Here is a 72089-nt window from a genome sequence, read left to right on the forward strand (position 1 = left end):
CATTTGTTCAGTCATTCATTCATTCACTTGTTCATTCGCATTTGTGCATTGATTCATTTCTTCATATGCTTGTTCATTTGTTTGTGTATGAATTCATTATTTAATCCATCTGTTCATTCATTAATTCATTTGTTTATCCATGTATTCACTTTCTCATTCATTTGTTCATTTATTAACCCCTTAAATGGCCAGGCTACACCAGCTGGCCCAAAGTTTTATAACACTTCTATAACCTAAGAATAATCTGCCCTGTGATGGACTAGTGACCTGTCCAAGATGTATCCTGCCTTCCACTCAGTGACTGCTGGGATAGGCTGGGATCAAATGCTTTGATGCCTTAAAAGGCATTTATTGCCATGGTAACATTACCTTACAGTACCCAAACATCAATTAGTGGCAATAGCTAAGCAGGCTAAGCTGATTTTTGCAATACTGCATAAGCTGTTCATTCATTCATTCATCTATTCATTCGTTTAAATTCACTCATATAGCACTTTTCCCAGCAGACATTACTCTGAAGTAGCCGTATTTCTGTTTATTTACTGAAAGAGAAAAAAGCCACAAAAGAGATGTAGAGACAGAGAAAGAGAGAGAGAGAAGAAAGAAATAAAGAGTGCAATAAAGAGCAAAAAACAGAAACAAAGGGACGAAGAGAAAGAGAAAGAAAAAAGGAAATACAAAGTTGAATGGAAAAAAGAAAGAAAAAAGGAGCAGAGAGAACAAAAGGAAAAGAAAGTTAAAGATAAAATAAAAGTAAAAATAAAGTAAAATGTAAAAAAAAAGAAAAAACTAAAAAGAGAGATGGGGACTGACACAAAGACACAAAGAGAGCAACAGAGAGAAAAAAAAATAAAACAGAGGAAAAGAGGAAGAGACAACCTGAGGGAGGCAGGTACAAAGAGAGAAACAGAGGCTGAGAAAATGAGAGAGAGAGAGAGAGAGAGAGAGAGAGACTGGTGAGGTCTGGAGGAAGGGAAGTCGGCTGAGGGAGGGGCAGCAGGCCGGCTGTGATGACCGTTGCTGGTTAAAACAGTTTCATCACTGCATGTGGACGCAGACATGAACTCACCCGAACTGACTGAAAGCGATTTTGGTAAAGGATGAAGACCATGTTGAAGACCTCGCCCACACTCAGCTTCTCTCTGTCTTGCCCGAAGCGCCTGCAGATGAAACTCATGTCCGGCTGAGAGCTAACCGGCTCTACAGAGAGAGACCAAAAATCCGTTATTGATTATTATTGATTATTATATATCCTGAAATTTGTCTTGACTGTAAATAACTTCATTTCAGGTGTTCTATTATAATCTATAATATTATCTGTTTCGTATTTATGCATTTCTTATGAACTGCTTTGGCAATAGTATTTCATTATTATGATTATTATTGGCAATATTATGTAACAATAATAATAATAATAATCTTATCTGCCTCCAGATTTTGACCACTTCTGAAATATGAGGCATTCATAATATTCAATGTATTGTTTAATTATATAAATTGATTTTGGGTTATGATTTTATGAACGCTTTAAGAGACTTATATTATATATAATATTATTATATATAAAAATAAAATTAATGTTTCTTTCATTTTAATTCTGTTTCTTAATATTTAATATTTGTCACACTGGATATTAATTTTATTCAACCTTTATTCTCAACATTAATCTCATTCCAAATATTAATTGTTTATACCTTAATCATTTTTTTGTCCTTGTTTTTGTTTTCTAAGAATGATTCAGAGCCCATGATTGGTTATTTATTTTATTATAATGTCTTAATAAAAATTCATTCTCCATGTCATAAAGTTTTCTCCTAAGTTTTTGTCTTACACATCAATCATCCTTAATATTTTTTGACATTTGACTTTGGACATGAATTCAATTAGAATTTTATTCTGGATGTAAATTTGACTATAAATGTAATCTGGAAATTAATTTTATTAGGACTTCTGAATGTTCATTTTATTTTCATTAACTTGATTCTTTTTGATTCCATTCTGAATATTATTTTTAAAAAGTGATAAGCTATTTATGTATTTATTTATGTAAGACATGAGAACATAGAACTCTATTGTATTTTAATTTTTTGTTACTTATATATATTTATTGCTCTGTATAAATTACAGTCAATGTATTGTTGGTTAAATATTTCTGTGTTGACTCCTGAAGGTCCTGAAAGCCACAGTACAAACCTGGTGGAGGGTCTGCCACAGCTGCCATGAAACTTGCAGCCAACACTGCCACCCACAGGCCAAAACGTGCCATTGCAGTAGATTCTGAGGGAGAGACATGTATACTGTAGGTATTAATGTGAGTGTGAAGGGAGGACAGAATGACAGGACATTGTGCCTGAGCTGAAATGAAAGGCATTATTAAGTCAAGCCTCTATCACACGTTGCTTTGCTATGATTTAATACAGCTGTATTATCTTGTAATTTTTGTGCAATTCAGAACAGCATGTATGCACATATGTACAGACATATGCATAAGTTTGGTCAGTGAAAATAAGTAAACACATCCTTGTACAGAGAATACACTTCTGCACACTTTTAATGCACAACTTCTGTTTATTTGCTGAATATATACACACTGCATAGACAAAAGTATTGGGACACCCCTCCTAATGATTGAGTTCAGGTGTTTCAACCACAACCATCATTAACAGATGGAGAAAATTAAGCACATAGTCTTGCAGTCTCCATAGACAAACCCTGGCAGTAGAATGGATCACACTGATGAGCTCAGTGACTTTAAACATGGCACTGTCATAGGATGCCAGCTCTGCCAAAAGTAAGTTTGAGAAATTTCTGTCCAGCTAGATCTGCCCCTGTCAACTGTAAGTGCTATTATTGTGAAATGGAAGCGTCTTAGGAGCGGAAACAGCTCAGACACAAAGCCATGCAAACTCACAGAGTGCAGCTGCTGTGTGCTGAAGCATTACCTACCTGACTGCATTGTGCCAGCTGTAAAGTTTAGTGGAGAAGGGATAATGTTATTGGGTTTGTTTTTCAGGGGGTGGCCTAGACCCATTAGTTTCAGTGCAGGGAAATCTTAATCTCTTCAGCAAACCAAGACATTTTGGACAAATTACATGCTTCCAGCTTTGTGGGAACAGTGTGGGGAAGAATCTTTTCTGTTCTATAAATATGATTTAAAAGGCCCAAATATACATACACCTGACCTCTGAAGTAGTGACGCCATGCCAATATTATCTTAGCTGTTTATTTCTATGGGAAAAAATAAACAGCGTTCAACTCACCCAAATACCCTTCGCAAACCAGCAAGCTTTATAAAATATGGTAGTCAAGTTAATAATGTTAGGAGTGTTAGTTTGATTTATCTTTTCCCCATAAAGAAAAACTAACTAACAAAATGCTATCTACAGAATAAAGCTTAGTTCTGTTCTGTTGCTAACAGGCTGAAATAATATTTAGTTAAAATAGTTTGTTAAAAATCTAAACAACATAAACACGTATGTACAAGCCTCAAATGTCAGTGTATACGTAGAGCTACTACAGGTAGCATTGAACTCAGTGTGGATAAGTGAATGCAGTGTCACTGGCTTGAGCCTAACAATGTGCTAGCATATTTAGCACTGTCACTGTGGTGATAAACAAAGGCTACTTACAAAGCAAAGGCTTCTCCTGTAAACACTGTTACATGATACAATTCAGTATAAGAACGTGTGCAAGTAGTTTTAAAAAGCTTAAAGAGTCTTAAATTAGGACTGTTGATAACTTAGCTTCTCCTTAACATTAGCACTGCAGAAACAGGCTAAGCCACAAGCTTAAGCTCATTTTACACTCTACTCATACAGATTTAACTGAATAAAACTTTGTATATAGTTTATATGGTTATATAGTTGAAATAGTTCAAGAGCTATCCAAAAACATGCTGGTTTTGAGCTGAAAGAAGGTGAAAAGAGTTACAATGTGACTGGGCTAGCTGAGGTAACATGAGCTGAGGTAACAGCCAAGTAGTGTCTGTGTTTATCTTGAAGATTTTAGATGGGCTAAATGTCAAATGTCACCCATTATGGAGTTTAGGTCCAGGTCTGGGTCTGTAATGCGGTAATACTGTAATTGGAGCAGTGTATTCTTTTATTGTTGTCGTTTTTTTGGATGCTGTGTGTTGCCAGGAAACTATTTTCTTTCAATTGCAGTTCATCAAGTTTGACTGAAAGGCCCGTCCCTAATGACTGGAACACCTCATGCTTTCTTTTGTGTCAGTACAGGCTGTGCTACTTTACAGGGGCCCACATGCTAAATACCCAAATAGGTGATAGGGAGGATGGGCACTTTGTCTGAGTGACACAACATCAAATAGTTTCTTGTTGGGATGTTCAAATACGATTTGTTTAAACATTCAGATATTTGAATGGCAAAAATGTCCATCTCTGTAGCACAAATACCATCATTGTAATGGGAAGCCTAGCTGCTCGCTGATTTGCACAATGTTAATAACATTAAGAGAGTTAGAAAAGTTTTGATGAAAAAGAATTGATGGCTGAGTACTGACCACACTGTCCTAAATATATTGAGTAACACATTCTATTACATTAGTTAATGTGACAAATATTCATATGCAAAGGTTTGTACACCTTTAGTCAAAAAACATTTTATTGATTTGAAAATAAAACACCTGGGAACAAATTTAAATATGAATTTTCTGTTATTTTTTGAAAACAACTGGGAAAAAAATCTAATATAAAATGTATTTTAGCATTTGCACAGGTCATTTTTTAAAAACAGCAATTAATGCCCAAACTTATGCATATAACTGTATATAGGACACAGACTACATCTTGACAATGTTCATGGAGGGGTCACAGTGTTCCTCACTGTTAATCTTAGGTAGATTTCTTCACGTTATCCTTCAGTTAATGTTTCTTTCTAAGAATTGCTTATAATTTTAATAAAGTTAGCAATTTATTTTTATTTCTTTTGCCTCTTATTGCTTGTACAGTTAAGTCTTAAGTCTTAAGTGTACAGCTGCGCCGACACATCCTCAAGTTCCTGGTGCCTGTCTAGGCAAACAAACTACAATATCCCATTAACAAAAAATGGAAATTTGACTAAAAAGTTGGCAGCTATGCTAAATTCAGTTAAAGGCATGTAACATCATGCTATGAAAACCATTAAAACATTAATGAACATGTCCGCTACTGAGGAGAATGTCATTTCAAAAAGAGAAAGCTCAAAGATGAGCAGTAGCGCTGAGATTGCTAGCTGGCTTAGCACATTGATTTATCAGTCTACTCAGGCTTTAGCAGGAACTGCAGTGTTCCCATAGAAGAGACAAAGTAAAACAGACAGAAAACAGATACTTAATTTATGTATTTCGAATGCTTAAATTCTGTTCATTCTGAAAGAGTGGACATGTAGTATGCTAACCACAGAGAATGCTAACTGCAGCACAATGTGTTCTGTTGTTTCATACAAACGTTTCAGGCTCTTTCAGAAATATTACATGCTTATGTTATGTATTATAGGCTGGCTATTAAGTGAGGGTGCAAGCTGAGGCTGCTTGATATGAGCAAAAATCTATTTTATTATCTTTTAGAAGGTAAAAAGATAAAAGCTAAAAGATTAGCATTCTAAAGCTAAAAGATTATTCAGGGTCCGATTAGATGTAGCATCTTAGCTGCAAATTTAGCTGCAGTAGCTAATAGAGACGATAATGGAAATAGCCCACAGAGATAGCTACACACTTGATTGTATCTATCTCTGTATCTCAAGTTGTATCTAAGAGGATAGTGGGCCACTGTTGGCCTGCTGACAGCAAAGATAGCCTCCCACTAGCTTTTTGTATTAGACAAATGCAAATTTTAATTTCTCGTTTTCCCACTCGCAGTCCAGTTCACCCATTTTCCTCCATTTCCTTCTTTTATATCCTTCGTGAATTAATTTAGTAAATAATTTTAACAGCAGCGTCATGAAGCCTGTTATACAGCTATAACCAAACGGTGTCGGCAACGTTTTATTTTAGGCCTAATTACTGCTTTCTTGTTTCTCAATTGTTTGCAATGTTTGTCATAGTTTATATTCCAAAATACATGCTACATGCATTTAAAATCTTCTTGGAGAGGTTTAAAACTAGTTAGACTTTGTACGCCAGGCAGTAACCTGGGTGGTCCGAGTGGCATATGGTCACTGGTATGCCAAAGTCATCAAGCCAGTACTGATATCCAGTCATTAAGGTGTGTATGTGAGAGAGAGAGAGAGAGAGAGAGAGAGAGAGAGAGAGAAAATCAGGAGATGTTTTATATTTCATAGTGCGTGACAGAGTCGTCAATCCGGTTAGTCGACTAAAACTCAGTACTCACTTGTTTTTTTTTTTCACTTTTTAAAAAACTCACTTGAATATGTTGGTGAGTTCACCACAAGTACAACTTTGTGAGAAATGATTAACACAGAACTGAAAAATCACCACCTTATTTACATTTGAGCTCATGCTAATTCTTAACTAGCCTCTTTCACCTGGATTTTGCTGGACTTTCTAAGCACCATGCTAGGTGTCATCTGATGATGTGGTTCAACTGCATAGAGTACATAGGACTGGAATTTAGACGTATTATTTCATTTATGTACTTCTATTTTAACATTTAAAAATGGCCTGATAGATTTTTTTTTTTTTTTGCTTTAGTGACCTAAGTCTGTATTTCATATGTGTGTGTGTGTGTGTGTGTGTGTGTATGTATATATATAGATCTGGCAAGACTTTGGAATGTTATAATTAATTCTATATTATATACAATAAAGAATTTCATTGCTGTCCAAAAACCAAACTCCAAAGTATCTCCAAAATAACAACTTCACAGAAGAAGACAAAAGCTTAATGAAAAATAAAAATTAATTTAATGGTAGCTAATGTAAAAAGATTGTATTGCAAGTCATTTTGGAGCATTTCTATTGGTTCATATATCATGACATTTTCTGGCAATGTAAAGAACATTTGATGTGTTTTGAAAAAACAGACATATATAGAATTATATATATATATATATATATATATATATATATATAATATGTTTTATGTTTATATACAGTACTGTGCAAAAGTCTTAGGCACACGACACATTTTCAAAATATATGTATGTGTGTAGTTTGTATTTATTTGCTGAGAAAAGTGTTAATATTTGAATAAACAAAATGTATAGAATATTAATTAATGATTTTATATATATACATATATATAAATGTATATATAATATAATATATATACATTTATAGAGAAATTTATAGAGAATTTTGCTTTGGGCAAAATGAGTCAGGATGACTTACCTGCTTAAGGAGTAGAGACGACTAGCACAGCAGGAATGAAGAAGGAAATGCTGCAACTAAATGCCTCCTTCTATTTATCTGCCTATTCTGGAATTTACAGGAAGCATAGCAAGAGAGGGAGGGACTGAGGAGGACCAATGAGGCATGTGTGTGATTGTGGGCTTGTTTTTGTATAGTTTCTGGAAAGAAATGTTCAGGTTTTTGTTGTTTTTTAAGAAAAACAAACATAAAGGAGGTTAAACATGACCTGACTAAACAACATGGTGTGACCTTTTTCAAAAGTTCCATGTTTCATTTTTGAAAACATTTCTTTGTAGATCCTGAGATTAAGATTGGGTTAGGCTTATTTTACCCAAATTTCAATAAAGTTCTTTCTTTCTTTCTTTCTTTCTTTCTTTCTTTCTATCTAATGACTAGGCTTAGAACAAAAAACATATACATACAGATCACTTATAATTGGTTGTATGTGCAGTTAAAACTGCCTTTACATATAAAAGCTATCAATTTTTAGCACCATTTCATTAGTTAATTAATTAGTGCGTCCACTCAGGAGACTTGCTTTCAGTTTTTCAAAGAAATGCACAGCTCATCTTTTCACACCTCCAAAATTCAGTCTAAGAAGTTCCATTTTCTCAAGATCCAAGTAATCCCAAACACATTTAGTGACGGTGAGGTCTGGACTCTGGGGTGGTCAGTCCATTGTTCTGGAATCACTAGCAGTCTCTTCATTGGATTTGCAAAATTGTTTATCTGATGGGAACATTTTTGTTGGTCTACCAGGTCTTCCAGGTGGTTGTTAGGAGTCCCATTTTCATTGTATGTTTTTATTAATTTTTTCTTTGACTTTCTCCTGCCTTACCTAAGTTGATTACCTTATATCGAATCCCCTCTTGTACTGGACTGAAAACGACGTGATCTTGGGTCCATATGGTCAGTGAGGTTTTAAACTAATCAGAGAGCAGAAACTATATGGCTGTTTTATTAATAATTTTATTAATAACTTTGCATGCTGCTTTTGGCCAGCTTCGCTACATGTTAGAATGTTGTTATACTTGTTTTAAACTATTTGCGCCAGGAAATGAAGAAGAGTCAGGGCCAAGCGAGGGCTTTAATGCCCTCCAAACACAATACTTACCCACGCAGGGGAACAGCACAAACTGTTTTGATGAGGATGGATTGGCCTCATATCCTTTAATACCTTTTTCACAAAGAACTCTTTCTCCTTCCTGGAACTTTTGCTTGTTTGAAATCATCCTTTGCTCCTAGTAGGGTTTTTTTGGTCAAAGGGGCTTCTTCAAGGTTTTCCACCAAGCATTTGACAAGAACCCATGATTTTTCATTTTGGGTTTGCTCCGTAAAAAACTCCACTCACATAACTTTGTTCCAGCCTGAGAGCTATTAATTATTGGTCAATACAGTAAAAATGCTGCAGATGTGGCATGAGGAAGTTTTCAAAATACTTTCGCTTGAAAGAACTAGTGTGGTCTTGAGAAGGATAATGAACATTTCGCAAACATATGGTTCCCCTTTTTGTCTGCAAAAAACTGAAGCAAGCCAAATGATTTTTGCAATGTTAGTGTTGCATAAACACTAATCAAATTAAGGCTTGACAGCATACTACACAGGGCCAGCAGGGCCAGTTGAGTGAATGTGTGTTTACAATCTCAAAAGGCAGTAAACAAAAAAAAAAACATGACCACTCACAGATGAAGTGGATAACGTTGATAATCTCATAACAACAGTGCATGTCAGGGTCTAGGACACACTATATGAACAATAGAATTGGGACACACATCTTATACATTGAATTCAGGTGTTTCATTCAGTTCCATTGGCACAGGTGTATAAAATCAAGCACTTAGCCATGCAGTCTGCGTTTACAAACATCTGTGAAAAAATGAGTTTTTCTAAAGAGCTCACTGGATTCGAGTGTGGTGCTGTAATAAGATGCAGCAAGTCTGTGCAGGTTTGTGAAATTCATTCCCTCCTAGATACTCCATGATCAGCTGTGAGTGGTATTACTGAAAAGTGGAAGCGTTTAGGAACCACAGCAACCCAGCCGTGAAGTGTCAGATCACATGAAGTGACAGAGCTGGTTGGCAAGTGTTGAGACGCCCAGCGCATAAAAGTCACCAATCTCCTCTGGCTTTAACATCAGCACAAAAACTGTGCATCAGGAGCTTCATGGCATGGATTTCCATGGCCATGCTTATCTAGCTGTCTGTGTGATGGACAAGTCTGGGTTTGGCAAATGCCAGGAGAACGTTACCTGTCTGACTGCATTGTACCAACTGTAAAGTTTGGTGGAGGAGGGATAATGCTATGAGATTGTTTTTTAGGAGATGGGCTTGGCCCCTTAGCTCCAGTGAAGGGGAATACTTAATGATTCAACATAACAAGACATTTTGGACAATGCTTCCAACTTTGTGGGAATAGATTGGGGAAGAACCTTTTCTGTTCCAGTTTGAGATCAAATGATTTTCTGCTTACTCCAAATGCAGTTGATCAGCCAAGACATGCTGTTGCACAGATTTTGCTTCTTTAGTCTAGAACTGGAGCTGCTAGGATAACGGTGCTAACAAACAATGGACATCAGAGTAGTCACCAAAACTGCTCATACTGCATCCAGGTCTTAATTCAGGTCACACAGACCTGTTGCTGGGGTTTTATATTTCCATTTCTTGACAAGGCAAGCATGATTTGGAAATTAATCATGTCTTGGTTCATCAACATGCATTTTTGCCAAACTATTTGCTTGATACCAGTAATATTAGCCCATTTCTATTAATGCATTCATCATAAAATGTTCATGCAATGTAAAGGCAGCTGGCACTTTCCATTTTTGTTCAATAAATTATTGAATAAAGCACTTAGAAGCTTTGATATGCCAGTGACGGCATGCTGTCCATCATATGTGATGTTATAAATAATGACAAATGAGGTTTTACTGAGAATACTGCATTTAGAAATACACAGAAAGCAATGTGCATACAACAGCTTTGGTCAGTCACTCAGTTTCAGTCCCTACTGAAGCATTCTTCTAGCAATACTTAGACTCTAAATTTCTGCATAATGAAATGGTCACTTCATTAGAAGTTGTTCACAACGGTGAACAGAAAGGAATCCAACACCCAAAGCTTGCAGTGGCTCTCACAGAAAGGTAGTACAGGACATAGAAACGGTTTTGAGAAGGTTGGTCTAAAACATTCTTTTAGTTAAAAACAGTACTTTAAAAAAAAATTTTTTCTTTCAGACTGATAGCTAAAATTCCATACAAGAACTCAGAAGACATGTGTAAGTTCACTGGTGCTAAATAAATTGACTTTATTTGTATTGTAGACATGGTGACCCCTGGTTCCTATGACCACCACTGTAAAGAAATCTGAGTCTGTAAGCTTCTTTACAATGAACCATTTCACACCAAACCACTTTGTTTGCATCTCGAATTTCCCTTTAAAGCTAGGTGGCCATTATAGAGACAAAACAGTGCATGAATGAAAAGCATGAGGCATTAGACGCAGTAGGGGATTTCATAGAGCAAGACTGGCAGGAAATTCACCATTGAAAATTAGCATTACATTTCACTACTGAACATTTCCCTAATTCACTTTTACCTCAACGTTTTCATCCTTGCTGTGCAGCTGTATGGAACAACACGTCCTCTCTGTGTGGAGTTTGCATGTTCTCCCGTGTCTGCATGGGTTAACTCCGGGTTCTCCGGTTTCCTCCAAAGACATGCAGCCAGGTCAACTGGATGCACTAAATTGCCCCTAGGTGTGAGTGTGTGAGTGACTGTCTGTGTCTGTCTGTCTGCCCTGTGATGGACTGGCGGCCTGTCCAGGGTGTACCCTGCGTTCTGCCCGATGACCGCTGGGATAGGCTCCAGCACCCCCCCCGCGACCCTGATGGAGAAGCGGCTTAGAAAATGGATGGATGGATGTTGACTGACTCCTGACACTCCTGGATTAGAGATTTAACCCCTTAAATGCCCAGGGCCTGCCAGTAAGCCCAAAGTTTTACTATAAACATATATAATCTAAGCACAGCTCAGCCAGTTTGAACTGAGGTCCCTGCAATTACTGGATAATAAGCCTTAGTATGTGATACACCTGTGATTTAAAGGGGTTAAAAGCAAATATTCTATCGTTAAGATGTAAGCAAAGTCATTCAGAGTGGTAGGTTCTCAAGAAACCTACACAACCACACAACTGCTAACAGTAGTGGAGCCGAGTTTAATGCCTCTTAAAGCTTCCTCAGAGTAAGTTATGAGTCAACAGCTTTGACATGAAGTTTTCACCTACAACATATATTTTAAATCCATTTATGGTACATGCAGGGCGTTGTGACAGCAGTCCCCAAACATATTGTTTTGAATTTAACACTACATCAACATTACATATCAAAACTCAGAAGGCATGTAGGTTCACTGGTGGCTTTGGATAGTAAATAAAATAACTATATTTGTGTTGTAGACATTGTGATCCCTGGTTCCATTCACCACCACTGTAAAGAAATCAGAGTCTGTAAGTTTCTCTACAATTGAACCATATTATTCCATTTCAGAGACTCCAGACTCGACTGTCCAGAATTACTTGTTACAAGAAATGTTCCAGTGTTTTTTAGTCTAAAAACTGAACACACTGATTTTAAGCACAAAAAGAACTGAAAACTCTGAACCTTGATTTGGAATATTTATAAGTAGGAATATCAATGCCAATACCTTGACTTTAATATCGACTCCAAAGCAAAAGCAGGTGTGGCTTAAAGCAGAAGTGGGTGGGAGCTGCTGGAGGTGGGTATATTTACTGACCGCAATGGACGGCAGACTAATCAAGAAGCGCTAACGATAATAACATGCATATAGAATGTAATTAAGACAACCAGTCAGTGGTCTAGAATTTGGAAATGCTTATTGATTCATAGACGCTGGTAAGACTGACTATTCAGATAATGAATTTTGGTACTGAAAAATATGGAAGGTGTTAGTATTTTGTAGTAATTAACTTACATGCCTGGAAGAAGTTTTGACTGAGTTCTCATTCAATACTCTATCATCAGATTCATCCACCTGGGGAAGGGGGCCAAAGTGTATCCCACATTACAAAATGTTCTACTACATATCAGGAACCCCAGTGTAAGAACACTGATCTTAGATCAGTCCATGTATGTAAAAGGCAAAGACTGACAGCAGATCAGCATAATTAATCTGGGATGTTTGATAAATATGGGCCATTGTGTGCAATTACACATTTCCACCGGAGAGGTCTCCAAATTCCCAAAACTTAAATAGTGCAGCTTAAAGTTTGAAGAACATTTTATCATTCTGTAATATAATTCTGCACTGTAGAGATGGTTTGTTACGACCTCAAGATTTGTTATCTTGCTGTAAATATTCAATAGATGTTTGTTCTGTGCAGTGTTCTTGTTTTTTTTATTTCATGTTGTTGCTAGGATTGTCGATCCTAATAGTTCTTTTTAGAGATCAGTTATGCAAATTATAACAAGAAATGTTCAAACTGCCTTTGTATACATATCAATAGAAATGATATAGTGTGCACACTGATATTAAGAAAGCCACAAATGTATACATTTAAGTACAGAAGCCTAAGAAAATTTCAATATAAAACCTCAAAGATTTTCTCGATGCTTTAGTCAGAACAGTTTTGGCTCAAACCTCAAATTTGTAGATCTATACACAGTACACATTACTAACCTGTCCATTATTAAGTTCAGCGCTTTTCCAAAACCAAAAATTTGCCTATTAGTATTTAAATTCAGATATTAAACAAATGTTTAGGATATTTGAACACAGATGCATTCATACATTGATCTGATCATGGTCATCCAACTGCACTGATATTTAACAAAGTATGGCTAAAATAAAATTCTATTACAGCGTAAACAGTTTCTCCAGTCACATATTCTGAATTGTACCAAAATAACTGAAAGGAATCAAGTTGTGGCCAAAGATGACATCCAAGGAATCCGAAATCAAAGATTTACCCCTGATATATATGGGTGACAGGGATGCAACAATATATTATGATACTAAATGGTAAATAATTGAATAATCATGATCCTATCGTAACTAGAAAGTTTGATATATTTTTATATAAGCTAATTATAACACAAATAGTAGCCCATTATTATTCAGCTGCTTTACAGGTACTTGCAGGTGTATGAAAAATGCGGGTGCCCCTGGCCCCATGACATAAAAATAAAATAACATTATCTACAGAGAACAAACTGCACAGCCGCTGAATTTAATATACTAGCCAAAAAACTGCATAGGTTGTGCCACATTTTATATTTAGTTTTTCTCCCAGTTTGTGAAAATCAGCAAATAAGCAAACAATTTGCACTGAAAGTTGAATATAATAATTCACTTTCATTTAGACAAGTGAACGAAACGTCATTTGAATGGAGGCATTTAAATACTTGCAAACACCTGTATTTTCAAAGTAATACGTAGCTGCTTTTGTGACCTCATATCTCCATTTTTGTCTTTTTTTTCTGTGTAATTTGAAAGCTCTCTACCCACTGCTCAGTGGTGTTGGAATTTCATGATGACCTGACCAACAGAAATAGTTCAAAATTCTTTGGGAAAAAATGTTGTTAGATTAACTTACATTAGCCGTGTTTACATGCAGCCTAATAATCCATTAATAATCTGACTAATAGCTCATTTGGAATGTAATACGTCTGTGTAAACACCTCAATCGGAATAGACCCTGATAGCAAGAGGATAGTGGACCATTGTTGGCCCATTGATGGCAAAGCTGGCGGTCCACTGGTGCTTTGCTCAATGTTTTCTGGGCAGCCCAGTGGTGGTAAAGTGGAGTATTTGACAATATTTCTTACTGTCTGCTCACAGTCTAATTTTCTTATTCTTCCTTCCTTCCTATCTTTAGTTATACTTTAGATTAAAATTAGACTGAATTAGTTTAGTAAATCTTTTTAATCTAGCACAGAGTCAGCAACAACATTTTCTATGAAAATCACTTTATATAAGGACATTTGTTATTTTTTTTCTCTCAGTTGTTTGTAATATTTGTCTTATTTTCCAAATTAAAAGTCTCTCTGTATTTACAATCTGTTTAAGAATATTAAACTAGGTAGAGCTTGTATGCAGGACAGTAATCTGGGTTGCGCAACGGCGGACCTGCAGTGGCAAACAATCAGCGGGGTGCTGACCTTATCAAGCCAGCGGACCGATATGTTTGCTATCTGGGGACTAGTCCAATTCAGGCCATTCTGAATATGATATCTATCCGATTGAACGAGGTGGGTAATCCTGTAAATAATCTGTTAAATGGAAGAATAAGATCCATGTAGATATGTGTATCTGATTACATTCCCAATAGACCGCTGTAGTTGTGCGTCATTCTGTAGTCCTCCTTATGCCCATATTAGGAACTCCGGGTCTAAGCCCCATTTCTCTATGGCCAGAATGTATAGGGTTTTTGAAAAATCACCTCTATCGCACAATGTGTTAAATAAAAATGTTCCGAACCTGATACGATTTATCCTGTGTACATTTTTCTCCCGAATACCACGGGATCCTCTGAATTACGAGGTCGTAAAGAGCTATGATATTAATATTGCTAAATACGAGCTAAAGCTACTGCGCATCAATTTGATGTCACTAAGCTACACGAAACTAAGGCAGGCTGTGCGAACTTATTGAAATGTTCTACTGTAGCTCATAATTACAGGTATACCTGTAAAATAAAACTTCTGGGTGGAATATTTTAATTGGCTAAAACTCCTTAAAACTCCAGTTCAGAACATGAGTGCTGTGCCATTTAAGGTGGAACGGGAAAAGTCGAACAAAAAGCTGGCAAGTGTCCTGAGAAAATGTCCTCAGAAAAATTTTACCAGCATTAAAATAGTAGTCAGGATATTCTGAGAGCTTAAATCAGTTTATCAGCGGTGAGCAGTGATTATTAAGTCTGTACTGGATCAGCCTGAGTACAGGTACGTTTGCAGATGTTTCCAAATCAAGCTAAAAGGAGAGATCCATCATGTTTCAGTGAGCATCAGATGAAGAACAGAGAACTGCAGGAAACCTGCTGATTTAGTTCTGACTCCTTCTCATCTGCCCTCAGTCTGTACATGGAAACATTTACTGCCAAAACCTGCTTTAAGCAGGCTGCCAGTCTAATGAGGTAAATTCAGTGCACATTAGCTTTAGCTTACATGTAGCAATATTCATATTTCAACTCTTTAACCACCTCGTAATTCAGAGGATCCAGTGGTATTCGAGAGAAGAATGTTCACAGGACAAAACGTATCGGCTTCTGAACATTTTTATTGAATACACGGGGTGATGGAGATGATTTTTCAAAAACCCTATTCATCCTGGCCAGAGAAATGAAGCTTCGACCCGGAGTTCCTAATATGGGCATCAGATTATGGCGCCAACTACAAAATGACGACACAACTACAATGGTCTATGGAAAGTAAGTACGTTCTGCACATGCGCAGACGTTCATAACATTCAACATGGCGCGGCTAAGTCTTGATCTATAATCGGAATGTATTTAATTGAATTGGCAAAAATATTTGCATGTAAACACAGACAATGTAAGTTAAGAATGCTTTTTTTTTTAGTTTAGTTTTTTTTTTAGATATGAGCATAAATATACTGAATTCATTTGTCCTTCCCTTTAAATTTAAACCCAACATTTAGACCTAAACCTCACCAAACTGGTCCAAATCAGTGAGAGTCACCAAAGGATTTTGCTTACAATCTGAACATCTGTAAGTAATCTACAGGGGCTACAGTGTACTTATCCAAATAAAGTGCTACGAACATCAGTTATAAGCATACAGATTTAGAAGTCGCCATTCCAAGGATGCAAGAAATTATATGCTCACAATCAGGATATAGTCGTATGCAAAAGTTTGCACACCCCGGTCAAGGGATGTGTCGTTGGTTTTCTAAGTGAAAACAAGTTAACACATCCTCTAGAGAACCACTGTTTATTTGCTGAATTTAACATGAAATAATAATGTGAAATGTGGCCTGCGCAAACATTATGGCACATTTTATATTGTTTCCTTTTTTCAATGTTAAAATGAACAAAACAAGTGCATATTTGGCACTAAAATTTAAGTTTGTTTCCTGTAAAGGTGTCCACTTATTTTCACTTCAGAACAGAATCAGCGAAATGACATTTGACTGAGGAGATTGCAGTGTTGGTCTTTTTTTTTTTACACATCGTCACATCCCTTAATGAAGACAGATCACAGTGAAGAGCTTCAAAAACTAAATCAAAAATGTTTAAACAAAGTAAGCTGCGAAAACAAGATAAAATTTGGTTTGAGGGAATCTCAAAGCAATGCGCAATTTATATTCTTCTTCTTTTTATTCTTATTTTTCTGCCGTGTGCTTGTATACAGCTTTTTGATCGGATGCACGGATTCCGTGTAGGAGCCGAAAATCTGGAAATTTTTATCCCATTGAAAACGAATGGGGAGCCTGTTGGCACCTTGCCAGACATGATGTCACAATGGGTCCCTCTCTCCCACAACACACACAAACTCACGCACGGAGCTCAATGTCTCACCTGCTCCCAGGCTAACTCTCAGCATTACCAGCACACATAATGATGTTTTTAAGGCGGAACTGCTTTTAAGGTGGAACTTCTTTCAAGGTAGCACTGAGTTTACATTGACAATGAATGGGGTGAAAAATTGCATTACAATGTACTGTATTTCTACTTGCCCGAACGACACCGTTTCACATACACTACCTCAGGGCAGCCCCCAAGCACGAATTCACTCTTTTATTCCATCCCTTGTTTCTCGCATAGACTTCCATAGTATCCGCTGTGCAACTATCCTGCGTTTCCTTCAGGAAAGGCACATTTCTAGTTATCCTTGTTATTTTGGATTTTTTACAGATTTCTCCTCAGTTTAGTCCTGTCCAACATAGGAAAATGCTGCCAGCTAATTCTATTATGTTAGCTAACTGATGTCTCTTGTGGCTAGCAATGTGCTAAAGGATAGGTGGAGACAGAGGGCCATTTCCTCCCAAATTACAATCTCTTGGACTTCATGCCATAAATGGATGGACATTTTTGAAATATATCTAATTGTCGTTTGCTGCCGTTTTCTCAGGGGTGAGAAAATGTAGGTCTGTTCATGAGAAATAAAGGAGAGAGTCAAATATGAATTAAATTTTTTGGTTATGCATATGAAAAAGTAGAAGCGTTAGCAGTCATTACTTGGCAAGCAGTGCTCAGTGGAATAATACAGTTGTTGTGCTGTTATCACAACAACAGTATGGCTAGAACGCTTCTTAACCATCGTTTGCGAGTTTGGACCGTGCCTTCAACATGGTGGTGGTAGTATGAGGGAAGAATTATTGAGGAAGGCAGAGAACTCTGAGAACCTGGGATGTGGTTCTCTGTGGCTACTGCCTGAAGCTAGAAGGCCAGACCCCCATTGTAAGTGCTAAAACTGTCATAGGACTGAGGCATAGGGAAGAGATGGGGTGGTGGTGGTGGGGACTTCAAGAACTTTGTCATGGGCATAGGGCATTGAACTGTATCTAGAAGAAGGTTTTGGTTTCAGGCATGTTCTTCCCCCCAAACTACAGTGTTTTCATAACACTGTTTAATGTAACAAGATTTCATTCCCAGTTATTTTGGACCACAGTGAAAATATAGTACTTCAGCTCAACACCAGGAAGACTTAAGAAAAAGAAGTTATGACAACAGGAAAGACTGCTAACTTTACCACTGATGGAGAACATGTACAAATGGTGGACACCTTTTGCCTACTGTAATCAACAAATGTTCCAGTAAGACACAGACTGGACCTCAGCAGATGGAGAAGGAAAGAGCTTGATAAGTTCTTCAAGTGCAACAAATCAGAATTGTCCAGGGCTGTGGTCTTCAGTTAGGTTCTTTATGGATGGGAAAACTGGGAAATAAACAAGCAAGACAGTACAAATATTGATGTCTGAACTTTGGTGTTGGCAAAGACTTTTGAGGATACCTTGGATGGCAAATAAAACAAATCAAATCTCATGTCTCACTCGAAGCCCAGGTGGCCAAATTGAAGCTCTATGATTTTGTATATATTTTTAAAGAAGAACTGGCCATTAGGCTTGAAGGTAACAGATGAAGAGGACAACCAGCTACAATATAAATGGATACAATCAGAGGAAACATGAAACAGCTATTCAGAAGCCTAAAGACCCAAACAGAAGAGAAACGCTGTCCCTGTGGTCGCCAGAGTCGAAATGCACTTGTTGGCACTAAATGATAAGAAAAGATACATATTTTTACCATTTCTGCTACTCTGTTCATTGAGAAACTTCAAAAATCTTGGAGAACTTGCCAAAAGACTGTGTATCAAACAGACTGCACCTTTCTTTTGTTTAAAGAGTAACTACACCCTAAGACCTTATTTTTATTAACAGATGAAATGCGCTGCTCTATAATAAAAAATACCAGCTTTGCTTGAAATGTATCATGGTCAGTTCTGCCTCTGCAGCACCCCTCCGTTTCAATTCTGCTACAGGTGCGGATGACGTGTCTTTGTACCAAAGTACTATGACACATCACGGTATGCAAATCAGTCAACGTTACTGGCTCTTGATGACACCCTACTCATGCATAAATATGAAAGCACAGGAGCCGAGACCGAGGAGACAACCACACTCACAGGCTGGGCTAAATACCCTCAGCACCACTTCACAAAGCTGCAATATGGCAGATGTTTGTAACAACTGTAAATAACCCAGTTAATCTGAGCTTAGTTTGTATTAAAGATGTTATCATTAGCACATTTACTGATACGTATAAGTAGGTATCTTGAAGCACCAATAAAGTGAGCATTTCATAAACCTGCAGGTGCTGCATCCAATTCAGGTCTCCCTTCCCAACTCAACTCTCAGGTGTGCGCACTCACTAAACAGACACTAACAGTAATCAACACTGGATCTATGGAAAGCGAAACGGTTCAGGAAAGGTTAACGTTAAGTGGCCATTTTTACCAACTGTGTCAACCTTTCGTCCGTACAGCCTTTCTCAACCTTTTTTCTTTGTTTGATCAAATATGGACCTGCTGAATAGATAATTAGAAGCAAGCTGTCACGGTTTAAGAGAATGTTCTACTGTTAGGCACCTCTGCCACTCGCTGTTGCTTATTTTATGGTACTATGTTAACTCTTTAGCAGCTTGAGTCCATGGCTCATACTGTTAAGGCTCAAGATGCACTGCCTGATCAGAAACACCTTCCCCTGTTTAAGATTTGGATGGTAGTAGAGAAAAATCATCAACCTTGTAAGACCTCTCAGTTGCAAAAGTGCCATTTGATTCTGTCATTCTCCATATTTTTTGGTAGCTAACATTAGCTTTAAAAACACAGCAGTCCAGCCAACCCAGTTTCCCTCCCAGCCCCGCCTCCAAACCCGAACATCACTGCAGTCTCCCATCCCATCCCTTCCCTTTTTTGAGCATTTTTCAAACATAAGCTAGGGATGGATTTGGCTAAAAATAGTGGAGTGTAGTTACTCTTTAAAAAACCACCAGCTGTCATTCACATTGTGTGAACATTTCACAACAAACAGACCAATAAAACTGAATAAAATCTTGTTACATTAACATACATTGTAACGTTACTTCTACTATATAGTTACCATTCAGGAGATACACGTTTTTGTACGACAGCAACGATATGCTTAAACCTTTACACAACCTGGTTCCAAGTATCGTAGATACAATCAATGTAATGTCAGGGAGACGTTTTGTTACGAACAAATGTCAACAGGACTCTCGTGACTATGACACAGAAACAAAACTAGGTATCTCTTGCCTAGTGAAGACCCAAATGTATTCAAGGCAATTAAACAGTCCTATAAAAAGCACAAAATCAGAAATACTTTCAATCTATTTACAAATTATTAACGTACCCATTTTATGTGCTTCACAGGCTAACTCTGTAAAAATATGTCATAAATAATGAGAAATCATTCATTTATATACTTACTTTTTTATATATGCCTAAAGCTGAATCATAACATTCATGCACCGATTGACATACATTGTTTTTGTTAAGCATCGTCAATCGATTTCTCATTATTTAGCCTTCTAATTATCGCCGTGTACATAGTTAGCATGCTGGAGTATCTACGCATTGCTCAATATAATGCATAAGCGAACCTTATTATAAAATCTGTGAGGCATAAATAAAAAAACACAAGCATAAAAGATCTTAAATAAAAATAAATTTAAATAAAAAGACTTTAAAGGTGCTTGTCATTAAAGATTATCCTGAAGAATTCATCATAGTGGTCATTTCAGTTACTGAGATTGGTAGCACGTGACTGGATGGTCACTCTTCTGGGTGGGGTGTGCTCCGTGCTGCGATTGGCTATCAGCTCCTGCAGCTGAAGAGCCCCTCCACCAATGAAGCAGAAGGCAGGGCAGATGGGGGCAGAGCAATCAACAGTCCCCTCCCACAACACCCGGAGGGAGTGAGCATCGTAGAAAGTGACCCGTCCTTTCTCGAAGTCCAGGCACACCCCAAGGCGGGGTGGCAGGGGGGCGGTAAGAGGGGCAGATGATGCATTAGATGAGGCAGACTTGGGCAGCAGAATCTTGCCCATGCCCATAGTCAGGAAACAGAACGGAGGAGGACAGTCCTGAGCATCCTCAGCGCCGCTGTCGTGGCCACTGTCAGGGTCATACCTACAGAGAACGGAGAGACGTGAACCAAAGCAACATTTGTGTGGTTTTTATGTTTACATGACAATTTTCCAACATATTTTCCTTATCAGTTAAGGACACATATCATGAATAATGTAATGATGAGGATGATGCTTCACAAAGTGTAAAGAGAATTGAGGGGAATCAGTATTAAATAATGCTTATATTAATTAATAATATTAAATATTCTTTTTTATATTATGTTACATTATTCAGCAATTACAGCTGAATTTCAGCATGAATTCGCTATAATGACAGAAATCACGTTGCTCTGTAATATTCAAAAGTTGTGAATGAGGCTTCAAGTTTCTCCAGTAACTGCACTATTAGCATGCAGATCGCTTATGTACTTTTGCCTGTGTAGTGTATGTTAGCTAGCTAGCTAGCATCTAGCATCCATCTAAAAGAAGTCCAGGCAGAAATGTGGAACAAACTGTTAGATCTTCAGTGAGACTGGACAAAGGAAACATCCTTTTAAGCTCCAACTCGAGTTCATTTGCAAAAACAGATATTGTAATGAAGATCCCTATTTCACATTTATATTGTGCATTCTAGGTACTATCAAACACACTTGGGTTGTTTTGGTTATGTAAAAACTATAACAAAATTAAACATTACTGAAAAAATGTTCTATTATTTAAATTTTGTTTTTGGCAAATGAGGTGGGAACAAGTCCCAAGTCAAGAGAGTCGAGTCTTGATTCAAATCCTGAGTCAGTGAAGGCGAGTCTCAAATCGCGTCCCAAGTCAGTAGTCTTAATTTTCGAGTCCTTAAAAATCACTGTGCATTCTTCAGCTAATTTAAGGCCACATATATATTTTGCAGCAAAAGCACCGTTGCCATAATTCAATCTCTAATAGGAACAATTAATGAAGCATACTGTTGTTTCACAGTGGAGATAAAGCGTGTACTACACTGGTCAGTGCTCAGTTCCTACTGGTAATCACTTCGCTCCTATTTGCATGAACTCCACTCAACTTGGTTGCATCACTGACTCCGCCCAATTTGTGTCGGCAATGTTCAGGCCGCCTCCTGTCACCAGACCAAGTCCAAGTCGCAGTCCGAGTCATTGGTGTTTAAGTCAAAGCCAAGTTACAAGATTTTGTCAATTTTCTCGAGCCTCAAGTCATCAAATTTGACTCCACACTTCTGGCAAAAGCAGAATAACTCCAATGCTCATTTCACATTTCAGAGTCAGATAAAGCCATATAACTGATACAAATTTCTTTTAAGTGCAACATTTAACATTCTTTAACGTTAAACTAATAATTGTAAGAAAAATATACCATTATTGCCAATATTAAACAAATATGAGATCATACCTTGGAACATCCCAAGGCTGAATGTGAGTTATGAAATTTTGGCTTCTACTCCCAAATATTGCTCTTTATGTCCAGTATGAATTCTGTACACATGGCTGAATCTGTGCTGGTTCTTCGTTAGACACTCTGTGCTGTTTAGATGCAGTTGTTGCTATTTTAGTCCTATATCTTTTGCACTTTGAGGAGAGAAAAGAGGCATTTGAGATTTTGCCCAAAACAGTTTGTCACCTGACCAGAATACTGCGCACTGATTGGCTGAACAGATTTATTGCGCTCTGCTTAAGAAAAACGCTGTTTGACTGTTTCTGCTGTAAAACGTGAACTTGCAATGCCCTTGTTAAGTCTATAATATAGACATGGATTGTTTTATTTATATTCACTATATATTCACTATATTCATATATATTGGTTATGCTATATGTGTAGCTGTAAAAGTACCGTGAAAAGGGGGGACTTTTATTATGAAGGAAGAAAAAGAAAAGGGGGTTTTTGAGCGCGGGAGCGGGAGAGTATGTGTGGTTGTTAGTGGTGAACAGTAGAAATAAAGGAGTTGCACTTCAGCTTGTAAAGTTCGTCATTTTTGAGTAACATTGGTAGCAGAGAATGGTTAGTAACTACAGAGTCCCGCCAACATTTGATGAAGGGAGGCCGTACGAAAGTTGGAAGAATTAAGTCGCTATTTGGACCAGAGTTACGGAACTGGAGAAAAGGAAGCGGCACTCGCGGTGGCTTTGGCGCTGTAGGGAAGAGCGAGGGAGACGGCGATGGAAATAGCGGTAGATGACGTGAATAAAGACACTGGCATGAGCACTTTACTTGCGAAACTCGACGGCTTGTTTCTCAGAGAAGAAAAAGACCGAACATACGAGGCATACTTAAGTTTTGATCGGATTATGAGAGACAGTAGTGCGTCTATGGCGGACTATATCACCGATTTTGAACAGCGGTACTCGCGGATGCGTAAATACAACATGGAACTTCCCGACGCAGTATTAGCATTCAAGCTGCTAGACACAGCATGCTTAGACGTGAAAGGCCGACAGTTGGCTTTTACTGCACGTACAGAGTTAACTTTTGCGTCAATGAAGTCAGCACTGAAGAGGATTTTTGGAGGAAAGTCGTCTGCAGTAACAGTGGGAATTAACCAGGAAACTGCATATGTAACAGAGCAAAGACGACAGAGAGGCAAGCCTTGGTCCCAAAATGATCAACAAAAGACACCACTGCTTGGTGGTGGTCGCAGATCAAAATGTGCAATTTGTCAAAGCACATTCCACTGGGCCAAGGACTGTCCACACAGAGGTGAGCAAGTCAAAGTAACTGAAGATTGTAAAAATAATGATGTAGAGTGCAACATTGCTCTGTATACAAAAGAGTCACCAACTGAAGCAGAAATCTTTATGACCGAGTGTTTTGGTTCAGCTATAATCGATACTGCATTCACACGCACTGGATGTGGACAGGAATGGCTAGACAGCTATGTGAGTGAATTAAGTCAAAATGAGACAAAGCATCTGAAGAAGACCGAAATACGCAGTCAGAGACCCTTCAGATTTGGAGATGGAAGAGTAGTGTACTCCAACAAAAGGTTAAAAATTCCTGCTAAAATTGGACAAACTAGGTGTCAGATTGAAACTGAAGTTGTCCCAGCAAAGATTCCACTATTTTTGAGTAAAGCATCAATGAAAAGAGCAGGGACAGTGCTGGATATGGAGAATGACAGTGTAGTGATGTTCAATCAACCTGTAAAACTTGACTTTACAAGCTCTGGACGTTATTGGGTAAACATTGTGGACAATGATAAGAATGGTCTGGAATCTCACCGTGATGACGAAATCCTGGCAGTCTCAGAAAAAACTAGCTGAGCAGAAAAACAAAAATCTTGATGAAGCTTCATAGACAGTTCGGACATGCTTCTGCTGACAGACTGCAGAGGCTTCTGGCTAGCTCAGGCAATAAAGATACAGAATGTGCCATAATCTTCAAAGAATTGTTTAAAGAATGTGAAACATGTCAGAGATACAGTAGGACCAACCCAAGGCCAGCAGTGGGACTACCTTTGGCATCTCAGTACGATGAAACTGTGGCAATGGATCTGCATGAACTGGAACAAGGCGTGTGGTATCTTCACATTATTGACCAGTTCACACGGTTTACTGCAGGCAGAAATTCTGACCACAAAGAAGTCCTCTGAAATAGTGAAACACTTCGTGCATGATTGGATTAGTGTGCATGGTCCACCTCAGAAACTGTTCAGTGACAATGGAGGAGAATTCAACAATGATGAAGTGAGAGATATGGCAGAAAACTTCAACATATAAGTAAAGACAACAGCTGCATACAGTCCATGGAGCAATGGACTTTTGGAACGGCACAACCAAACACTTACTGAGATCATAATGAAAGTAACGGTTGTGACTGGGATACTGCACTGGACTGGGCCCTTATGGCAAAGAACACCATCTAAAATGTCCATGGCTACAGTCCACATCAGTTGGTGTTTGGACAGAATCCTAACCTGCCCTCTGTGCTAACTGACAAGCCTCCTGCTTTAGAGGGCACCACAAAAAGTGAATGGGTGGCAAAACACATTTCTGCTTTACATGCGTGTAGAAAGGCTTTTACTGAAGCAGAATGATCAGAAAGAATACGGAGAGCACTGCGGAAACAGCTTCATCACACAGATGGAAAATATGAAATGGGTGATAAAGTATACTATAAGAGAGTGGACTGTCCAGAGTGGGAAGGACCAGGAGTTGTCATTGGGCAGGATGGTGCAGTGGTGTTTGTCAGACATGGAGGAACCTGTATCAGGGTACATCACCTCAGACTGAGAAAAGCTAATACAGAAAGTGAAGATCCATGTCACATGAAGGATAATTCAGAAAATGACAAAAACATTGTTCAAAGACAAGAGAACACAAGAGCTGCTGACAACAACATAGAGGGGACAGAGACTGTACCAGAAGTGCAGCAAAGTGTAATTCAAACTGAGCACACAGACACAACCACTGGGGTACAGAATGAAGAAACACAGCGCTCAGATGACAATGTAGAGAGACAGAGTGGTACAGAGCAGGGACTGTGGTCCGGCTAAAGACAGGACAAGTTCTCAAATACAGAGAGTCAGTGGCATTTTACATACAGCGAAAGTTCTAGGATGTGCAGGCAAAGCTACAGGAAAATACAAAAACTGGTATGATCTGCAGTTCATTGAAACCACTAATGTTGCAGGCAGTACAGATTCAGTTGACATATCAAATTTAGAGAACTTTCAAATGGAGCCCACTGTAACTGATGTTAATATCACTGACATCAGCGAGGATGTATGGGTAACAAAAGATCTATCATTTGACCTTGCCAAACAAGAAGAGATAAAGAACTGGAAAGATAATGTGTTTGAGGAAGTCAGAGAAGAGGGACAAAAGTGCATCTCTACCAGATGGGTATGCACTACCAAAGAAACACACAATGGATTAGTTCCTAAAGCACGGTTAGTGGCTAGAGGATTTGAGGATTGAGGATTCACCCACATGTGCATCAGAGTCATTTCGGCTGCTTTTAGCAGTTATTTGTCAAAGACAGTGGACACTTCAATCCATGGACATAAAATATGCGTTTCTACAAGGAACAGAACTGGCACGTGACCTTTACATCAGGCCTCCCCCTGAGGCTGACTGTAAAGGAACATTATGAAAGCTCAAAAGGTGTGTGTATGGTCTAGCAGATGCTTCATTGTACTGGTACAACAGTGTGAAGGAAATAGTGCTGAGAGCAGGAGGAAAAATGTCCAAAGTTGACCCAGCTGTTTTCTATTGGATGGATCAGGACTGCACAGTAATTGGGGTACTTGTCATGTAGATGACTTCATATGGGGGGGGGCACACAAAGTTTCGCTTCCACTGTAATACCTCATCTCAGGCATGTTTTCCAAGTTGGACGTGAGGAGCGTGATAACTTCTGTTATGTGGGAATAGACGTTGTGACTAATAACAAAAAAACACAAATACACCAGGACAACTACATCCAACACATGCAGCCCATACATATGGACCCTTCACGAGCCTTGGAACACGACTCCTCCCTCTCTGAGCAAGAGAAGGACCAACTCAGGTCAAAGATAGGCCGAATTCTCTGGGTAGCAAGACAGAGTAGGCCAGATGTCATGTTTGATGCTAGTCACTTGGCATCAAGCTTCAAAAGTGCAACTGTGCAGACAGTCCATGAAGCAAACTGAATAGTGTGCAAACTTAAGTCCAAGAAGGCAGTTCTAAACTTCAACACTTAGGCAGAGACAGTGCTCTTAAATTGGTAGTGTTCAGCGATGCCTCATTTGGAAATCTTTCAGATGGCGGCACTCAAGGAGGACATTTGATTGTTCTTATGGGAGAAGATGGAAAGTTCTCACCCCTTTCTTGGCAGTCAAAGAGAGTCAAGAGGATTGTGCGTAGCACACTTGCTGGTGAAACACTGGCAATGTCTGATGGAATTGATAATGCCATTTTCTTGGCCACACTATTCTCTGAACTAGCTACTGGGGATGCTGAACATGCTCCACCCATAATGTGTGTCACAAATAATCATTCACTTGCTGATGCACTGAAGTCCACAAAGTCAGTCACAGAGAAACGACTTCGCCTGGAAATAAGCAGCATAAAAGAACTCATACAAACACAGAAGGTTGAACGTGTGTTGTGGAACAGTACAAAAGAACAGCTTGTGGACTGTCTTACCAAAAAGGGGGCATCAGCTTATAAGCTACTTCAAGCCCTAAATGTAGGACAATGGAAACTTGATTAAAAAAAAAAACAAAAACACAAACCTTTTGTAAGGACATAATACTGCTGTTCAGTGCCAATTGAAACAAAGTTATATTTGTGTTGTTTCTGTTGTTTCTACTCTGTTGTTTAAATGGGTAAAAGCAGTCTGTTCTATCTTAATATAGTTATTTTAGGGAGTAGGGAGTGAGGCAGTTTTAATTTAAGTGAGGGAGTTTGTTAAGTCTATAATATAGACATGCATTGCTTTATTTATATTCACTTATATTGGTTATGCTATATATGTAGCTGTAAAAGTTAGTACCGTGAAAAAGGAGGACTTTTATTATGAAGGAAGAAAAAGAAGAGAGTATGTGTGGTTGTTAGTGGTGAACAGTAGAAATAAAGGAGTTGCACTACAGCTTGTAAAGTTCGTCATTTTTGAGTAACAGCCCTGACTATGGACAATAACAGCTTTTGTGGGAAAACGTATTTAGGGTTCGGAATGTGCTTAAGAATAACTCAACATAGTCAGCTCGCCTTTAAAAGATGATGTGATCATTTTTAGCAAATGAGCTCTTCAGCTACTGCAGATTGTCTCACTTCAATAGAACTGCTATAGGCTAAATATGTGGTCATATGGTTTTTATGGTGACATCACAACCACGATGAATTCAGTACACCTTGGTGTCCATATATGTATCATATTTGATCTTTCGCAATGTTTACTACAATGTTCTGTTAACAAATCCAGGTTTCTACTATATAGACTATTTAAAAGCTTTCAGAAATGTAAGTACTTCATGGTTGACATCCAGCCTCTTATTCGTTCTCAGGATCCTTACCGTGGACTGGCCATGTCCTGTGGTAAGTGAAACCACTCCTGCAGCTTTGCCTCCAGACCAACGCCAACCTGCTCACACATAGAGGCACAGTTCACTGTCAGTCAGCATTACATCACTACTCCTCACCGTTTTTGAATGGTAACGTTTGCGGCGTCCTGCTTACCTTAACCAAGTAGGAGCCGGGCTCCACTGAGCACACCCAGTAGTGACGGCCCTGAGTGACGGACACGTCAGCCACCAGGAGGTCAGAAGTCAAGTGGCAGGAAGTGAGGGCGCGGTCAGCAGCCTGCAAAAGGGTCAGTCCGGGCACGCTGCGGGCGTACGTCTGACCTTTACCCAGAGCAATCCGCTCTGCATGTAAACCCCAACGGGAGTCCAGACAAAATGACAAGACTGACAGAGAGAGAGGGGGAGGGGGAGGGGGGCGTACAGAGAAAAGGGGGGGTGGGTACAGAGAAAAGAGGTAGAGAGAGAGAAAGGGAAAAACAGAAAAGAGGGGAAACAGAGAAGGGAGAGGGAGACAAAAAAGAGAAGACAGAGAGAGACAGAAAAGAGAGAGCGAGACAAAAAAGAGAAAACCAGAGTAAAAGAGGACAGTGTGTGAAAGAGATGGGAAAGAGCAAGAGGGGGAAGAGAGAAGGGTGCAGGAAAGAAAGGAAGAGAGGCAAACGCAAAGACAGAAAAAGTAGAAATGCAAACAGAAAGCAGAAAAAAGAGGAAGATAGAAGCAGGAGTATAGAGGGATAAGAGAGGGTTTGGGAGGGACATTTAAGGGGAGGACGAGGAGCAGAAGAGGAGGAGAGAGGAAAGCAGGAAAATTAGGCAGGTTTCCATCTGAGCCATTTTATGCGGAAGCTGATTTTAAAGCTAAAGTTCACACAAACGGAGTCAGTATTAGTAGCTACTATCTTCCATTTGTTAGCCATGTAAGCATCTTCCCTTTTCACAGGATCTCGCAGCATCGCTGCATCATTTCAGTGCCTTCACCAGACATAAGAATTATAATAACCTGCTCATCTATAAACAAAAGGAAATATAAACTGTTTGCAATACTCATATAACGTGCTAAACACTTTTTAAATTCAAATCTGACTTAAGTAGAATTCAGACAACACCATAATATAGATAAAGCATGCCGTGTCTTATGCCTAAAAATAATCAAGATGTGTCGTTTAGATGTGTTGCGTCTGATTGACAAGCTTGAGACAGTGGAAATCGCTGGAAAAACTGATAAATAACTAGTTTGGCTTATTAGCTAACCTTGCTTGCCAGTAAGCTTATCTTATTAGCTGATTCGAAACGATATAATGCTCTTTTCTGCTTACACGCTCACACAAATGACTACATTAACACAGAATCATGTGTAGAATCAAACCAAGCTTCAAGTGTTCCCTGTTTATTGTGAAAATAGGAGCAAAAAAACGTTCTGTGGCTGCTAGCATAAAAGCTAATAGTGTTAGCTTCTTAACTATTCATATCAGCTTATGTCGAACTCTCTACAAAGTAATAATTCCACAATCTACACGTCAACATACCATCCTAGTTTATATTTTGTTTATATAGTGCTCTTATTGGTCATATAGTGTTTGGTAACTTCATCTAGAAGAGTAAAGGATTTGCTAAGTTGCTAGCTTCAGCTACAAGCGTTAGCAAACACAGAGGATCCAACAGTGGGATTTATAGAGCCCACTTATAGCAGTTCTACCTGCTTTTGTAAGCTGAAAAATGAGAAAACATGAGCAAAAACTACCATGTATTTTGGTGCATTTGACATTATAGCTTCAAATACAGGACGATTTTAGCGTTATTGGAGACGTTCTGGCTGTTATGTTTAAATGTATTGTAAATTGTCCTGTAAATTGAGCTGCTTCAATGCTGACACACAAAGATAGCATTATCTTGGTATCTTTGGCGAACTGTTGGTCACATACCGTATACTACTTTTCAGCACAGTTAGTACGCAAGCAGTATGAAGGCTATTTTGAACACAACCAAGGTATCTATGATACAGGTTGGTCAGCTGTGAGTGATGTATGGTGATGCTTCATAAAGGCTCAGCATGAAAGTTATCAATTCATCAACCTAAGGCCAGAAACATACTCAATGCAAGCACACGAACACAAACGGCTAACGCATTGCAAATATTCTGTCCTTCTGCACAAACTCACTGCTCATTCTTATGTTGTTGTGGCGGATAAAACACTCTGAAGGAGGCAATAGAGGACAAATCAGAGAGGATCTACTGTTATTTCAACAGCCTCAACAGGTAAATGTGGACAAGTTGAGGACAGTGAGCTGCTTCACCTCTTCTGGAATGGAAAGGCAATAATGCATCATATTTTTTATGTTTATGTAAGCCGTCTTTGCTCGAGACTCAACTGCTTGTCAGCTATGGCAGTTGAGAAAGCATGCTGGCAGTACAAGACTGCTTGAAGCATCTGTGTTCGCGTCCTTGCATTCAGTATGTTTCGGGCCTAAACGTACTTTAAAAGCACGAAACACGCTGCACGGCCTAGCTCAGCGCTTTTAAGTTGCTTCATAGACATGAATGAACAGAAGTGTGCTTGAGAGAGTTTGAAAAAGTGTTGTCTGAACGCTGCCAATATGCTTTCTTTTTTTGCAGGAAATGCCATCACCCCGATCCTCAGTCAACTCTGTTCATTAAGTTTGGGATGGGGAGGGTCTGGCCTTCTTGCTCAAAGTAGGAGCTGTTTTCAAGTGCCTACTTGATGCTAATGCAAATTAACAAAATTTGCAAACATTTTGAACGTATTTCCATTTATTGCGCATAAAGTGGATGGAAACCCAGCTACTGAACATACTCCAGGATTCAGAGAAGGTCAAGCTGATATATTCCAGTTCAAACAGGAATACAGATCAGAGCCGAGATTGAGGAAATGAAGGGAAATGAAAGAAGGAGTGGAAAAGAAAAGGATGAGGAAAGAACAAAAAATAGGAGACATGGGATGAGTGTGCTGACACATGAGAGCGAGAGAGAGGGCGGGAGGGAGGTGGGAACACGAGTGGGATGCGTAATTTCTGTTTTGGGACATGAGAAATGGGAGGCACATCCGGTGAGAGAAGGCAGTAAAAAAGCTGGACAAGTGGAGGAAGGGAATAAGTGAGGAGGCAGGAAGGTGAGTAGAATGAGGATGGATAACAAAAAAGGTTAAGGTGGATGGAAAAGAGAAAAACAGAAGTGCAGAAATTGATGAAGAAAACTGTGAATTCAAAATGAAAAATATGGCAGTGAGTGTAAATGGACCATTCTACCGGATTCTTTAAGTACCGACCATTCTATAAGTACACACACCTTAGGCGACGTTCACATTGCAAGCCTCACTGCTCAAATCTGATCTCTCTGACACGATGGTTCACACTAGTGTAGATAAGTGATTTAAATCTGTCATTAATGTGAACGAACCGGCGTCCTGAAATGACCAGCATGAGCACATCCTACTCAGTAACGTCACGTGAATGAATCGCAAGCAGAACGAGCTTTGCTGAAGATCATTAACTGATCAGCTCTCAGCTTCATTATTAGAGGGAGACGAAGGAGGAAAAGGTGAGATGTGTTGTTTTTCCACTGTTTACAGGCTTTTATGTCTGTTCGACGCTGCTGCCAGAGTAACGCTGAATGATGGCGCACACACAATGGAAAAAAGCACACGAATTCTGAGCGTCACATTAAGGTTGCATGGCCACGAATCAGATACATATCCGATCTATGACCACATATGAAAGTGGCTCAGGTCGAATCTGAAAACATCAAATTTGTGTGTCCACACAGCTCTGAAAACATCAGATCTGAGTCATATTAGGGCAAAAACTTGGATTTGTGCCACTCCAACTTAGTAATGACAATGTAGCCATAGATAGTTAGGAGGATTATGTAATGATCTATTTAAAAAGGCACTGAAATAGTAAAAGCTAAATATAAACAAAATCAAAGAATTTTAGTCTGAGGGTTTGGCTTTATATTAGCCACACCCCTGTATTTTAGGAAGTGAGACCGACTCCCAGTACCTCATGGCTACATGGTGAGCAGTTAGATCCCATTGTTTTGTAGAAAATGTGCTCCAAAATCTGAAAATCAGTGGAATATAAAGAATTGCCATGCTTTCTGCAATAAAGTAAACGTTTTTATGTTTAATGAAAAATATCAAGATTTTCTGTGTGTACAGCTGTTCAAAGCTGTGTTTGCTTGTCAAGTACGGGCTACTGAAACAGTGACTGTTTTGTTAGTGACAAAATGGAATGTTTGCTCATTTATTTGCATACAGTAACCATAATTAAGGTATACAGTCACTCAAAGTCCAAGTTAAAATGAAATGGCTTTTGAACTCAGTTCGGTAGAATGATCCATATTAAATATATACAATTCAACAGTCAAACTCAGATTATAGGTTAACAGAATACTTTTCACCCTAATCTCTGCCTCCTACTGTAGCCTACTTACCACAGACATTTGACTTCTATTATAAGCACTGATTTGACAGGTTTTCTCTTTTCTAAGAATTACCATCTGTGGTATTGAGTCATATGTTACCAAACAGAGATTAGGCTGAAAAACACTGTAACTCTATGTATGTATGTACAGTACCAGTCAGACGTTTGAACACACCAATTCATATGATGCTTTCCTCATGTCTACCTATTTTACCTTATGTTTAAGAATAAATGCAGACATTGGAACTAGTCTAAAAGAACACATATGGAACTATGCAGTGACCACGAAAAATTTAAATCAAAACTTCTATATGTACTAAGGGTTGACTAATATATTTTTTCCAGGGACGATACCACTACCAAATATTCTTAAACAAGAAGATGAATAACCAATATATTCGGCTGATATGCACTTGCCATTAGTTGTTTCAAAAGGTAAAAATGAACAGGAACACAATTTCTACACAAAACGAATGTTAAGCATGCATATATTTTTATCAAATACAAATACAAAACATTGAACATTATAAAAAAAGTATATTGAGGTTTGTTTACTTTGGAAAGGATGATGAACAAAAAATAAAAAAGAGCCTACCAAATACATTTCAATAGTGTGCCCAAACTTTTGACCGCTACTATTTATGAGGGTGTGAGTAAGTGTGTCTTACCTGGCGCGGGCGGTGTGTGCAGATACACCTCCTCACTGTACTCCCCATACCCCGCCTTGTTGCAGCCTCTCACCCTCAGGACATACACACTGTCCATCTCCAGCCTGTCAATCACAGCACTGGTCCCACCCACCTCCTCCAATCGCTGCCATGGACTGCTGCCACCTCCCGTGCCTTCAGATTTGACCCCGCCCCACAGCGGTCCGGCTCCTCCCACTTTCCTTTGATATTCAACTGAGTAATGCCAGGCAGGGGCGGAGTCCTGAGGGAGTCTCCAGCACAGATAGAGCTGGTCATAGGCCAGAGTCTTCTGAGTGTCGATTACAGGAGCCAGTGGAGCTGCAGGAGAGAAAATGAAGAGACTGGTTTAAGGCTAGCACACTCAAGTGATTAACTCATCACACGTAATCACCTTTATAAGGGGAGAATTTGAATGTACATCTTTTTTCTATTTAGTAACAAATGTGCTTTTCCAGTGACTCTGGTGAGGACGTGTTTTAGTTTGGCGGCTCATGCAGAAACCTTGTATGAAATCCATGCTGCAGAGCAGCTTGAGCTCTCTGGAGACGTCCATATGGTAGTGTCGGAATGAGGGATCAGCAGTGAGGGAAAAGTGCTGCAAGTTGTCTATCGCATTCACCAGCCTAAGCAAGGGAGAAGCACAGAAAACAAAATTCAGAACTACATGTGTAGCCCTCTGAACATCTGTCACTCACTGACATTAAGTCATTGTGTTCAAAAAGGTCTGATCACTGTTGGAAAAGTCCGGAAATCAGGAGCACTAGAGAACTAAAATGGACCCCTAATCGCTACATTTTAGTGTTTTCGCTGCTCCTAACACACCCGATCCAACAAATCTACTCATTAACAAGCCATTTTAGACTTAAAGTAGGTGTGTCAGGAACAGAGAAACAAATAAAACAGGCAGAGCAGGGGTACTGCAGGATTAGAACCCTAACATTTTCATGGGAACAGAAATGGACTTCTAATCACTTCCCTCCATTGAAGCACTATATGGAACACTATAACAAGGAACAGAAGTGGTCCTTAAATCACTATTCTCTATACTGGAGTACTATACAGAACATTATTATAGAGTACATCATTTGTACAGTACGTAACTACGGTGCATTCTGGGATTATAAAAGTACTGGGTTGTATTTACTATGTGTATCAGCCACCACTACCAAAAAACTTCATTAGAGTGAATAGGGCACAGTTTCATCTGCAGACAGTAATGTGTATAGCAGAATAAACTATTAATGCCACTCATTTTTTGTAGCACTGTTAACATATTTTTACTAGTTTGTCTCTACAAACTATTCATAGTACTGCAGGCTGAAACCCAGCTGCTCACACGCTGCATGTTGCTATGACAGAATCTGCACTTATAGCCTCTTTTGTTTAAATACAGCGTTAGGCTGTGATGTCATTGCAATGAATTATTTTAATTTGCCCATCAGAAGAACATTAATGCATTTAATGCATTGGTTATGTTATAAGCCCAGGCTTACTACTCTGTAATTAGTCATAATACTTACTGTATTATTTAATATCTACAATGAAACTAATCTCTAAGTTCTGTAGTTACGAGCGTGAGGAATTCAAGTTGTTTTATAAAGTATGTTTGCAAAAAATCAGCTTCAAAATGTATTTATACACACACACACATACACACACACACTCTGACCTGTTGTGGGTGATTCTGGCAGCTTGGACGAAGCAGGGTTGGTCAGTTTCTTTAAGTAGCTCCTGTGTGTAGGTGAGGAGTCCAGCATTTTCAAGCAGGCTCTGTTTCTCTGAGAGCTGACTGTTTAAAGCTTCAGCTCTCTGAGCCCTGGCTCCTTCTATAGTTTTAGCCAGAGCTCCTTGCCTCTCAGCTAGCACCCCCCGCAGCTCACTCACGCACTGATTCAGCTGCTCTTTAGCCACCGCACTGTTCACCTACACAAACACACACGCAGAATATACATTATGTTAGATAAAATCCAAATTTGGACAAATAATGTAGTTGCTCAGGCATTTTTGATGTCTGGGGTTCACTTTTTTAGTTTTGCACTAGAGCTGGAAGGCTGAGGTAACTAACAAGTCATTCAATACATTTATACCACACTAATTACCATCATGCCTAAAACTACAATATATGGTCAAAGGAATGCAGACTCCTGACCATCACAAATATATGAGCTTGCTGGACATGTTATTCCAAACCCATGGACATTAATGAGGTTGACCCCCCCACACACACACCTTTTGCTGCTATAACAGCGCTCACTTTTCTGGGAAGGCTTCTTACAGGAGTTAGGAGTGTTAAGAGAATTTGTGAGATTAGGCACTGATGTCGGATGAGAAGGCCTGCCACCACTGCTGAAAAAAATCCTAGAGGAAACATTCTCTAAACTGTTCCCACAAAATTGGAAGGATAAAACTGTCTGAGATGTCTTTATATGCTGTAGCATTAACAGCCGCAGACCATTATCTGTCCTCCACCAAACTTTACTGGTGGCACTGTGCATTCCAGTAGACAGTGTTCTCCTGGCATCCGGCAAACCCAGATTAATCAGTCAGACTGCCAGATAGTGAGCGTGATTCATCACTCCAGAGAACACATTTCCACTGCTCCAGGATCCAGTGACGGCATGCTTTACACCACTCCAGCAGACGCTTGGCATTATGCATGGTGATCTTAGGCATGTGTGCTGCTGCTCTGCCATTTCATGAAGCTCCCAATGCACAGTTCTTGCACTAATGTTGCTTTCAGAGGAAGTTTGGAAACCAGAGGATAGAGATTAATGCAACAAATTTTTATCTTCGACACTCTGTAGCCCCGTTTTGTGTGTCTGCATGATCTAATACCTATTAGCTGAGCTGTTGTTTCTCCTAGACACTTCCATTTAACAATAATATCCCTTACAACTGACCGGGGTAGTTCTGGCAGGGCTGAAAGTTCACAAACTGACTTTGTGGCAAAGGTGGCATCCTATGACAGTATTTGTTTAAAGTTTAAAGTCACTAAGCTCTTCAGTATGACCCATTCAATGACAGTACTTGTGCATGGAGGTTGCATGGTTACATGCTTAATTTTACACACCTGTTAGCAATAGGTGTGGCAGAAATACCTGAACTCAAGTGGTGTCCACATACTTTTGGCCATATTCATGGTATTAGCCAAAAGGACACTGCACTTCTACAAACAGTAGTAGCAGCCAACGTGAGGCCTTAGCAACTCAATGCATTTTGCTGCAAGTGTGTGGTACTTTAGGATTGCAGTTTACACCATGCTAATTGTACATTTCCATTACTCGTAGCTCCAGTGCAAAACTAAAAGAGCAAACATCAGGCCTCCAAAGGTCTTTACATCTGATGGATTACATTAGAGGTAAGAAGCAAATTGTGTAAATGTTTTACCAAACTATTGCTTTAAAAGGAAAAAAAGACAGAACATGTGAATGCACTGATCTTTCACAGAATTGGTTTATATTTATACGTTGGTTAGAAGTTCAACGAACAAGTCTTTACCTCTGTCTGAGCGATGGCACTCTCTACTTGGGTGATCTGTGCCTGTACCATCTCCTGATTGGCCAAGACGTAATTCATCTCTTTGGTGATTTTATCCTGTGAAATCATAACAAAGTCACTTAGGATGCATAAAGTACAAAACCACTTATAGCATAACTACGATGACTATGATTTACTGATTTACTGGAATACATTTTTGCCAAAACAACTCATTTCAAAGGTTTAATGCATTATGATTTTCTTTGGAATTCATGTTCAATGATCTGGGCAAATGTAGAGCCAAGTCATATCCATTAAACAAACTATTGTTTAATGATCACGTATTAGTATTGGGTCAATATCAGCAGTGAAGGCTGGACTGGATAACAAGAAAAGAAATGTATTTGATCCAATCCAATCCTGAACAAATCTATCCTGAAACAGCAGCTATTCACAATGTGTGATGTGATGTGATGTTGTTAGCTTTCTTCCTGCAGTGTAGTAGTGTGACTGAGTAATTCCAGCATACTAGCCAAATAGTTTTAAAAATCATACATATATCTGATCGGTATCTGAATCAGCATTATGCCATTTTTAGAATATCTACTACATTGTTAAGAACAATAAAAGCAAACTTGTATTTATTTATTCATTTCATTAAGGCATACTGCAGTATTTAAAAATAATTACAACATGCCACAAGAGTTCTTTACTTTACAGTACTGACATATTGGCTCACTAATAGCTTAGCTTTACTGGCCCAGCTTAGATGATACATTGAAACATTCGTCAAAAGCTGCCTGTCATAGTTGTTTGCCAACACTTCAGACGTGTTAGACTAATCTCTAATTTCATGCATACTTGCATGCAGGTTCTCCACTGTCATGAAAATGTTCAACAAACATCATGTGCACTTCATATACTTGCTTAAAATTAGATTTGACTGCAATGTACTTAATAGCCTTAGGAATTTGTGTCTGGATAAACTAGTTAGCAGCCAAAACGAAACCAACGCTGTCATGAAACATTTCATTCACTGAATAGATCTTGGTCCCAGTGCAAACACCTCTCATCGCAATGACAGGAACAGGCTGATACGATTTTTCAAATGGTCCCTATCATGGAGAACAATTTTCCTTGTTTCCATACATTTTCAGGATATACCATTCACTGCCCAGTCCATATGGTCCCTATATGTAAACTACAAACACAGCCTGAATTCTTTTGAGATGTCATGAACACCAGTGCATTTACAAACATTAGTATGTTCAGTCTACAGCAGTTCAGCTCCGCCCGTTAAGCAGTGTTTCAGTCCAGATAACTTTTTGATTCATTTGAATACAGGGCAACCAATCAAAAAGAAGGTTTACATACACAGTTGTATGTGAACGTTTCAGCACCCCAGATCATATCACATGTTCTGTTGAGTGTAGAATTGAAAATAAGTGAACACTTCCTCTACAAGAAACCTCAGTGGCATTTTTCTGCTGCTATTTTTAGTGCATAATTTGTTTATTTGCAGAAAGTTTTAAACTTCAAATATAAATTGTGCCATAACAGGCCACAACGTATGTTTACTCCCCCCCCCCCCCCCCCAATGTTAAATTCAACAATTAAACAATAATTGTGCATGAAAGTGTGCTGTGTGTGTGTGAACTTATTTTCAGTTAGAAAATCAACAAAACATGAACTAGTGTCTGCAAATGGCTATCAAAAACAGCCTGTTTAAATTGAAAGGGATAAAGACAGGTTAGAAAACAGTCATGTAAAGATGAATGAAGACTATTTTTAGTACATAAATCTACACAAAGATCAGTTGATCAGAAAAATACAAGAAAAATATAGGATGTATAAAACAGCTGGTTAAGTAGTTTGTTAGTGGGATTTAGTTTTAAATTGAATGTTAAAAGATTACCTTTAAAGCCTGGTGGGCCTGAGCGATGGGCATAACCTTGTGCCCACTGTGGACCCGCCGGAGCTTACAGAGAGCACACAGCAGACGCTGGCACGACCGGCAATAGAACTGTAGCCGCTCCTGCTCATGCTCAACACATACCAGAACCTGAAAGAGAGAGACAAACAGAGGGAACTTCATTTATACCATTTTCCCCCCTTTAAACTAAATGTAGTCGATCAGCCATGATATGCCTGGTGTCTGAAGCTTGCCTCAGTAATATTTAAATTACAATGCTGTACAATTCTCACCTTCACAAACTGACCCTCCTGCTGCTGATCTAATTAGCCACTGCTCTGCCTGTTTTTCCCCCATTTGGTATTCTAATATTTTATGCTAATGCTGTTTGCTATCTGGTGTCGACCAGAAGTGTATGGGTTCCCCTTTTGAGTTCATCTCAAGGTTTCTACCTCTTGCTTTTAGGGAGATTTCCTTGCCACTGTCGCCATTGGCAACGCTGGTGGGGGCTTGGACCAGGGTTTTTCTGTAAAGCTGCTTTGTGACAACACCTGTTGTAAAACTTTCACTTTACTTGACTTAATTTAAAGCCTGTGCGCTGGGCACTTCTTGAAATGGGTTTCCATGAAGACAAGCTTAAGATCAGCATGAACAATGCCTGAGTGGCGTAAAGCACGCCACCACTGGGTTCTAGATCAGAAATGTGTTCCCAGTGATGAATGACACTTCACTATCTGGCAGTCTAATGGATGAATTTGGGTTTGGTGGATGCCAGGAGAACCCTATCTGCATGCATAGTGCATAATGTTTGGTGGGGTAGGGATAATGAGCTGGGGCTGTTTTTCAGGGTTAGGGCTAGGTCTTACAGTTCCAGTGAAGGACAATGTTAATGCTACATGCTTCCAACTTTGTGGCAAGAGTATGACTGTGCACAAAGCAAGGTCCATAAAGAAATCATTTGAAGAGTCTGATACAGAGAAACTCCAGTGGCCTGCACAGAGCACTGACCTCTACCCCACTAAACACCTTTAGGATGAAATGAAATGTTGACTGTGACCCAGGTCTTCTCACCCAACCTCAGTTGGAACAGGCACAAATTCCCACAGACACAGCTCATACAGGCGTGAAGGTAAGTTGTCCGCATACTTTTGGGTTTACACTGTATGCCATAACAATTAACCATAAACACATCATGGCAGTTTTGATATGCAGTCATGAGCGGTCACAAGAGATTATGTTCAGTGATATAATACTGTTGTGTTACTCTTACTGTTCATTGTCATGTTTGATGTCATAACGACTTATTAAAGTACACATCAAAAAAGTGGGACGTTAGCTGTCATGACATTATACATTACGGCATCTGTCATGGTAATAACACAAAACTGTTAACTAAATCTTCCCTCATGACTTATGGCAGTCGTGGGCTGGAGGTTAGGGAACAAGCATTGCAACTGGAAGGTCGCTGGTCAGGGTTCAAGCGTTATCTTTGCTTCCGTTACCACGAGCTAACGTAGCTAAGTAAGACACTTAAAGCAAAAAGTTTGCAATGTGTAAACTGCATTCCTAAATCATCAGACACTTGCCTCAAACCATGTTGAGTTGCGAAGTCCTGATGCTGTATAAGATGCTATTATTTTTAAAAATAGACATCACACTGCTAAAAAACAACAGTAGCAGCAAGCTTGAATCGTGTCTGTACATTTGTCCATTCCAACAATAACAGCATGTTCCCAAATGCCAGGTCAGCAGAACCTTTGAATCCAAAAGGAAGCATTCTGGACTGAAACCAAAGGCAGCGTGTTCTTACCTTGGGCCTGAAGCAGTGCGTGGGCAGGATGTGTTCATGCTGGGCGCGTGGTGTGCCCCACGGGTGGTACAGCTTGAAGCACTCATTACAGAAGTTAGCTCTGCAGTCGGCGCAGCCTTTAGTCGCCTCCAAGGTCTGAGGAGGCTTACAGAACTGACACATTACTGCCATGCTGCCCAAGCTGACTGTGTGCCTGTACCTACACACAAACACAGACAGATTAGTAATCATTCTTTATCCAGAAAGGATTTAGATTCTGTTCAAAAGCTTGAATTTATATATATATATATATATATATATATATAGAGATATATACATATATATATATATATATATATATATATATATATATATTTTTTTTTTTTTTTTTTTTTTTTTTAAACAGTAATAACTTATGCAATGTACATAAAAAAGCATAATAATAAATAAAAACTAAATAAATAAAGTACATTAAAAAGCATAATAATCAAAATATGATTTAGGTGTTTTATTCAGTATTTGTAGAAAATAGCAAGAAGCAATTACCTATTTATAATTATATCATCATATCACTTCATCAACACTTCATATGACTATATATAAAATGTCATATACATACATACATGTAATTTCTTAGATATTGGAATCTTACATATTCAAACATATTCGAATAAAACATACACTTCTATGTGAACATACACTTTTTTTTATTTTTGATTAAATCTGGATATTGATTTGTTTGACTGGCAAGTCATTAACACAGCTTTAAACTGCTGTACACACATTAAACCATGGTATTTTTATTAAAACATGAAAATGTTTTCTCAACTACAAAAATATGTGATTCAATAGTGACAGTTAATGTTACACTTAATGTTACACTCTGAGTTTCAGACTTTGGGACACATTTACTTCAAAACATGGGCCCCAATTGTTCACCATGTGGCCATGAGGGACAGGGATGCAGTCTCAATTCCTGTTCTAAAATGCAGGGGCATGGCTAAAGTAAAGCTCCGCTTATGCACAAAAAAATGTGGAGCAGCATTTTTTCATTTCAATTTTAAACTTCTAAATGTTTGATGCTATCTTTAAAAAAATAAAAATGATCTTTTTAAAAACAACAAATGCAAACAAATCTAATCAGAATCCTTTATTGATCCCAGAGAGAAATTGCAGTTGTTACAGTTGCAACCATTTATGTAAAAGAATAAACCCTTTAATAATTTAAAACAAAGTAGAGTCAGATTTTGTATATATTTTGCTTGTTACTGTCTTGGCTAGTGTTCTGATTGATTTGGTAGTGACTATGGCTATTTTCACATTACCAGGTTGAAATGGCACAAATCCGGTTTGGGCAATTTTTTTTTTTGCCCTAATGTGACTCAGATCTGATGTTTTCAAGGCTGTGTGGACACACAAATCTGATATTTTCAAATCTGTCCTGAACCACTTTCATATGTGTTGCTAGATTGGATTCCTATCTGTTTTGTGGCCATGGCTCAGATCGGAATTCATGGGTTTTTCCACTGCTCCTGAACAGTCACTCAGCGTTACCATGGCAGCAGTGCCAGCCTTTAAACGGTGGAAAAGCAACACATCTCACCTTTTTCTCCTTCGTCTCGTTCTTATAATAAACAGCTGAGAGATGTTCAGAGTGAATTATCTTCACATTGAAAGCTCATTCTGCTCGTTAGTTTGATGATGCACGTGATGCAGTCACCTGACGTTACTGCGTAGGATGTGCTTATGAGGGTCATTTGAGGACACTGGCTCCTTCACATTAATTTGATTCAATCATTAATTTTAATAAAATGAACATTATTAAGGTTTGTGGACACTCAAGGCAAAAGGAGCTGAAGTCCAAGTCTGAAATGTGTTTCAACAATGACTTTCAACCAATGTGGTAGAATGATCCATATACATTTTATGTAGTGGTAATAATTAAAAATAATAATGTCGTTTTCTGACATTTTCTGGATAATAAGAGTTCATGATCCTGTGTAAAATGTTCATATATTTAAAATGTACATGATTTATTATTTTTTTATAAAGCTTTTATAATGTACTTTTATATCAGTACATGGAATAGATTCTTGTAGACCCAATAATTCACATCATATCCTTTAAATAGATATTTGTGATGATCATTTTGAAAGCCTTATTTGTCTCTGACCCCACTATTTAAGGCTTTAGCCATGATTATGTGTGTTTGTCTGCTTGTGTCTAGATGCCCTCAAAAGATCTGTGGCTTTCCATTATTTGAGGACATTTTGCTGGTCGTCATTCAGGAATGCTATTCTTTATACTTTGAAAACTAAAAAAGCTCAAGTAAAGGCTGAGTGTGTGCAAACATCTGAGAGTGTTTGGCAAAGCAACTGCCCCATATATCTTCACGCACTGCAACAGCTCAGCGTATCAAAGGCTGCACAAAACACCACGTCAGCAGATTGCTAAGGGCCAACCCCCCCACCCATGCATACCCCATCCCTCTCGGTTTCTCTCTCACCCTCCGTTTCTTTTCTCTCTTCTAACCCACTCACTTTGCTGATCTTTAATTAAGTGCGGGTCAGTGTCTGTGCTAGTTCTTCTGCAGTTGGTGTTTCCGGGCCAGGATGAGACAAGCACATTTCTCAGTTTAAAGAATTGGGAGGGCTAAGTGGACACTTTCTTTTTGTCTGTTGCCAAGAAAAGCCAAGCAAAGCTTTCTCGTCTGTCTGAAAGTGTTTTTTTCTTTTGTTTCGCAGCGGTACTTTTTACGCTTAGCCTCTCCGCTTCGCCACTGAAGCCAGTTTGTAGCTTTGTATTGTTCTTCAGGCATGAAAAACTACGCCCTGCTAACAAAACGCTGTCAGAAGAAACGGTACACTGCCTAGCCAGCCAGTGCAACCACATTTCCCCATCTATTCACAGGAATTCTTCAGAACATAATGAATGTGTTGTGCTGTGCTGTGAACAGCTGATGAAGCATCTAATGAATTCAGGAAGTCAGTGTATTTGTGCAAAATGACAACATCAAATGTCAAACAATTTTCCGCACACTCCTGTGAAAACCTGGACATTATAGGGATATTTTGATGGTCCACGCTTGTATTCAACCAAAATAAATGGCTCTAAAGTTAGGGCTCAGTTTGGGTGTAAGCTCAGCACTATAAATTGCAAGTCAGGATTAAGGACAGGATTAAAAGAGTGCTTTCTGGATGTTAGAGAAGCAAAAATAAAATAACATTAACTCATACACAGCTGACCAGTCAAGACATGTTGGGTGTCTAAAGTCTGCTTCTTAAGTTTTGCACCAGAGATAGCTAAAGACGCATGATTCATATTGATATTCACAGATAATGGCTTACAAAAAATCGTTGCTGCCAGACGTTTAGTTTTGACTGATATTTCAAACAAAAGGTGTTCACAAGCTGCTTCATGTGAGTCTCTTGGATTCAAGTTCGAGTCAAGTCTCAAGTCTCTGGGGTGAAGGTCCGAGTTGACTGTCAAGTCTTTGGGGTGAAAGTCCAAGGTGACTCAAATCTTTGGAGTACAAGTCTAAGTCAAGCCTATGGTCTCTGTGGTGAAAGTCATAGTTGGCTCTCGGGTCTTTAGGGTACTGATCTGAGTCAAGCCTCAAGTCTCTGTAGTGTAAGTCCAAGTTGACTCTCAGACCTGGAGATGTGGTCCAGGTCAGGTTTTGGGTGAAGTAGATGTGGTCCAGGTCCAGTTTTGGGTAAAGTAGATGTAATTTCAGTGTCTACATTTTATAAATCTCTATGTATCTGCATCAGCAGACATTTTCAAGAAAATGGATTTTGTAATTTGTTAATTTTACAGATTTATTTTGTTTCGTAGCTTCAACGTGTGTTCAAACGTGTCTTTGTTGACTACATTTGTGGTAATTGCGTAAATTTGATTTGTCTAGCATTTTCAAGTGTTTCTCTGGGTGTGTGTTGTACCTCTCCACAATGCGCTCCAACGTAAGATTTCTGAGACAGTCCATGAGTCCTCGCTCTCCTAACTCCACATCACAACGACAGGTTGGACAGGGAAACATCATGATCAGAACAGGGGTGTCCTTCCGTCTACGACCCGGATATGTTCCACAAACTGAGAGAGAATGAGAGCGATAGAGAAAGACAGACAGGCAGAGAACAACGTGGGAAAAGGTATAAACAAATACATTTGGTTCAAAACAGACGTCCCAGCATTTAATGAACTGCTTAAAACAGAGTGTGAATGACCCTTGCTTTTAAGTAGCAGGGAGAACACGGGAGCTGGGGTTTTAATGAAGATTCCTCTTGGCTTTCCAGCCGTCATCGAAATAAGACACGACTACAAGACATGAAAAACATTCAGCCTGCTTTGTTGAAGGCTCCAAGGCAGGCTCTGGTGTTGTACAGACAGTTTCTCTCTCGATTCCCACCATGTAGCTGCAACCGAGAGGCAAAGAAGTAGCAGGGAGCACACAGGTGATACGCAAGGCCTAATCTGCTGGCTTGCTGAGACTAGCTCTGAGGTGATCCTAGGCCATGTCCACCTGCCTGCCAGACACAGAAACTGAAGATGTTGATTAACAATAATGAGGTTTTTATTTTTTAATGTGGCAACATTTCAGGTTTAATGCCACTTTCAAATTGAATACCAATAGTAACAGTAATAATTATACTGTTATAATGATGTAATGCTGCTTTGACTGGCAGAGAATTCAAAGAGTGCTATAGCTCGAGGGCAAGTAGGTTGGCACACTCACAGCATAGCACCAGAAATACTACTAGTTAGGCCTGTCACAATTATTACACTATCACCTGACTGCAATTATTTCCGCTGACCACACTTATTTTCCATAGCTGAGAGCTTTACATACATCAACCAGCCACTTCATTAAGTTCACCTCCTGGTTTCTACACTCATTGTCCATTTTATCAACTCCACTGACCATATAGGATCACTTTTATAGTTCTACTATCACAGACTTAGTCCATCTGTTTCTCTGCATACTTTATTACCCTGTTCTTCAATGGTCAGGACCCCCACAGGATCACCATAGAGCAGATATTATTTGGGTGGTGGATGATTCTCAGCACGGCAGTGACACAGACATGGTGGCGTTGGTTTAGTGTGTGGTGTGCTGGCATGATTTTTTTAACCACCTCGGTGTCACTAATGGTCCAAGAATAGCCCACCAACCAGAAATATCCAGCCAACAGCAACCTATGGGCAGTTTCTTATGACCACTGATGAAGGACTAGAGGATTACAAACTGTGCAGCAACAGATGAGCTACTGTCTCTAACTTCACATCTACAAGCTCTACCAACAAGGTAGGAGCATCTAATAGAGTGGACAGTAAGTCGTAAGTAGTTGCAGCACTGCTGTGTCTGATCCAGTCATACCAGCATAATATAAACTAAGGAGTGTGGTGCTTTGGGTGATGTTCACCAGGGAATCCCTGGGTCCAGGCATTCATGTGGATGTTATTTTGACTATTTTTGACACCTAAACATCGATGCAGACCAGGAACACCATTTCATGGCAATGATAATTCCAGACAGCAGTAGCCTCTTTCAGCAGGGTAATGCACCCTGCCATACTACACACATTGCTGAGAAGTGGTTTGAGGAACACGACAAGGAGTTTGAAGTGTTGCCCTGGATTCAAACGCCCCAGATCTGAGTCCAGTGGAGCATCTGAGCATCTGGGATGTGCTGGAACAAGTATCGGCAACTTTCAGGACTTAAAGGATCTGCTGCTAATGTCTTGGTGCCAGACTCCACAGAACACCTTCAAAGGTCTTGTAGAGTCAACGGGTCAGATCTTTTTTGGTGGCACAATGAGGACCAAACAACATATTGGCAAATGGTCATAATGTTTTGGCACATCAGCCTACGTTAGCAGGGTGTGGTTACATATGTGTGCATGTATTGACAATCATGAAGCAAACTTAACCATTAAATGCTTGTGTGAGTTGAAGTAAGGACGAAAGAGAAAGTGTTAGGGGGAAGGAGATGAGAACACAGAGAAACTGGGTGTGCTGACACATTCAGAATTAGCCCAGCTGCTGCCACACACACACACACACCTGCAGACTAAAGAAAAGTACATCTGTTTAGTGAAACAGCACACACACACACAAAAACATGCAGAACTGCAACCCTTGATTAGTGACAAAGCTATACTTAATGATGTGATTTTACATTAAGGTCAGGCGCTCTGACTCATTACACTGGTGTCACTGTATAAAACCACGAGACTGATTCAGCTGCTGTCTAAGACATATCATCCAATCAAAATGCAGCATGTTACACTTGCTCTTTTGTAGGACTGGATCTCTTCCCCGCTTTCTACACTATATTGCCAAAAGTATTCAGTTGTCTGCCTACACACGCATATTAAGTGTGAGTGACGTCCCGTTCTTAATCCATTGGGTTTAATATGATGTCAGCCTACCCTCTGCAGCTATAACAGCTTCAACTCTTCTGGGAAGGCTTTCCACAAGGGTTAGGAGTGTGTATATGGGAATTTTTGACCATTCTTCCAGAAGTGCATTTGTGAGGTCAGACATTGATGCTGGACAAGAAGGCCATGAATGTTGTTGCTGCTGGTGTTTCTCAGAACAATAGACCGACCAACACAGGGTCCAGACCTCAACATCAATGAATGCGTTTGGGATTACCTGGATCATGAGAAACAGAAAATGCAACCAACTTCTTAGACTGAACTTTGGAGGTGTGGAAAAATGTCCCTGCAGGTTTCTTTGAAAAACTGAAAGTGAGTCTCCTGAAAACAACAGAAGCTGAAAAAAGGCAGAGTGACAAACTAAATATGTTATATTTTATTTAGTTGTTGAGGCTACTGTGTAATTCTCTATTAAATATATGTTTTCAGAACAATTACTAACTCAGTATACTTGATGGCCATCTTGACTGGAAATGAAATAAAGGATGGGTGGTCTCTGACTTCTGTACAGCACTGTATGTATTTATAAATCAGGCTCGTGTAAGAGTAAATAGACCTTCATGATCTACACAGTGCTTTTTTAAACCATTTCAGTTGCAAGCTGGCATGGCTCTGTATTGCCAGCACGCTTTCCGTCTCACTTATGCCCCAAGGTTGTCCTCAATCTTCTCATGATTAAAAATAACAACTTGTTAAGTGAGAGAGGCAGGGACATATTGAAAGCTGAATGCCAGAACCTGAATGCAGACAAGCAGGTCCGAGCACAAAGTGCGCTTTACTACTTCAGGATCATAACAACTACACCTTGTTTACACTTGGCATCAAGATGCCTCCTGTCTCTGCATCTAAACGACTGCATCTGTGTTTGTAATAGGAATGTTTTCAGTTGTAGCTGATCCAGAGGTATTTCCAAGGTAGCCGATTCCCGTATCTTGCACACAGCATCACTTAGCAGGTCAACATGTTTGAAGGGAAATATAAACTGCCAGTCTGTTATGTGTGCCATCCCACGGATGCACTGGGAGACTGTGAGCGCAATCCTTGGTGATGCCACAGCCATACGTGTCCGGGGCCCAAATGCAGAAGCAGTTCTATAAAGCTGCAAAGCTAAATGATCTGCCATAGTTGTGCGGTACATAAGGAGGCATGACTAGGCTGCGCAGAGTCGATATAGGCACAACTCCACCAGCTGAAACAGTCCAAATAAGCTCTAGTAGATGTAGGAACCAAGCTTTAGTTCTCAAATATAAAAGTTCAATATCTTCAGAATGGAATATCTTCAGCTGGAAAGTTGATCAAGGCTATCTGACAGTGTATGCTTTAATGACAAAAGCTCATATACAATCATACAAATACATACATACCTGTCCTGAGCACACGGTCGAGGCGATCGGTTTTTGGTGGGGGTCTGCGGGCCTGACGGGGCGAGCGGGTATTGGGACTGGACGTAGGCGTGTTGGGCTCCGGGGGTAACTCAGGGGGAGGATAGCCCCTCTGGACCAACACCTCGGCCGCACACAAAACACATACGCTGTGCAGGCATGGCAGGACTATGGGCTGCTTCACCATCTCCTCACACACCGGACAGCGCAGCTCACGCTCCATGCTCTTCATATTGGACTGGAGAAAAAGAGAATGTTTAATAAATTACAGGCTAACGGATAGAAAGTTGATAGAAAGCCTCTCTGCACATGCAGAACAAATCTGACAATCATATCCTTTGAGTTTCAGAAGCTGTTAAATATATATTACACACATTGGGCAGTGAATCATTCGGCCTGGTTAGGGAGCAAGAGCTTACACATCTTCCTTTAAAGAACAGTCAGCGAAAAAATCTACACAACTTTTAACTTAACCCTTGACACAGTTGATCCAAGACACGTCTAGTGTCCAGATTTTCACTCTTTAGGTTAGAATTGGAGCTATGAAGCTAATAGTGCTAACAAATAGTAGAAGTAGAACTTCCCTTAATCCACTCAAACCGGATCCAGGTCTTTATTAAAGTTGTGCAGACTTGTATCAATGTGTTTTAGGACACAGCATGACTTAATATGAACAATAAAAAGGAACAAAACTGTGAAGATGAGTGCTAGAATTTGGCACACCGTTGGATATATTGGCTTTTTGTGTTTGTTAGCAACATTAGCTAACAACCCTTGTAGCTCCAGTTTTAAACCAATGAAGCTAAATTTGGACACTAAACATATTTTGGGTAACGGACTACATAACTTCAAATATACTTTTAGATCATTTCTACAAAACAGTGGTTTGGGACAGTGAACACTGCGATATCTGTATTCATTTTGTAGGGGTCCCAATCTCTTCACCTTCACTTTTCTCAAAGTACTAAAGATCAGAAGCCTCAGGTGAGAGGAAAAGTGGCTTAAATCTCAGGACGTTACAGAGAAAAGTAATTTACAACGCTGATGGACCAATTTTTGAAAAGAAAAACCAACAAAAAAAAACAAGAAATGTATTTTAAGTTTCGTAAAATGATTCAGCATTCAGACCAACAACGTCCCATGAAGAACCGACTCATTTGAATAAATTGAACCGATTCACAAGCCAAACTGACACGAAATGTTTTAACATCTAGGCAGTGTTCGTGGTATAAGTTTAAAGATTGAATAAAAACTCGAATCTTACCTAGTTATTTTGTATAATGTTATAGAGTTTAACCCCATAAAAGCGTAAACAAAACACATTATTAAGAACAACCCTTTTCCTGAATTCGCTGAAACGGACAGCTCGAAAGAATCGGCTCGAGTAAATTGAATCGACCTTTCTCACACGCTCCGTCACTATGGCAACTAGTTTCCCTACCAGCACATCAGCACGTTCAGGGCCTGTTGTTTTTTATCGGTATTTTCCTGAATATTCTTATTTTTATTGTTCATCTTCTATCTTTACGTACTAATTACAATCTCGGTATGTCATACTGTAGTTTTTCACAACATACTGTCCGTAAACATTACATTAAACTAGTAATTAACCGTCTTTAGATATGATAGTATGCTAACTACACAAGCTAAAGCGAAGGCATTTTTCTGTTAAACTAAAGCCAAGACCACCTGACAGGCCTCCATGAGGCTACTGCTTTTATAGAAATAAATATTAGAAAAAGCTTGTAATGTCTACTGAGCAACTCAGACAGGCTTAATACTTACAAACATGTGCTATTAATTACAAATTAGGAACAATTTACATATAAAAATCTCTCTCATAACGAGGCTAAAGTTGTTTCACATTTCGCTAACCTCTTGTTCGAATTTAGCCGTTCCGCCTTAAAAGGTGCAGCAGTTGCATTCACAATCACAAGCATCACAATGCAACCGCCGCACCATTTAAGGTGGAACGGGGAAATTCGAATAGGCTTCATACTTTCAGGCTGTAATGGCCAGTAAAGTGGCCTGTTCGACAGGTAGGTTGCCATTTTTGTCCCGGAAAAACCTAACTAGGTTAAGAATGAAGCCTATATGGCCCAGATAAACGAGTCAAATTCCTTCATTAACAGGCAAATAATGCAAGTAAAACTCACGCTGATGCGTACGAGAGCATCCATGATGGATGTAAAGGTTTGTAACTCCGCGTCTGTCATGGCTGGTGATGAGCCAAGGGTGTTAATATTGACTGAAAAATGCTATTTTCCTTCCAGGCTCATCTAAACGTCGAGCACAGACCGTTTGAAGTCTGGAGGCAACGGAGCATCAGAGGCGAATACAAGCGCACGGTCTGGAGAGCTGGCATCAACGGAGACTAAACTGCTGGCGAACGGCGTGAAGAACCGATTCAGCGAATGAGTGGTCCAGTTTTAGTCCGTCCATTTCAGCGTTTAAGGATGCTGGTCAGACGCTCTAACAGCAGATGACTCGTGTCTTCCACTATGTAGGGTCCTGATGAGACGAGGAGAGCATGCGTGCTGGATATCTGTGGATATAACGGCGGCAGCAGAACTTTTATCAGCTCGATATATGCATTAATTGATATAATATTTGTTTTTAAAATAAATATGAATATTTGGTATGTCATATGCTGACATTACACATCAATAGAAAATATCCTCTTATATAAAATATTGTGCTGCGCACTCGCGTCCAGCAGGGGGCGGAAGAGGGTTTTACTACATGCAGCTTTGGCTGAATCTCAAATAGCTCCTTGCTCCCTATGTAGTGCACTATATAGGCCATATAATAACCAATTTTCGAACATAAACCTTGCATTAAATGACTCGTAGAAACCTCCTTATATATAAAACAAAAGCTTCACTACTCCCTATCTAACATTTAGCGCACTATTTGAGCATAGAAGCCTTCGCCTCATGACCAATGCGGTGCACTATGTAGGGAGCAGGCAGCTATTTGAGTTTAAGCCTAAAAGAGAGAAATATAGTACAGAACAGCATAAGATCATACCTCAAAATTAGTTCAGCCTGTTTGTTCTGAAATGAAGGGCATTAATAAGGAGTTTGTCTCCCCTTTGCTTTAGTAGCAGCCTCTACTCTTCTGAGAAGGCTTTATACTGGATGTTGGAACATCTAGTCCACATGTTGGAGGATTTGATTGTATTCAGTCACGAGAGCATTAATGAGGTCAGGTACTGATGTTGGATGATCAGTTTTGGATCACAAATGCCACTTCAGCACATCCCAAAGGTACTGGAAGGAGCTCTGTCACTCCACAGAATGCAGTTGCACTGCTCCACAGCCCAATAGGCCATATTTGTAGTATGCATGACATACAAGGAGGGCAGACACTGATAACCATTAGCTACACTACAATTCCCACCCTCCTCAGACACAATTACACCATCCTTTAAAGTAGAATTTTTTGTAATAATGAGATCCCAAATCCATTTACATTACATTAAAGAACCGGGATCAGTGTGACCTGTAGGTGGCAGCAATACGAGCCACAGCGTTCAGACTGAATGCAGGTCTAAAAGAAGACGGAGGGAGTAGAGAAAGTAGCTGGAGTGCCGAGATCTAGATAGGCTGCCTGGATCAAGACATCTTTCGGTCTGTTTTTCGGAATAAAGGATGGGTACGGTATTGTTTTTTACTCTGTATTGTAAGAGTGACTGTGAGGAATCGCAGGGTTCACCGTTAACGTTACATCTAGCTATAGGTTAATGAGTCCGGGTCAGTGGCAGGCAGTGCAGACATAATGTTGATTATTCATCCTACACATGTATTGTTTTATTATATTTCCCCCCAAAAATGCAGGTCATTATGCTAAACGTTTATAATAACGTTCGTCTGATTTTAGGGTTTAGTCAGCTATGTATACATGAACTCCCTAGGTTAGCTTAGCCACAGCTACGTTATATAGAAACGTATAAGCCTAATGTGGTAATTTGGTTAGCTATACAATTACAGTTTGGTCGCCCAGGTCTTTTGGTTATTATTGTGAAAACGCAAGTTATTAATATACATGTATATTTTATAAGCTTTTTAGGTCAATAAGTATCCCAGTGGAGAGCCGGTTTTGTTTCCAGCCGGAACATAATGAGGAGTGTACACATGACGTGTCCCACACAGAGCTTTTAGCTCAGAGCTGAAACTGTCAGAAAATAAATCTGTTTTCTTGTTACTTTTGATTTAAATTCGTCTTGTTTGGCTTGTGTTTTAGGTCACTTGCTTGTCCGCGATAAAATTCAGCTTTAATTATGTACTGTAACGTAACTCAATGTGACTTAAAGAGGAACTCCACCGATATTTGAATGTAAACTCTCAGAGCGGTTAGGTGTGAAAGGCTACAGACACTTGCCAGCTTTATTTGCAGCTATAACAGCTTCAACTCTTCTGGGAAGGCTTTCCACAAGGTTTAGGAGTGTGTTTATGGGAATTTTTGACCGTTCTTCAAGAAGCGCATTTGTGAGGTCAGACACTGATGTTGGACGAGAAGGCCTGGCTCACATTCATCGCAAAGGTGTTCTGTTGGGTTGAGGTCAGGACTCTGTGCAGGCCAGCCAAGTTCTTCCACACCAAACTCGTTCATCCATGCCTTTATGGACCTTTCTTTGTGCACTGGTGCGCAGTCATGTTGGAACAGGAAGGGGCCGTCCCCAAACTGTCCCCACAAAGTTGGAAGCATGAAATTGTCCAAAATCTCTTGGTCTGTTGAAGCATTGAGTTCCTTTCACTGGAACTAAGGGGCCGAGCCCAACTCCTGAAAAACAATCCCGCACCATAATCCCCCCTCCTCCAAACTTTACACTTGGCACAATGCAAACACACAAGTTCCGTTCTCCTGGCAAACACCAAACCCAGACTCGTCCATTAGATTGCCAGACAGAGAAGCATGATTCGTCACTTCGGAGTCCATTGCTCTAGATTCCAGTGGCAGCTTTTTACACCACTGTATTCGATGCTTTGCATTGAGCTCGGTGATGTAAGCCTTCCTTAAAAGAACAGCTCAGATGTTTTCTTCTAAAAAAAAAATGCAGATTTCCAGTTTTTTTAAAATAAATTTGGTGGGTCTTTCCTTAATTTGTTCATTTCTAACATTGAATGTGCAAAATAATGCTACCTCTGACTGGCCTCCATGGAGCATAGAGCAACACATTTTTAATGCGCATGTAGCGATAATTTTCCAGTATTTTCTAATAATTGTACTGTCATCTTACGGTTTGACCTGTTAAAGAACATCACACACACCTACCAGGGACTATTTTACTACTGAGCTCTCCTTTGTTGTAGGTAGTGATGAGCATCACTTTCCTTCATCTCAGGCAGTGAAACACTTCTAACTGAAGTTAACAGCCAGAGTACAGTCTATCGAGCTATTTGATGAATAGGGATTTTGTGTGTTTAGTTGACTACATTAAAATATTCCTTCATAATAACTTGAGAACTTGATGTTTTTATATTGTTGATTGCACAAGAAACTATTGGAACTAAAACCGAATAGAGTATTGTGCCTTGTAGAAATCTACAGGAGAGAATTTTGTGCTGTACCTTACTATAGAAGCATGCACTCCCCAATAGCACATTGTGTATTAAAAAATACTGGAATAATATTGTATTATTGCTATAAATGATAAATGAAGGCCTCATAATATTAGTCAGTTGTGTTCTGTGACATGAAAGACTGCATAATGCTTATTGTAATACCCTTTCTCTGTCTGTCTCTCTCAGCAGTGAACACGGGGACGTCTCTGGTATTGTCCAGCCTGTTATCCGTGCTGGTCTTTGCAGGGATGCAGATGTTCAGCAGGCAGCTGGGCTCCTCTGAGTGGCTGACCATCCTGGGAGGCTTCCTGGGCTCCGTGCTTTTCGTCTGCTCACTCACTGTATCCTGCTATAGCTTCTGATCTCTCAGCCCTGTGACACCAGCACTGCTTTTTCAGAGGAATTCAACTGATCATTTAAATTTTCAGTATAAATCAGTGGTTGAGATATAAACAAAGTAATTCAGAGTGGTTTGGTTGACTGTATAGAGACATGCAGACTCAGATTTCTTTACAGTGGTGGTGAATGGAACCAGGGGTCATAAATTATAGTTATTTTATATACTATCCAAAGTGAGCAGTGAACCTACATGTCTTCTGAGTTTTGATATGTAATGTTAATGATGGTTAAATAGTGGTAAGCAAGGCATTAAGGCATTAAGCACCCTGGATGTCTGGTTCTTATCACCACCACCACCATGACGGTATAATGGTATTTAAAGACATTACAAAAAATCAAATCAAATCACATTTATTGTCATATCACATTTACACAGGTGGAAAGTGAAAATCTTAGGTGCGGAGCCCCTCTATAGAATTTAAATACAAAAATTGTTTAAATATCTAAGAAGATATGCAGCCAGGAGATGGTGGTACACAGTATATAGTTTTTCTGATATTTAATAAGTTGGACCAGGCAATACAGTCTTTATTGCAATATATAAAAAGGCTAAAATAATAATAAACCTTCTAAATAATAAACCTTCAACACAGTGATTTTTATTCAGTGTTTTACAAACTGCACTGCACTAAGTCTAATTAAACAGGCCTACTGTACTCTCACTGTAATGAAACTTATAGTCACTGACAATATCCATATTATGCCCAGAAAAGCGATATGCATATGACGGTAAATGCATGGTCTGTTTAAACTACAAATCGTCTCTTAGCATAACAGCAAACTGTGCTTGGCTAGACTGTGCAAGTCAAAATTTCTGTATAATATATGATTAAGATGTAAACAAATTCAAACAGAGTGGTTTGGTGTGAAATGCTCTGCTCTAGAGAAACGGTCATAATTGCTCACAGTGATGGTGATAGGAACCAGACGTCTGAAGAGTTTATTTCTTCTAAGAGCTCCTTCGCAGAAAATGATTATACGAAACGATAATATGCTGCCTGTTGCCTGACACATTGTTTTATGACAATAAGGTAACATTTTGCTCGGAAATGTATTATTAAAATCCATTCATAATGGAGGGGTACATGCAGGGTGTTATAGGCCCCCAAGGAAAACTTAATTTTTCAGATTTCGTAAAATCATCACTTGTTTCATTTACCAATGCTGTAAATATTTAAACAACAATCTTTTTGAAAAAAGGTTCTATACAAGAAACCATTTCACATCAAAACACACTAAGTGATTGAATTCCCCTTTAAAACAAACATCGCCATCTCCTGGTTGTTTTTGGTATTGCTGTAGATATGATCCACTTCCTATGAGGACACAATCTATAGGAATGTATGAAAGGGAACATTTTTTCTGTTTAGTTCATGTTGCAGTGCATGTTACAGATTTTTGAGATTCTGCTTTTTTAATTAACACTCATTTTATTATATACTACTGTTAAGAAGCGTTTTCTGTAACTGCTGGTTTTTGCTGTTTAAACCAACTCTGGCTTCAATCTCACCATCATATCTGTCCTGTGAGGGAGGAGGAAGTGCATCATAAGATGCGCCCAAATAATAAGTGCAGATATCCACTGGTGGCTTTGCTCAGCATGTAAACTCAGTCGTAATGCAAAAGTTTGGGCACCTCTGGTTAAATGGCAGGTTTTGATGATTTTCTAAGTGAAGATATGTTTAACAGACAGATTCTGTTTTTTTGCTGAACTAATATATTGGAGGAAAAATAAAACATGAAGTGTGACCTGTGCAAAAGTCATGGTATAGCTTGTGTTTTATATTTTTACAATAAGCTAAACTCAGCAAATAAACAGAAATTGTGTTCTAGAATTTGCGGAAAAATACTGTATTTCTGTGTGTTCTCTGTAGCAGATATGTTCACTTATTTTCATTTGGAAAATTAACAAAAAATGAAATTCAACCTGTTGTCGAAACTTTTGTGTGTGGCTGAATGGGAGCAAAGCCCTGCTTTTCACATTATTGCCAGAATTTTTCTTTAACCTTCGACTCTAGGCCTTCAATAATCTGGAGAATCTTGTCTTCGGTAAAGGCTTCCAGGCAAAAATCTTCCCAGAAAGTGAGTGAGCCAGTCTGAAATAGTGATTTCTCATATAATCACATTATCACTACATTTGTGAAGTTGTAAAGAAATTATACACCAATGAGCCAAACCATTATGTGTGTGTGTGTGTGTGTGTGTGTGTGTGTGTGTGTATGTGTATATATATATATATATATATATATATATATATATATATATATATATATATATATATATATATAATATACAATGTGTATATATAATGTATGTATATGTGCACACACATACACACATCTCCAAATTGCCCAGATCTCAGTCCAATTGAGCCTCTGTGGGAGGTGCTGGAACAAGTAGTCCAGTCCTCAGCAGCACCACCTTGCAACTTCCTTGACTTAAATGACCTGCTGCTAATGTCTTCCACCAGGCACCTTCAAAAGTCTTGCAGAGTCCCTGTTTCAGCGGGGCTATTTTGGCTTATTGGTGTAAGCGTGCATTAGGTTTAATAAGGACAAAGTTGTTATTAACAGGTCTTTGAAATGTTTAGTGAACACAAAGGCCTAAACTGTCTCTCTTTTCCTCTCTCAGTTCTTTTGTGCCTGTTTCTGTCCCTCTTTGCCTCCGGTTTGGTGCATCGCGTGTGTGTCACCACGTGGTAAGCTAAAGAAATGAAATGAGCACAAATGATGTTGGTTGACAGATACTGATGATCCACAGTTTTACAGATATCGGGGGGGGGGGACTTGAGTTTTTTGAGAATCAAACCCTCGATCTCCTAATTGTTTCACAGGGCCTGATTCTCCGGCTTAAATTGTAATCATATTTTGATGATTTGTTTCTGTCTTTCCCTCTAGTTTGATATTCTCGCTCTTCGCCCTCTACTACATCAATAAAGTATCTGCAGCTCTTTACCAGGCTGCAGTTCCTGTGGCAACTCCCGCCAAAACCACCAGCAAGGCAAAGAGGAAGAACTAAAGCACTGAAACTATCCATTATTGTCCAAACAGCCCTACACACAGTGACCGTGTACCATTGGGAAGTGTATCATTTGGTACACTGCAGTAACGTTTTGTTTAGAAGTTAAAAGATTGTATGATTTCTACATTCCTTTCCTTCCCAGTCATTTTTAAGTCCCAATCAGGGGTTTCTGGAATGGCATGACAGCTGTCCTAAGGCCTAAGGAAGCATATTATTAATGAACATATTTGGATGTTTACGCAGTTGCAGTCTTACAGTGTACTTGTTCACATGGAAAAGCCTGAGTTTCTGCATTGGAATAATCTGGCCTCCCACTTACAGTGAAGACTTAATGTCAAGATTAGTCACTATCTTGTCTTGCTGGTCATAGCTGTGTGAATTGGATCCACTTGCAAAGTATTTTTGTTAAATGATTTGTTATTAAAACACTGAAAAAGACTCTCAAATGGCTGTAGTTTTTCTTTCTGACTGATGATTTTAATGGGTTTGTGTTCTTTACAAGCAAACAGCTGTAGGGTTTGATGAGCATCATGAGACTCTCAGCATCTGAACATTTGAACAAGTTACTCCTCAGTCATGTCCTGACTGCATGTGACCTCATGCAGTATACAACAGCAACATGGTTTTAAACTGCAAAGACAATTAAAGGAATACGGCAGTTTTTTTCATTTGTTTCCCTGCATCTACGCTGTTGACCTGAAATGTGAAACTAAGGGCCGTTAGGTCATGGCTGAACTCTGGGGATACCCCAAGACAAATCACTGTCTGTCAATATTCTAAGTGAAAATAAGTGAACGCCTCTACAGGGAACAAACTTTTAACTCATTTGAATAAAGCTCAAGATATTAAATGTGCCAATAACATCTGTACAGGCCACATTTCAGACAAGATGTTTTATGTTTATCAATTGAATAGTTTTTTTATTTATATATGTGCTTATACTGAAATTGAGATCTGAAACATGTTTCAAAAGGGAACATCTTGGAAACTGTTGTGCTCGTGCTTGGGTATAAAAGGAGCACAGTAGTGAGCAAAAATGGGTCCAGCCCCACCACTTTACCAAAAATGTGAAAATATATGCAAATAATCTAACATTTTAAGAACCTAAGATTCCTCAGTGAGAAATTATTTAATCTTCTGTGGTGCATAATATCATAAGATTCAGGGAATCTTTAGAAATATACATAAGAATATACATAAAGGTGTAAGTGGTGCAAAGCTGAAAAGCACAAGTGATGGTGCTACAGTAAAACCTGAAAGCCTTCTTTTATAGATATCAACACATGGACTCAAAAATAGTTTGACAAACCTTTGTCAGTAAACAGTTTGAACGCACTGCAGAAACCATGTCAACAACATCCAGAAACGCCGCTGACTTCTCTGGGTCTGCCAAGTCAAACTTTGACAGTTTATTGAAATAATTTCAATTATTGAAAGTTTTCAAGGCCTAAATTGTTACCAGTGTAAAGTTCAAAGTCAGGGTCTGTCATGGTATGGGTAACATTCATATCTGTGAAGGCACAATTAATACTTAAAAGATAAACACACATTTTGGAGCTTTTATTTTTTTGCTTTTTGTCACAACAGCATGGCTGCGTAATCAGAGGGGGCACGTGCTAGACTGGCCTGCCTGTTTCCAATTAAAAACGTGTGGCGTACTATGAAAAATAAATCAGTTTCATATCTGCAACAGTTGAAGTTTTCAAACAATTAAATGTGTCATAATATGTTCATACTGTAAGACTTTTAGAACACCCTGTCCAATCTGAGGGGTTTGTTGCTGTCAGCGTTCATGATAAATTATACTGTTGAGTACAGCAGATGTGTTGCAACTGTTCACAAGTCATATACTGCCACAATTACGGTGTGCAAACCAATTTTTAAATGCAAGTGGATCCTATTGGGCACAGTCTGTTACAACTTTTGTATAAAGCAGTACTTTAACAGTTATATTCAAGTACATGGCAGACAAAATAAAAACATTACTTCATAAATCCAGAATTCAAATCAGGATGAGGCAGTGGTTGTTACTGCTATCAGCATGATTTTAATGTGTCAAGGAAAGCAGACAATAATCAGTGAGCCTGTAAAAACACATTTCAGGAAACTGGAACAGGCGTCAGTCAAAGCTGGCACAGCACTGATATCGATGAAACAACACAAAAGAGACTTTTTTACTGAATAAACTGTAGTTCCTTAATAAAAAATACATAAATACATTTTTTAAAAGTTCATTTTTATCTTTGTTATTTTTATTGTACAGTGTCCTTGGGTGTCTTGAATTTTATTTTTATTATTAAAGCAATGGAGTATTTAGACTTTTGGTAATTTCCCAGAATTATGTTATGATCTATTTAAAACCAATGCATTAATCGGGATGGTAATAAGTTAAATATATACAAAATCATCATTTAAAGGACACTTACTTTTGGGAGGTGTCTGTCCCAAACCCTGCCCCCTACATTTCTTTGTAAATATTATACTTTTTTTTGGTATTTTTTGCATTTTAAAGACTTTTTAAAAATTTCTTTTAAAGTGAGGTTGAAAGATTTGCATTCATTATAAGTTGCATTTGAAACACAAATTTTTAGCCCATAGGTGGAGCCTTATTTTAGCAACATCCCTTCACTGTACAGCAGGAAGTGAGACTCCATCCCTGTCCCTCATGGCCACATGGTGAGCAGTTAGATCCCATTGTTTTGAAGTAAATGCCTCCTAAAGGCTAAAAATGAGCATACAACATTCAGAATTGTCAATACTGAAATGGCAATTAAGTAAACTTTTTTGTGCTTTAATGAAAAACATGATGATTTTATGTGTGAACAACGCACAACTTTGTTTGCTAGTCATGTACAGGCTAGCATTTTTCAGTTCTGCTCAAAATGAGCTAAAATTGTCGCTCCCGAAACTTTTGGTAAAGTATTACTAGTGTTATTATTGTTTTAGAACAAAATGGAATGTTCAAGCATTTATTGTAATACATTGAGTATAATTAAGTTACAGGGTCACTCAAAGCAAAAGAATTTTAGTCTGAAGTCCAAGTTAGTTAGAAGTCTGAAATGTGCTTGAACTCTGACTTTCAACCAATTCAGCAGAAAGAACCATGTAATATGTTTGTGTTGACTTTATTTTGTGTTAATCTTAAGATACACACTGTCAAGATACACTCTATTGGCCGAAGTATTCAGTCACCAATCCAAATCATTGAATTCAGGTGTTCCAATCACTTCCATGGCCACAGGTGTATAACACCAAGCACCTATGCATGCTGACTGCTTCTACAAACATTTGTGAAAGAATGGGTCGCTCTCAGGAGCTCAAGTGAATTCCAGCATGGTACCATGATAGGATGCCACCTGTGCAACAAGTCCAGTCATGAAATTTCCTCACCAAAGTCAAATATGCAAATAACAAAGTAGAAGCGATTGGGAATGACAGCAACTCAGCCACAAAGTGGTAGGCCACATAAGATGACATAGCGGGGTCAGCGGATGCTGAGGTGCATTGTGTGCAGAGGTCACCAATTTTCTGCAGAGTCAATCACTGTAGACCTCCAGACTTCATGTGGCCTTTCCATGGCTGAGCAGCTGCATCCAAGCCTTACATCACCAAGCGCAGTGCAAAGCATTGAATGCAGTGATGTAAAGTGCAGCCACTGGACTCTAGAGCAGTGGAGATGTGTGCTCTGGAGTGATGACTCACACTTCTCCGTCTGACTGTCCGATGGACGAGTCTGGGTTCAGCGGTTACCAGGAGAACGGTACTTGTCTGACTGCGTTGTGCCAAGTGTAAAGTTTGGTGGAGGGGGGATTATGGTGTGGGGTTGTTTTTCAGGAGTTTGGCTCAGCCCCTTAGTTCCAGTGAAAGGAACTCTTAATGCTTCAATGCAGCACCAAGAGATTTTGGACAATTTCATGCTCCCAACTTTGTGGGAACAGTTTGGGGACGACCTCTTCCTGTTCCAACATGACTGCGCACACAAAGCACGGTCCATAAAGACATGGATGAAGAAGACGTGGAAGAACTTGACCGTGGAAGAGTCCTGACCTTAACCCAATAGAACACCTTTGGGATGAATTAGAGTGGAGACTGCGAGCCAGTCCTTCTCGTCCAACATCAGTGTCTGACCTCACAAATGCACCTCTGGAAAAATGGTCAGAAATTCCCATAAACACACTCCTAAACCTTGTGGAAAATATTCCCAGAAGAGTTGAAGCTGTTATAGCTGTAAAGGTAAATCATATTAAACCCTATGGTGTCATCTTCGATTCAACTCTCTCGTTCACTGCTCTTATTAACTCCATTGCCAAAATTTAATTTATCCATCTGCACAATATTGCCAAAATCAGATCATCCCTCTCTCAGTCAGCTGCAGAAATCCATATCCATGCTTTCATTTCCATTCACCTCGACTATTGTAACTCTCTTCTAGCGGGAATCAGCTCTTCCTCCATTCACAAACTTCAAATGGTTCAGCACATCACCACATTACCCCTGCTCTCCAACATCTCCATTGGCTTCCTGTGAAATATCACATACAGTTCAAAATTCTTCTGCTCACCTATAAAGCTCTTAACAATCTCACCCCTTCTTACGTGTCTGATCTTCTTCTTCCCTATAAACCCTCTCGCTCTCTCAGGTTGTCTTCAGCTGGACTACTTACCATCCCTCCATCTAACCTCCAAGGCTTTAGTGACCAAGCCTTCTCATGATCTGCCCCTAGACTCTGGAACTCTCTTCCACTACTGGTCAAACAATCCAATTCACTATCCATATTCAAATCTAACCTGAAATCTCATCTTTTCGCACTTGCCTATAACCTCCATCATACCTTCAATGTCTGACCCTGCCAGTGTACAGCATTTCTTATGCAAACTGCTCTGCCTCACCACACTCATAACCTGCCCTCAGTCTGTTTTGCTCCATCATTAGACCTCCCATATACTGCCTTGTCTTTTTGTATGTATTACTGTCCTCTTGTTGTCTGTGTTAAGTGTGTTATCTATGTACTTTGAATTGTAAGTGTCTTTGGGTCCTTGAATTATTATTATGGATAAAGAATGGGATGTCACTCAAGTTCATATGTGAGTGAAGGCAGACAAGTGAATACTTTTGGAAATATAGTGTAAGTAGTGAATAACTGGGCGGCACAGTGGCGTGGTGGGTAGCGCTGTCGCCCCACAGCAAGGAGGGCCTGGGTTCGATTCCCCTGCCGGGTGACCGGGTTCCTCTCTGTGTGGAGTTTGCATGTTCTCCCCATGTCCGCGTGGGTTTCCTCCCACAGTCCAAAGACATGCAATCAGGCCAGTTGGACATGCTAAATTGCCCCTAGGTGTGAATGACTGTCTGTGTCTGTCTGTCTGCCCTGCAATGGACTGGTGACCTGTCCAGGGTGTATCCTGCCTTTCGCCCAAAGACTGCTGGGATAGGCTCCAGCACCCCTGTGACCCTGATGGAGAAGCGGCTTAGAAAATGGATGGGTGGATAGTGAATAAAAATAGAGTTTTTGTGTGAACTGGTACACAAAAAATTGTGCTTTGAAATGTCCTTGATTCAAATGTCCCAAATGTAATATCTTACATTAAACAAAACTAGAGTTCATAAAAGGATTAAAAGACAAGACCTAGTAGACCACCAAGACTTCAGATAAATGGCACTTATCTTTGAGAGAGAGCGGAGAAAATCAAGCTCCACTTTTGCTTCAGATCTCAAAAAATTCTGTGTTAAGAAGCCACTATGGAGAAAAGAAAGACAAGAAGAAAAAGTGCTGTAGAACAACAAAACTGGACAAGTGTCTGAATTTATATTTGGGATTACTTGCATTGTGAAGAAAACTTCCAAGACTGAACTGGAAAAATATCCCTGCAGATTTCCTTGAAAATCTAAAAACAAGTCTCCTGTGAAGAATGGATGCTGTAATAGACCCAGAGAAGTCAGCAGTGTTTCTTGACATGGCTGGCACTTGCTGTTGTCTGAACAGTCTAAATTCAAATGGCATTTACTGACAAAGGTTTGCCAAAGTATTCTCAAATCTATGTGTTGATATCCTTCTAGAAGACTGGTTCTTAAACTATTCCTCAGGAACCTTTAGATCAGGGTTGTCCAATCTTATCAACAATCCGCTTTGTGGGAATAAAAACCTGATGCAACACCAGCCCTTTACAGACAAGACCATACACTCCTGCCCCAGACAAGCCGTACTTTTGCTCTGCGTGTTGTAAGTTGTGTTGTGAGTTTTGTTTCCCTGAGGGCCAGTTTGACAACTACTGTTCTAAAGCAATTAATTCTTGGTCAGAGGACAACTGCAGTCAGGTGATCCAAACAATTCACATGTAAATTTGACTCACCCTTAGAAAAAATGTTTTGGCACACTTTTTCTACAGATAACATCCGTGTTCATGGGTGGTCTGTTCATGTCAGTTGAGCTTAAGAAACCTTCAGCTCTTGATAAAGAAAGAAAGAATTTCAGAAAACATTTGTACAAACATTTCTTTGTTAAAAAAAATGCATTAGCATTCCTCATATCAAAAAAATACAGACATATATGCAAAAAGTTTGAACAGGGAACAAACTTAAAGGGGAATATTGCATATTAATGAAATAATCTGTATAATTAAAAGACTGCAATGTTAACAAAGTCCCTCAGATTGGTTTGATGCGAAATGCCCCATTCTAGAGAAATTTACCAAGCCAGAATTGTTCACAGTGGTGGTGGTAGGAACCAGACACCTGACAAATTCATTGTTCATAAAAGACAATTATTGCACAAAATGCATAGGTATACATTCATGCCTCATTGTTTTCTGAAAGTTTTGTCAGGTTTTGGCCTAAATTATGATTTTTAATGCATTATGCATATTTTGCATATTGAATTTACTGCTATTTTACCATACTCAACATTACAAATGAAAAATCATACGATATGTGTAGCTTCACTGGTGGTTTTGGATAGTAAATAAAATGGCTATATTTGCACTGTACACATTGTGACCCCTGGTTCCATTCACCAATAAGTTTCTCTACAATGTCCCACCTCACATCAAACCACTCGGAATGACTTCATTTACAAGTCAACGATTGAGAAACATAGAAATGTTAAAGATTTCCCTTTAAATACAGCATTTTTTGTAATATTTTAGTGCAGTTTTACAGTGTACTAAATTGGGAAAAAATAAGGTGTTTAAAATATAAAGCATGCCATAAATTTTGTAAAGGCCAAGTTTTTCTTTCCCCTGATATGTTAAACTTAGCAAATGGGCAGTAATTGTACATTTAAAATTAAAACTTATTTTACTTTGAAAATCAACAAAGCATGTCATTTAACCAGGGGTACCCAAACTTTTGTGTGTGATAGATTTTAATAATGAGGTTTATTTCAGCCTAAGGTTAATTTTCAAAGGATCAACTGGCCGTAAGTTGGTTGAATCGGAAATGTGAAATTTCATTAACTTCCCCTTCTAGTCTCTTACACTACTGTCCTGGAAGGTAGCGCATAAGAACACTGCTGAAGGCTCTATAACGATTGTCTCTAACAAAAGGGGACAGGTAAGGTATTGGGCCTCATGGGCTGTACAACATGTCTGGGCTAAACGTTACTTTCAAAAGAGCTGTGATTGTCACAGGTTTGTGCAAGCCTGCTCTCCCTCTGTGCTCAACCCCACCTGCTAAAAATGACTATTTCGGATAATTAGAAGCTTTCTGTCACTTGGAGAGGAATGTAAGACATATCTTTGATCTGGAGTCCCTCACTTGCTGCCCCAGACACAGCTGAACGTCGCACATAACTATCATTAGAAGAGCTGATATGATTTCTGGCTTGGATGATCCTGGAAGGGGGAAAAATGTGATGTTTGCACAAGAACTATGTTACCAGGACACACCCAACACTGACATTCACAGGCTAAACGGAGGGTGTAGACCTTGGGCTTCTTTTACAAAAATGCTCCCCTCCACCCTCACCATGGCACTGTTTCAATAAATACAGTGCTATACAAAGGCATTCATTAATATTTCCAGTCAAAACAGACATTAAGTGCAAGTTATTTATTTTCTGGAGAAAAATTCTTATGAGAAGATTAAATGTAAGAGAATCCTTTTGCGTAAGAAAGAGGAACAGAAAATCAGTCGAACAACCACCTGCAAGACCTGTTAGACCACCACAACTATGAGGACGCATAGGTGTTAAGAAGCCATTAAAACGATAAGAAATTCAAAAAAGAACATCTGCACTAGAATAGACATCTGAGAGGTAAGTCTAAATTTGTAACTGGGATTACTTGGTTTATGAGAATCAGAAAATGCAACCAACTTCTAAGACTGAACTGTGGAGGTATGGAAAAATATCCCTGCAGATTTCTTTGTAAAACTGAAAGTAAGTCTCCTGAACAGAACGGAAGCTGTAATAAAGGTAAAGAGTGGACAAACAAAAAAAATAACTGATACTATATTTATTTGTGGAGAAATTACTTATTCCAAATAACTTTAGAGCATGTCTGTCTATATTGTTATATACTGTATATTACTATATATATATATAAACACACACACACACACACACATCGTCCAGCTGGGCTCTACTGGTGTGCCTCGTAGAGCTGTCTCCTCCACTGTCATCACCGCCCATCCTCACTGCGCTGCCTTTCCTTGCAGGCTCAATACTGTGAGTCCAGATTGCTGGGGGAGGCATCCCACTTCTGACACCAATGTGAAACATAGTGCTTTATACAAATGCTGTTTATTAAGCACAGCAACAGCAGAGCAAATGTTGCTCAGCACTGGCTGACACAGCCAGGAAGCAGGCAGATCACTTCAAACCACATGACTATACAACAGTAGACAGTAAACCCACACAAACTCCCCCAGAGTCTAACAGGGTGTAACAAAAATAACACACACATATATATATACATCTTACACTGATCAGCATCTACTATTGACAAGATTTAAGTCTGTCTTATCACAAGTATGGTACTCCCATATATCTTTTCAGGCATTTTAAAAAATAGGAGCACTGTGTCTGTCTGTCTGCCCTGCAATGGACTGGTGGCCTGTCCAGGGTGTGTCCTGCCTTCCGCCCGATGACTGCTGGGATAGGCTCCAGCACGCCCCCGCGACCCTGACGGAGAAGCGGCTTAGAAAATGGATGGATGGATGGGGGGAGGGGGTCAAAATACTACTCTAGTACTATTTAGACGTATCAAAGCTTATTAAATCAAAGATGTGTTTGAAAAAGTGTAACTATTATTATATATGAAACCAAGACTGAGTGCAAAGATTGCACCATTGCCTACGCAGCACTTTTTCATTCAGTTTGTAAAGATTTTTTATCAACACAATCATATAATCACTACTACTAATCGATACATGTAACTGAAACATGTAGATAAAAGGTAAAAAAATATATCACAATTAGGATTTTGGGCGATGTCATGTAGCCCTCGGCATATCATAACAGGACATGGACCACTGCTAATCTGCTGTTTTACAACATCCCAGTGCTGCAATCTAACACACTCTAACCAGGGAGAATTTGTGTGTATGCAGCCCTTTCTTTTAGAATAATGTTCTGAAAACAACCACCTCTTGACGCTTGTCCAAAATACACCCCCGCCCCTCTCTCTCTTTCTCTCTCTCTCTCTCTCTCTCTCTCTCACCCACACAAATGGGGCTGTGGGTTAGGAGAACTTCTGGAAGCTATGATTCACTGGGTTGTGAAAGAGAATCAGAAGGGCGGTGGCAACTCCACCATGTTCTGTATAAACTCTCCCCTTAACAAATATCAATACTGTAAGTCTATATACACAGTATTATAGTATTTAGTTGCTCCACAGGTGTGGAGTTGACTTACTCCACTCAGCGTAGACATGATTTATAAAAGAGGGAAAAGAATTACTGTATAAAGACCCAAGAAGGATTTGTATTTAAACACTTCTGCTCACGTATATCTGCAAGTACTCCACTTTTTACTTCTTCAACATGTTATTACTATCACCTATGTCTTGTTTAATCTCATTCTGCTCTTGTTAGTTCTGGGCTTCTTAACTGTTACTCACACCTCTCACTCTGGACCTTCGTCATTTGATTTTTGAGCAAAAAAGAGAAGAACCGAGTCTAACAAATTTCTGTTTTATGCTACAAGTTGCTGGGGGGGCTTAAGAAGTTCCACTACACCTCATACCCTTTCGATTCCAACCCAAGTTGGGTTCCTCTTTGTTCTATTTGAAGTTGGGTTTTGTTTCAACTTGGATCACTATTTCATAAATGTTTTTTGCACAACTGAATGACTAAGCTGTAAACAAAGTTATTCCGAGTGGTTTGGGGTGAAATGCTTCATTCTAGAGATACCAAAATTGTTCACAGTGGCGGTGATGGGAACCAGACACCGTCCTCTAAAAGCTCCTTCACAGAACATTATTACACAAAATGGTTATGAATATGCCGCCTGATGTCTGCGACATTAGTTTATTTGAATCATGGTGAATGCATGGTGAAAGGATACAAGGAGGGTGTTCTAAGGCAAAATAGTCCGCAGAGAAAACCCCAGATTTATGACTATTTTACCAATATCAACGTCACATATAAAACCTCAGAAAACACGTGTAGGATCACTGCTGGTTTTGCATAGTAAATAAAATGGCTATATTTGTGTTGTAGACATTGTGACCCCTGGTTCCATTCACCACCACTGTAAAGACTTCTGAGTCTCTACAAACAACCATTTCACATTCAAAACACTCGAAATGACATCTCAGCTCAACCACTAAATTATGAAAATCAGTGAAACTGCTCTTTTAGGCCGGTTTCAAGCTGTTCTTTTCACCTCCTCCTCTTCCTCCGATGTGAGCTCACTCAGCGTTGGGAGAGGCCGGAGAAGCGCCCTGCGCATGCGTAGCGTTCGGGCGGTGCCTGAGTATAAAGTCTTCTGCAAACATTGGCATTTTTTCCCCCTGCAAGGAAAAATCCCTGCTCTCACAGTTCCTCTCCGTCTTCAACAAGCGGTAAGTTCCTGCTTTAGTGTCTTAATAAAGTCGCTCATTCTTTACATACGGCTGCCACGCTGTCAGCCAGAGTCTTTAAAAGAATGAAAAAGTTTAAAAACTTCTTCTTTTGAGCGGTTTAAAAGCTTTCAGACTCGATCCTGTTGTGCTGTTACTGTTTCTTCATTATTTGTCTGCCGTACGTTTGCGTAGCTTTTGCTTTTTATACGGTTCTCCGCGCCAACACGTTGTCCAGTTACGCATGACGCACGTTGGCCGGCATCAGGGCCAGCAAACTCACCTGCAGTGAACTGCGCTGTTGAATTGACTGCAGTTGACCATTCTCCGCAGGAGCCCACAGTGTGGGGTTGATAAAGCAGCACTTCATGTCTTTTTTTTTATTGATACTGCTACTAACGCATTCCAGGAGCGTTACGCATTCTTACGCAAGTTGCGCTGGTCAGGAAAAAAGGTCCGCAGTCACTGGATGGAGAAGCAGAAGAGGCTTATGGTGGATCAGAGGGAGAGAAACGAGACAAATGTCCAGCGCTAAGGCTAGCTAGTCTGCACTGGGGGGAGTGTACTGAAAATGCCCATTAGACTGGCATTTGTACACCTTAAAGGGGAATTCCACCACTTTTTAAAAATTTCTAAATAATTCACTCCTTAAAATGTAAACCAAGTCATGCAGAGTGGTTTAATGTGAAATGGTTCATTTGCAGAGAAACGTACGGAATTAGATTTCTTTGCAGTGGTGGTGAATAGAACCAGGGGTCAGAATGTCTGCAGCACAAATGTAGCCTTTTTATTTACTATCGAAAACCACCAGTGGGCCTACACATGCCTTTTGAGGTGTTTTATGTAATGTTATGATGGTGAAATAGTCATGCATTTGGAAAAAAGTAAGTTTTCTTCAGGGACTATTTTGTCTCGCAATGGCCTGCATGTAATCCTCCACCATAAGTAGATCCTGTTGATTGTGTATCTGCCTTAAGTCTACGTACGTTTTTGCCTTTCACATGATTCTCTGTGTCACCAAGTTGTCCAGTTAAGCATGATGTAGTGTTATGGTGGTAAAATAATCATAAATCTGAAGTTTTCTTTGGGGACTTTTTTGTCTCACCACACCCTGCATGTACCCCTCCACCAGAAACAGATTAAAATCTAACCTTTAGCATACAACAGTGTGTCAGACATCAGGCTGCATATATCTAAGCATTTCATGTAACCTTCTGTGAGGGAGCTTTTAGAGGTAGACGTCTGGTTCCTCACCACCACTGTGCACAGTTCTGACTCTAGAACACATCCTACATATCATGCATGTGCATTTTTACACTAATATGCGCAAATCTTAAGGTTCCTAGTTGGTGTTTATGATGTATACCTTCCTATCACAAAGCCAGTTCTGCAAGGGAAGACTTGTGGTATGTGGATTTACTTGCACAGTTGCTCTTTATGCTGAGGAACTGCTTAATTTGAATTGAGATGTATTTTATAATTAATGAGGCTCATACAAAGTGATGTAAATGTGTAAAATGTTTTCTCCTCAGTGAGCCACCATGCCGTCTGATCTGGAGAGAGCGATGGAAACCCTCATTACAGTGTTCCACCGTTACGCGGGGAAAGAGGGCAACAGCAACACACTGAGCCGCAGAGAGCTCAAACAGCTCATGGAGGTCGAGCTCGCCGCCTTCTTAAAGGTACAGTAGCTTGTTTCACATGCTCTTCATCATCCTCTTCACTCATTTCCTTTACTTAAGGTACAGAATACAGAAAGGTAGAGATTACAAAAGCATCTCTCTATTGATTATATCACTATTTATTATATCTTTATTGACAAAGTAATGAAGAAATCTACATTACCTTGATGCTCGATGAACAGTCTGGGTGTTTTTTTGGCAAGGCCAACCAATAAAAATGGACTAAACTGAAAATAGCACTCCATTTTTGACGTTTGTCAGTTTTTGACATAATTTAAAATGCCTGTTGGCCTTTGCATTGTGTGTAAATTTCATGATAAATTAACCAATTCAAACAAAATGAACAAAATGACTTAGCAAAAATTCTGGTTCCATTGACTTACATTAAAAGTAAAGAAGGTTTTTTCCTTCTCCTGTAAAGTTGCCATTTTGGACATTCTTAATTGGTAAATGGAAATGAAGAAAATGAGATTTTGAACTTGGCATTTGTACACTTTTTAAAGTTTCAAATTCTGTAAAAAGCAGTCTTTAAAACAGATTTTGCTCCATCGGTGATGATGCATTAAAGTATATTTTTTCTGTAAGAGAAACCAGTAGAAGCATTTCAAATAGGCAACAATTTTTTTGTTAACTTATTAACCTAAGCAAATTGCCATCTAATTATCACTGTTTCCTAGGGAAGGTCCATTTTAATCAGGTATTTCCCCTTATATGTCCAGGACTGACCCCACATTTAATACACACTTCTGCAACCTAAGAATAACAATTTGCACTAAAGTCCATGTGGTTACAGAATAATAAACTTTATGTTGTTAAGAATGAAAGTCAACTTAAGATAAAATTGTATGGTAACTGATTACGCTTCCGAAGACCAGAGTTCACCCACCTCTCAATCTTATCAGTCATTTTCTCTGCTGTGGTACTCACTTATATATGGCTATGGCATCTCCTAACCGAGACGCAGAACAGGAAAACTTAAGTTGGGCAAACTTTTAACTCAATTAAGGTTTGAGTTGTGTGAAATCTGAGGTCCTCAAGTTGAGTGAACTTAAGAAAAGCTGTGTAATCAGTAACTTTATGATTTTAAGCTGAGTTGACTTTGTTGAAGTTGATTTGTACAGTCCTCTGGTCTGGGTTTTGAGAGGTTAATCAAGGTTAATTGAGTAATCATCACAGTCCCAGAATGCAGATGCCATTTTTATCTGATATCATTGTGTTACTTTGTAAATTTGTCTCAGGGGGCTCAGAATGTTGAGCCTCGCCCTGGAACACATTTCCCCCCACCCTTTGTTCTCACTCCTCTGCCACTTGCTCACTCACTCAGTTCCTCTCTACTTCTCCTCCACTCTCTCACTCATAACCTCCAGTTCAGATCCTTCTTTTCCTTCTTCTTTTTCTTAGTATGTTTTCTCGTGTCCAGGATGCAGGTCTGTTTCTAAACTCTCATACCAGTCAACAGACAGATATATTCAGACATTCTTTCACTCTTTCTCTTTGTCTCCTTTTTCTCACACTCTTTCTTTTTCTTTCTTTTCTTCTTCCTAACTCTCTCCCTCTCCTTTTTCGGTCTCTGCCTTTTTTCTCGTTTCTCTCACTCCCTCTCTCTTCTTTCTCTGTCTCACTCTCTTTCATCTCTCATTCACTCTTTATGTCTCTTCTCTTTTTTCTCTCACTCTCTACTGCTATTTCCTTCGTTTTTCTCACTTTTTATTTCTCTCCTCTTATTTCTCTCAACGTATCTCGCTCACTCCCTCTCTTCTTTCTTGCTGTATCATTCTCTTTCATCTCTCATTCTCTCTCCTCTTTTTTTCTCTTTCTTTCTCCTGTTTTTTTTCTCACCCTCTTTCTCACTCTCTCTGTCTCTCTCTTCTCTCACTACCTCTCTCCCCCTCTCTCTCCAGTCTCAGAAAGACCCTGCTACAGTGGACAAGATAATGAAGGATTTGGATACTAACGGAGACGGAGAGGTCAGCTTTGAAGAGTTTGTGTCACTGGTGGTCGGTCTGTCCATCGCCTGCGAACAGTGCTACCAGATGCACTTAAAATCACCAAAATCAAAGTAAAAGAAAGAACAGAGAGAAGGGGGGAGAGAGAAGAAAGTTGGGTTTTCTATTGAGTCATTTTATAAGTGAGCTTTAATAAACACCACTGCGAACAACAAGTCTGTATTTGAGTGTGTACATTTAAAGTCTAAAGCGTTCATACAAGGGTCCACACTTTTGGTTTTATTCACATATATACATATTCATTTCATAATAATAACTGCCCATGGGCTTCTATTATACAACCCCATTTCAAAAGTTGGGATGCTGTGCCAAATGTAAACATAAACAAACGTCAGTGATGTGCAAGTCTG

The 72089-nt window shown here is 39.3% G+C and overlaps 3 protein-coding genes across 6 annotated transcripts; 2 read left to right on the forward strand and 1 right to left on the reverse strand.

Annotated features, from left to right (window-relative positions):
- Positions 1-16435: 16435 nt before the first annotated feature.
- Positions 16436-50365, reverse strand: trim46a (tripartite motif containing 46a). Of its 3 annotated transcripts, XM_017702014.2 has the most exons (12): positions 50227-50365; positions 48053-48308; positions 44190-44340; positions 40270-40468; positions 38463-38609; positions 36569-36664; positions 34740-34993; positions 33572-33693; positions 33050-33388; positions 28096-28325; positions 27933-28000; positions 16436-20990 (listed from the first exon to the last, which is right to left on the reverse strand). In XM_017702014.2, exons 1-12 carry the CDS (start codon positions 50284-50286, stop codon positions 20600-20602), a joined length of 2313 nt encoding a protein of 770 aa, XP_017557503.1. In that variant the 5' UTR covers positions 50287-50365; the 3' UTR covers positions 16436-20599. The 3 variants fall into 3 exon arrangements, with proteins under 3 accessions (XP_017557503.1, XP_037393094.1, XP_017557504.1); XM_037537197.1 differs by lacking the exons at positions 16436-20990; positions 27933-28000; positions 28096-28325 and adding an exon at positions 28566-30971; XM_017702015.2 differs by lacking the exons at positions 16436-20990; positions 27933-28000; positions 28096-28325 and adding an exon at positions 28566-31028.
- Positions 50366-51570: 1205 nt separating this feature from the next.
- krtcap2 (keratinocyte associated protein 2) lies at positions 51571-57503 on the forward strand. 2 transcript variants are annotated; one of them, XM_017701991.2, is made up of 5 exons: positions 51571-51727; positions 53824-53978; positions 56055-56118; positions 56668-56734; positions 56934-57503. In XM_017701991.2, exons 1-5 carry the CDS (start codon positions 51724-51726, stop codon positions 57052-57054), a joined length of 411 nt encoding a protein of 136 aa, XP_017557480.1. In that variant the 5' UTR covers positions 51571-51723; the 3' UTR covers positions 57055-57503. The 2 variants fall into 2 exon arrangements, with proteins under 2 accessions (XP_017557480.1, XP_017557481.1); XM_017701992.2 differs by having other exon boundaries at positions 51583-51727; positions 53827-53978.
- A 10413-nt stretch (positions 57504-67916) lies between these two features.
- Positions 67917-71894, forward strand: s100a10b (S100 calcium binding protein A10b). Its single transcript, XM_017702016.2, has 3 exons — positions 67917-68054; positions 69584-69733; positions 71635-71894. The coding sequence occupies exons 2-3, from the start codon at positions 69593-69595 to the stop codon at positions 71794-71796; spliced, it is 303 nt and encodes a 100-aa protein (XP_017557505.1). The 5' UTR covers positions 67917-68054; positions 69584-69592; the 3' UTR covers positions 71797-71894.
- The last annotated feature ends 195 nt before the right edge of the window (positions 71895-72089 follow it).

This window comes from Pygocentrus nattereri, chromosome 3 (genome assembly GCF_015220715.1).
Source record: "Pygocentrus nattereri isolate fPygNat1 chromosome 3, fPygNat1.pri, whole genome shotgun sequence".
NCBI lineage: Eukaryota > Metazoa > Chordata > Actinopteri > Characiformes > Serrasalmidae > Pygocentrus > Pygocentrus nattereri.

What these genes read in the sequence shown, in the direction of transcription:
- trim46a (XM_017702014.2), bottom strand. Translation starts at nt 50,286, where the DNA reads ATGACAGACGCGGAGTTACAAACCTTTACATCCATCATGGATGCTCTC. An exon ending in ATGCTCTCGTACGCATCAGC is followed by an intron (nt 48,309 to 50,226) that starts GTGAGTTTTACT and finishes CTTTTTCTCCAG; the next exon opens with TCCAATATGAAGAGCATGGA. An exon ending in CAGGACATGGCCAGTCCACG is followed by an intron (nt 20,991 to 27,932) that starts GTAAGGATCCTG and finishes CGTTCTCTGTAG; the next exon opens with GTATGACCCTGACAGTGGCC.
- krtcap2 (XM_017701991.2), top strand. An exon ending in GGCAAAAATCTTCCCAGAAA is followed by an intron (nt 56,119 to 56,667) that starts GTGAGTGAGCCA and finishes TTCCTCTCTCAG; the next exon opens with TTCTTTTGTGCCTGTTTCTG. An exon ending in CGCGTGTGTGTCACCACGTG is followed by an intron (nt 56,735 to 56,933) that starts GTAAGCTAAAGA and finishes CTTTCCCTCTAG; the next exon opens with TTTGATATTCTCGCTCTTCG.
- s100a10b (XM_017702016.2), top strand. Translation starts at nt 69,593, where the DNA reads ATGCCGTCTGATCTGGAGAGAGCGATGGAAACCCTCATTACAGTGTTC. An exon ending in AGCTCGCCGCCTTCTTAAAG is followed by an intron (nt 69,734 to 71,634) that starts GTACAGTAGCTT and finishes CTCTCTCTCCAG; the next exon opens with TCTCAGAAAGACCCTGCTAC.